General features: G+C 46.9%; 26 non-coding genes across 26 annotated transcripts; all 26 read left to right on the top strand.

Annotated features, from left to right (window-relative positions):
- The first annotated feature begins 28,526 nt into the window (after positions 1–28,526).
- Positions 28,527–28,690, top strand: LOC134985668 (U1 spliceosomal RNA). The gene has a single exon (XR_010191839.1). It is a non-coding gene; the product is annotated as a U1 spliceosomal RNA (small nuclear RNA).
- A 152-nt stretch (positions 28,691–28,842) lies between these two features.
- On the top strand, positions 28,843–29,005 carry LOC134985758 (U1 spliceosomal RNA). Its single transcript, XR_010191917.1, has one exon. It is a non-coding gene; the product is annotated as a U1 spliceosomal RNA (small nuclear RNA).
- Positions 29,006–29,680: 675 nt separating this feature from the next.
- On the top strand, positions 29,681–29,844 carry LOC134985716 (U1 spliceosomal RNA). The gene has a single exon (XR_010191882.1). It is a non-coding gene; the product is annotated as a U1 spliceosomal RNA (small nuclear RNA).
- A 152-nt stretch (positions 29,845–29,996) lies between these two features.
- LOC134985762 (U1 spliceosomal RNA) lies at positions 29,997–30,159 on the top strand. Its single transcript, XR_010191921.1, has one exon. It is a non-coding gene; the product is annotated as a U1 spliceosomal RNA (small nuclear RNA).
- A 670-nt stretch (positions 30,160–30,829) lies between these two features.
- LOC134985700 (U1 spliceosomal RNA) lies at positions 30,830–30,993 on the top strand. The gene has a single exon (XR_010191868.1). It is a non-coding gene; the product is annotated as a U1 spliceosomal RNA (small nuclear RNA).
- A 152-nt stretch (positions 30,994–31,145) lies between these two features.
- On the top strand, positions 31,146–31,308 carry LOC134985768 (U1 spliceosomal RNA). Its single transcript, XR_010191926.1, has one exon. It is a non-coding gene; the product is annotated as a U1 spliceosomal RNA (small nuclear RNA).
- Positions 31,309–31,978: 670 nt separating this feature from the next.
- LOC134985666 (U1 spliceosomal RNA) lies at positions 31,979–32,142 on the top strand. Its single transcript, XR_010191837.1, has one exon. It is a non-coding gene; the product is annotated as a U1 spliceosomal RNA (small nuclear RNA).
- A 152-nt stretch (positions 32,143–32,294) lies between these two features.
- On the top strand, positions 32,295–32,457 carry LOC134985823 (U1 spliceosomal RNA). Its single transcript, XR_010191971.1, has one exon. It is a non-coding gene; the product is annotated as a U1 spliceosomal RNA (small nuclear RNA).
- A 671-nt stretch (positions 32,458–33,128) lies between these two features.
- Positions 33,129–33,292, top strand: LOC134985692 (U1 spliceosomal RNA). Its single transcript, XR_010191861.1, has one exon. It is a non-coding gene; the product is annotated as a U1 spliceosomal RNA (small nuclear RNA).
- Positions 33,293–33,444: 152 nt separating this feature from the next.
- LOC134985835 (U1 spliceosomal RNA) lies at positions 33,445–33,607 on the top strand. Its single transcript, XR_010191981.1, has one exon. It is a non-coding gene; the product is annotated as a U1 spliceosomal RNA (small nuclear RNA).
- Positions 33,608–34,278: 671 nt separating this feature from the next.
- Positions 34,279–34,442, top strand: LOC134985667 (U1 spliceosomal RNA). Its single transcript, XR_010191838.1, has one exon. It is a non-coding gene; the product is annotated as a U1 spliceosomal RNA (small nuclear RNA).
- Positions 34,443–34,594: 152 nt separating this feature from the next.
- LOC134985757 (U1 spliceosomal RNA) lies at positions 34,595–34,757 on the top strand. The gene has a single exon (XR_010191916.1). It is a non-coding gene; the product is annotated as a U1 spliceosomal RNA (small nuclear RNA).
- A 675-nt stretch (positions 34,758–35,432) lies between these two features.
- Positions 35,433–35,596, top strand: LOC134985715 (U1 spliceosomal RNA). The gene has a single exon (XR_010191881.1). It is a non-coding gene; the product is annotated as a U1 spliceosomal RNA (small nuclear RNA).
- Positions 35,597–35,748: 152 nt separating this feature from the next.
- Positions 35,749–35,911, top strand: LOC134985761 (U1 spliceosomal RNA). Its single transcript, XR_010191920.1, has one exon. It is a non-coding gene; the product is annotated as a U1 spliceosomal RNA (small nuclear RNA).
- Positions 35,912–36,581: 670 nt separating this feature from the next.
- Positions 36,582–36,745, top strand: LOC134985699 (U1 spliceosomal RNA). Its single transcript, XR_010191867.1, has one exon. It is a non-coding gene; the product is annotated as a U1 spliceosomal RNA (small nuclear RNA).
- A 152-nt stretch (positions 36,746–36,897) lies between these two features.
- Positions 36,898–37,060, top strand: LOC134985767 (U1 spliceosomal RNA). The gene has a single exon (XR_010191925.1). It is a non-coding gene; the product is annotated as a U1 spliceosomal RNA (small nuclear RNA).
- A 670-nt stretch (positions 37,061–37,730) lies between these two features.
- Positions 37,731–37,894, top strand: LOC134985665 (U1 spliceosomal RNA). The gene has a single exon (XR_010191836.1). It is a non-coding gene; the product is annotated as a U1 spliceosomal RNA (small nuclear RNA).
- Positions 37,895–38,046: 152 nt separating this feature from the next.
- LOC134985822 (U1 spliceosomal RNA) lies at positions 38,047–38,209 on the top strand. Its single transcript, XR_010191970.1, has one exon. It is a non-coding gene; the product is annotated as a U1 spliceosomal RNA (small nuclear RNA).
- Positions 38,210–38,880: 671 nt separating this feature from the next.
- On the top strand, positions 38,881–39,044 carry LOC134985691 (U1 spliceosomal RNA). Its single transcript, XR_010191860.1, has one exon. It is a non-coding gene; the product is annotated as a U1 spliceosomal RNA (small nuclear RNA).
- A 152-nt stretch (positions 39,045–39,196) lies between these two features.
- On the top strand, positions 39,197–39,359 carry LOC134985834 (U1 spliceosomal RNA). Its single transcript, XR_010191980.1, has one exon. It is a non-coding gene; the product is annotated as a U1 spliceosomal RNA (small nuclear RNA).
- A 671-nt stretch (positions 39,360–40,030) lies between these two features.
- Positions 40,031–40,194, top strand: LOC134985688 (U1 spliceosomal RNA). Its single transcript, XR_010191857.1, has one exon. It is a non-coding gene; the product is annotated as a U1 spliceosomal RNA (small nuclear RNA).
- Positions 40,195–40,346: 152 nt separating this feature from the next.
- On the top strand, positions 40,347–40,509 carry LOC134985777 (U1 spliceosomal RNA). The gene has a single exon (XR_010191934.1). It is a non-coding gene; the product is annotated as a U1 spliceosomal RNA (small nuclear RNA).
- Positions 40,510–51,067: 10,558 nt separating this feature from the next.
- LOC134985848 (U1 spliceosomal RNA) lies at positions 51,068–51,231 on the top strand. Its single transcript, XR_010191992.1, has one exon. It is a non-coding gene; the product is annotated as a U1 spliceosomal RNA (small nuclear RNA).
- A 152-nt stretch (positions 51,232–51,383) lies between these two features.
- LOC134985805 (U1 spliceosomal RNA) lies at positions 51,384–51,546 on the top strand. The gene has a single exon (XR_010191957.1). It is a non-coding gene; the product is annotated as a U1 spliceosomal RNA (small nuclear RNA).
- A 661-nt stretch (positions 51,547–52,207) lies between these two features.
- LOC134985669 (U1 spliceosomal RNA) lies at positions 52,208–52,371 on the top strand. Its single transcript, XR_010191840.1, has one exon. It is a non-coding gene; the product is annotated as a U1 spliceosomal RNA (small nuclear RNA).
- A 145-nt stretch (positions 52,372–52,516) lies between these two features.
- Positions 52,517–52,679, top strand: LOC134985759 (U1 spliceosomal RNA). Its single transcript, XR_010191918.1, has one exon. It is a non-coding gene; the product is annotated as a U1 spliceosomal RNA (small nuclear RNA).
- The last annotated feature ends 15,784 nt before the right edge of the window (positions 52,680–68,463 follow it).

Genomic DNA, 68,463 nt, shown 5'->3' with positions numbered 1-68,463 from the left:
TACCATCTTTCCCAGGACTCGCGTGCAGTGGTGCACCGACACCTGTTTTGGTCTTAGGAGGTCTCTGACTAGCGATGACAACTCCTTGTCCTTCTCCTCCGGGAGAAACACCCTTTTCTGTTCTGTGTCCAGAACCATCCCCAGGAACAATAGACGTGTTGCAGGAACCAGCTGCGACTTTGGAATATTCTGGATCCAGCCGTGCTGTTGTAGCACCTGCCGAGCAAGTGCTACTCCGATCAACAACTGTTCCTTGGACCTCGCCTTTATCAGGAGATCGTCCAAGTACGGGATAATTATAACTCCCTTTTTTCGCAGGAGTATCATCATCTCGGCCATTACCTTGGTAAACACCCTCGGTGCCGTGGACAGACCAAGCGGCAGCGTCTGGAATTGGTAATGACAGTCCTGTACCACAAATCTGAGGTACTCCTGGTGAGGAGAGTAAATGGGGACATGCAGGTAAGCATCCTTGATGTCCAGTGATACCATGTAATCCCCTTCCTCCAGGCTTGAGATAACCGCCCTGAGCGATTCCATCTTGAACTTGAACCGTTTTATATACGTGTTCAAAGATTTAAAATGGGTCTCACCGAACCGTCCGGTTTCGGTACCACAAACATTGTGGAATAGTAACCCCTTCCTTGTTGAAGGAGGGGTACCTTGACTATCACCTGCTGCGAATACAGCTTGTGAATTTGCCTCTATCACAGCCTCCCTGTCCATGTTGATGTTGGCAAGGCAGATTTTAGGAAACGGCGAGGGGGAGACGTCTCGAATTCCAGCTTGTATCCCTGAGACACTACTTGTAGAATCCAGGGATCCACCTGTGAGCAAGCCCACTGATCGCTGAAGCACTTGAGACGGGCCCCCACCGCACCTGGCTCCACCAGTGGAGCCCCAGCGTCATGCTGTGGACTTAGCGGAAGCGGGGGAGGACTTTTGTTCCTGGGAACTGGCTGTATATATATATATATATATGCACACACACATGTATATACATGTATACACAAATACACGTATGTACATGTTTATGTATGTATAATACACTGATAGAGTACATTATATTTATGAATTAATTGCTTCCCGATTCTGCAGCAGCATCATCAGCACCATCAGTGTTACTCACAGTCACTTCACACTGACTGCTGCACAACATATCACTTAATTTCCGGGCCGCCCGCCACCTGGTGAAGAGACATGGGAGATGAAGGACCAGCAGTGCCACGTTGAGCGGAAGTATTGTGAATTAGTTACCCACACACTCCTTGTGACACCTGCTCCCCGTCTGCCCTCCCACCCGCCGCCTGCCATCCGGAACCCGCACTGACAAGTAAGTCTCAGCAGAATGTGTCTGCCGGCGGCTCCCAGTCCCCCCTAGAGGAACACTGCCAGTGGTGTGGCAGCCGCGGCACACTAGGACTGAGAGACCGCAGCGGGAGGAAAGCACGGGTGGGCGGGAGGAGAGCATAGGCGGACATCACCACGTCACATTGCAAGGTGACACCAGTCCCCCCAGTGAGGCCGCCGACGAATGCACTCAGCATAGTATTAGCAGCAGGCAGAGGGGGGGCGGGCGCAGCGGTGGTGGGAGGTACGGAAATGAGCTACAGGCTAGGCTCCACCGATCACACACTCAGCGATCACTGTGCTACAGCAAGCGTGGCGTGCAGCGGTGCTGGACATTAGGGAGTGCCTGTGCGCACCGGCCACCCCCTGTACGCACGCCTATGCGCTACCACCCCCCATATGCCACACTACATCACTATGCTATAGCCCTCCCATATGCTGCACTTCATAGTTACACTATACCCCCCATACAACATACTACATCACCACACTACACTACTCACAATAAAATTAAAACATCCCAGTTCCTCATTCTTAATGAGCTCACGTGAGTTCTCTCCCCAACGGAGCTCCAGACCAAGTAAGAATGAAGACACCAGCAGCGTGTAGGGGGCAGGCCTGGTCCACTTGTCAGGAGAGAGCAGTCACTGGAGGGTAAGAAGGGGGCGGGGCCTAGTCCTACAGACGGGAGAGAGCAAGGTACAGGGGTAGAAGGGGACGGCTGATGTGAAGGGGGCGGGGCCTATTCTTGCATCCTTTCAAAATTCGACTTTTTAAAATTCGACATTTGACAAATTCGACTTTTCTGCAATGGTACAAATGCGGCAATTCAACAAAAGTATATTCAATTGAAGTTTGTCAATTCGACAACAGTGCTTTTAAACAGTAAATTCGTAATTTTCAATCCGCCACACTTTGCAGGCGGAATCTAATAAAAAAAATTTAAAACATGTTTTTTTTGGGGTAATAGCATATCTATTTATATTAGAAGGGATTAGGTACTTGGTTTGTCTTTTTTGGAGGCACAAGTATTATTTATATATTTTTTAAAAGATTATTATTATTATTATTTTTTTTAAATGGAATGTGAAAAACCCGGAAAAGAAAAATTGCGTGGGGTCCCCCCTCCAAAGCATAACCAGCCTCGGGCTCTTCGAGCCGGTCCTGGTTCTAAAAAACCGGGGGGAAAACGGACAGGGGATCCCCCGTATTTTTAAAAAACCAGCTCCGGGCTCTGCGCCTGGTGCTGGTGCAAAAAATACGGGGGACAAAGAGTAGGGTCCCCCATTATTTTTACACCAGCATCGGGCTCCACTAGCTGGACAGATAATGCCACAGCCGGGGGTCACTTTTATACAGTGCCCTGCGGCCGTGGCATTAAATATCCAACTAGTCACCCCTGGCCGGGGTACCCTGGGGGAGTGGGGACCCCTTCAATCAAGGGGTCCCCCCCCCAGCCACCCAAGGGCCAGGGGTGAAGCCCGAGGCTGTCCCCCCCATCCAAGGGCTGCGGATGGGAGGCTGATAGCCTTGAGAAAATTGAAAGAATATTGTTTTTTCCAGTAGTACTACAAGTCCCAGCAAAGCCTCCCCCGCAAGCTGGTACTTTGAGAACCACAAGTACCAGCATGCGGGAGAAAAACGGGCCCGCTGGTACCTGTAGTTCTACTGGGGAAAAAATACCCAAATAAAAACAGGACACAGACACCGTGAAAGTATAACTTTATTTCACACCTGCCGACACACACATACTTACCTATGTTGACACGAAGCAGTCGGTCCTCTTCTCCAAGTAGAATCCACGGGTACCTGAAAATAAAAGATAATTATACTCACCTGATCCAGGTTCCAGATTAAATCCACGTACTTGGCAAAACAACAAACCGAACACCCGGACCAGACGGACTGAAAGGGGTCCCATGTTTACACATGGGACCCCTTTCCACGAATGCAGACATCCTAATCTCGCGGGAATCCGACAGCGGGATGATGACGTTCGGGCGCGCTCGGGTTAGCCGAGCAAGGCGGGAAGGTTCGAACCTGCCTCGGACCCATGTAAAATGGGTGAAGTTCGGGGGGTCCGGATTCCGACGAACCGAACCCACTCATCACTAGTATGTACGTGTGTGTCTGGTGCCGTGCGCGTACGTACGTACGTACGTGTGTGTCAGGTGTCGTGCGTGTGTCAGGTGGCGCGTACCTACATGTGTGTATGTCAGGTGCTGTGCATGTGTGTACGTACACGCGTGTATGTGTCAGGTGCCGCACGTGTACGTGTGTGTGTGTGTGTGTGTGCCAGGAGCCACGCGTGTACATGCGTGAGGGTGTCAGGAGCCGGGCGTATACGTACATGCGTGTAGGTGTCAGGTGCCGCGCGTATACATACGTGTGTGTGTCAGGAGCCGAGCGTGTACGTACATGTGTGTGTGTCAGGAGCAACGCGCGTGTGTGTCAGGAGCCACACGTGTGCATACGTGTGTGTGTCAGGTGCCACACGTGTACGTACGTACGTACGTACGTACGTACGTACGTGTGTGCTTGTGTGTGTGTGTCAGGTGCCGCACGTGTACGTGTGTGTGTCAAGTGCCGCGTGTGTACGTACGTATGTGTGTGCCTGGAGCCGCGCGTGTACATGCATGTGTGTGTGTGTGTGTCTCAGGTGCTGTACGTGTATGTGTGTGTCTCAGGTGCTGCACGTGTATATGTGTGTATTTCAGGTGCTGCATTTGTATGCGTCAGCTGCCACGTGGGTGTCAGGTGTTGAGCGTGTTTGTGTCAGCTGTCGCATCTGTATGTGTGTGACTGTCAGGTGCTGCGCGTGTATGTGTGTGTCAGGTGCTGTTCATGTATGTGGGAGTGGCAGGTGCTGCATGTGTATATATGTGTGAGTGGCAGGTGCTGCGTGTGTATACGAGTGTGTGTGAGGTGCTGCGAGTGTATGTGTGTGTTAGGTGCTCTGAGTGTATATGATTGTGTGTCAGGTGCTGTGCGTGTGTGCGTTAAATGCCACATGTATATATGTGTGTCAGGTGCTGCGTGTGTGTGTGTGTGTGTGTGTGTGTCAGGTGCTGCATGTTTGTATGTGTGTGTGTGTGTCAGGTGCTGCATGTCTGTATGTGTGTGTGTGTGTGTGTGTGTCAGGCGCTGCATGTCTGTATGTGTGTGTGTGTGTGTGTGTGTGTGTCAGGTGCTGCATGTCTGTGTGTGTGGGTGTGTCAGGTGATGCATGTGTGTGTGTGTGGGTGTGTGTGTGTGTGTGTGTGTGTCAGGCGCTGCATGTCTGTGTGTGTGTGGGTGTGTGTGTCTGTCAGGTGCTGCATGTGTGTGTCAGGTGCTGCATGTCTGCGTGTGTGTCAGGCGCTGTATGTCTGCGTGTGTGTGTCAGGCGCTGCATATCTGTGTCAGGTGCTGTGTGTGTGTGTGTCTGTCAGGTGCTGCGTGTCTGTCAGGTGCTGCGTGTCTACGTGTCTGTCAGGCGCTGCGTGCCTGCGTGTGTGTCAGGCGCTGCGTGTCTGCGTGTGTGTCAGGCGCTGCGTGTCTGCGTGTGTGTCAGGCGCTGCGTGTCTGTCAGGCGCTGCGTGTCTGTCAGGCGCTGCGTGTCTGTCAGGCGCTGCGTGTCTGTCTGGCGCTGCGTGTCTGCGTGTCTGTCAGGCGCTGCGTGTCTGCGTGTCTGTCAGGCGCTGCGTGTCTGTCAGGCGCTGCGTGTCTGTCAGGCGCTGCGTGTCTGCGTGTCTGTCAGGCGCTGCATGTCTGCGTGTGTCAGGCGCTGCGTGTCTGCGTGTGTCAGGCGCTGCGTGTCTGCGTGTGTGTCAGGCGCTGCGTGTGTGTGTCAGGTGCTGCGTGTGTGTGTGTCAGGTGCTGCGTGTCTGCGTGTGTGTCAGGTGCTGCGTGTGAGTATGTCAGGTGCTGCGTGTGAGTGCGTGTGTCAGGTGCATGTGAGTGTCAGGTGCGTGTGTGTGTCAGGTGCGTGTGTGTGTGTCAGACGCTGCGTGTGCGTGTGTCAGGCGCTGCGTGTGCCAGGCGCTGCGTGTGCGTGTTTGTCAGGCGCTGCCTGTGCGTCAGGCGCTGCGTGTCTGTGTGCGTCAGGCGCTGCGTGTCTGTGTGTGTCAGGCGCTGCGTGTCTGTGTGTGTCAGGCGCTGCGTGTCTGTGTGTGTCAGGCGCTGCGTGTCTGTGTGTGTCAGGCGCTGCGTGTGCGTGTGTGTCAGGCGCTGCCTGTGCGTGTGTGTCAAGCGCTGCCTGTGCGTGTGTGTCAGGCGCCGCGTGTGCGTCAGGCGCCGCGTGTGAGTGTGTGCGTGTGTGTCAGGTCCGTGTGAGTGTCAGGTGCTGCATCTGTGTGTGTGTGTGTCAGGTGCTGCGTGTGTGTCAGGTGCTGCGTGTGAGTGTGTGCGCGTGTGTCAGGTCCGTGTGAGTGTCAGGTGCTGTGTGTGTGTCAGGTGCTGTGTGTGTGTGTGTGTGTGCGTGTGTGTCAGGCGCTGCATATGCGTATGCGTGTGTCAGGCGTTGCGTGTCTGCGTGTCTGTCAGGCGCTGCGTGTCTGCGTGTCTGTCAGGCGCTGCGTGTCTGTCAGGCGCTGCGTGTCTGTCAGGCGCTGCGTGTCTGTCAGGCGCTGCGTGTCTGCGTGTCTGTCAGGCGCTGCGTGTCTGCGTGTGTCAGGCGCTGCGTGTCTGCGTGTGTCAGGCGCTGCGTGTCTGCGTGTGTGTCAGGCGCTGCGTGTGTGTGTCAGGTGCTGCGTGTGTGTGTGTCAGGTGCTGCGTGTCTGCGTGTGTGTCAGGTGCTGCGTGTGAGTATGTCAGGTGCTGCGCGTGAGTGCGTGTGTCAGGTGCATGTGAGTGTCAGGTGCGTGTGTGTGTCAGGTGCGTGTGTGTGTCAGACGCTGCGTGTGCGTGTGTCAGGCGCTGCGTGTGCCAGGCGCTGCGTGTGCGTGTGCGTGTTTGTCAGGCGCTGCCTGTGCGTCAGGCGCTGCGTGTCTGTGTGTGTCAGGCGCTGCGTGTCTGTGTGTGTCAGGCGCTGCGTGTCTGTGTGTGTCAGGCGCTGCGTGTGCGTGTGTGTCAGGCGCTGCCTGTGCGTGTGTGTCAAGCGCTGCCTGTGCGTGTGTGTCAGGCGCCGCGTGTGCGTCAGGCGCCGCGTGTGCGTCAGGCGCCGCGTGTGAGTGTGTGCGTGTGTGTCAGGTCCGTGTGAGTGTCAGGTGCTGCATCTGTGTGTGCGTGTGTCAGGTGCTGCGTGTGTGTCAGGTGCTGCGTGTGAGTGTGTGCGCGTGTGTCAGGTCCGTGTGAGTGTCAGGTGCTGTGTGTGTGTGTGTGTGTGTCAGGTGCTGTGTGTGTGCGTGTGTGTCAGGTGCTGTGTGTGTGTGTGTGTGCGTGTGTGTCAGGCGCTGCATATGCGTATGCGTGTGTCAGGCGTTGCATGTCTGTGTGTGTCAGGCGCTGCGTGTCTGGGGGGTGGTGGCCGGACACACAGCAGAGAGGGGGGGGTGGCTGGACACACAGCAGAGAGGGGAGGGTGACCGGACACACGGCAGGGAGGGGAGGGGGTAGGGGGTGGCCGAACACAGCGGGAAGAGGGGGGAGTTGCCGAACACACAGCAGGGGAGGGGAGGGGATGGTGGCCAGACAAACAGCAGGGGGGGAGGGTAGGCCGGACACACAGCAGGTGAGGGGGGGGGTGGCTGGACACACAGCAGGGGAGGGGAGGGTGGCCGGACAAACAGCAGGGGGGGGGGGGTAGGCCGGACACACAGCAGGTGAGGGGGGGGGGGCTGGACACACAGCAGGTGAGGGGGGGGGCTGGACACACAGCAGGTGAGGGGGGGCTGGACACACAGCAGGTGAGGGGGGGGCTGGACACATAGCAGGTGAGGGGGGGGGGCTGGACACACAGCAGGTGAGGGGGGGGGCTGGACACACAGCAGGTGAGGGGGGGGCTGGACACACAGCAGGTGAGGGGGGGGGCTGGACACACAGCAGGTGAGGGGGGGGGGCTGGACACACAGCAGGTGAGGGGGGGGGCTGGACACACAGCAGGTGAGGGGGGGGGGGGGGCTGGACACACAGCAGGTGAGGGGGGGGGCTGGACACACAGCAGGTGAGGGGGTGGGCTGGACACACAGCAGGGGGGGGGGGTAGGCTGGACACGCAGCAGGGGAGGGGGGGGTGTAGGCTGGACACGCAGCAGGGGAGGGGGGGGGGGTAGGCTGGACACGCAGCAGGGGAGGGGGGGGGTAGGCTGGACACGCAGCAGGGGAGGGGGGGGGTAGGCTGGACACGCAGCAGGGGAGGGGGTAGGCTGGACACGCAGCAGGGGAGGGGGTAGGCCGGACACACAGCAGGGGAGGGGAGGGTGGCCGGACACACAGCAGGGGAGGGGAGGGTGGCCGGACACACAGCAGGGGAGGGGAGGGTGGCCGGACACACAGCAGGGGAGGGGAGGGTGGCTGGACAAACAGCAGGGAGGGGGGGTGGGGGGTAGGCCGGACACACAGCAAAGGAGGAGGGGGGGGGCTGGACACACAGCAGGTGAGGGGGGGGGGCTGGACACACAGCAGGTGAGGGGGGGGGGGTAGGCCGGACACACAGCAGGTGAGGGGGGGGGGTAGGCCGGACACACAGCAGGTGAGGGGGGGGTAGGCCGGACACACAGCAGGTGAGGGGGGGGGGTTGGCCGGACACACAGCAGGTGAGGGGGGGGGGGTGGACGGACACACAGCAGGGAGGGGGGGGTAGGCCGGACACACAGCAGGTGAGGGGGGGGGGTGGCAGGACACACAGCAGGTGAGGGGGGGGGGGTAGGCCGGACACACAGCAGGTGAGGGGGGGGGTAGGCCGGACACACAGCAGGTGAGGGGGGGGGTGGCTGGACACACAGCAGGGAGGGAAGGGCGTAGGGGGGTGGCCTTATTATAATAACCGTGTGGGGGAGGAGTCTGCGGCGGTGGGTGAATGAGATGTGGGGGCAGGCTGCTAAAGTTGCAGGGGGGGAGGGAGCCGGAGGGATCTGAACATGAGCCGCACGTCCCGCTGCCGGTAACTACCGCAGAGTATGTATCTATGCTCCGATGCCACTGCTACTGTTGCCAGTCTCCCCCCCCTCCCCAGGATGGAATACATGGTGGGGGCAGGCTGCTAAGGGTGCAGGGGAGGAGGGGAAGGGAGCCGGATGGATCTGAATGTGAGCCGCACGTAAGGGACCATACTGATCCTCCCCACCTCAGCCCGCTGGTGCTGCCGCTGCTGCCTGACTTCTTCCGTGCAGCACAGCTGTCTTCTCCGGCTGCCGCTCCCGCACTCGCTTCAGGTGTGGGGGTACCACACCGCTCAGTAGGCAAGCGCTGTCAGTCAGGAGTCAGCGCTGCACCGGATGTCTCTTCTGGATGTCCTCTGACTTTCTCCTGCGGCGCAGCTCCAGCTATTCCTCCCGCTGCGGCTCCCACTTCGGGTAAGGGGACCATATTGCTCAGTAGTGAGCACTTTCGGTAAGCCTGCGGCTGCTATGCCGCTACCCCTCTCCTCCACAGTCCTAATGGGTCGCTGCAGTCTGTAAGGGACCGCAGGTGCACACACCCAGGAACCGCTGGCTCTCTTCCCGCCGCCAGCAGCTACTTTTATAACCTCAGCCTGCACGAGACCCCTTCCCTCACTCACTCTCGCTCTCCTGGCGGCCACTGCGCAGCCGCAACAAATTGAAAAGCCCTATCTCTATAATGGGGCATATTTCTCTTAATTAAAAAAACCCTATAACTTTCTGAAAAACCACAACCCCAAAAGGCACTACACTGGGGCATACTCTATCTAGTAAAACAAACCCCAAATCTTAATTCGTCCTCTATCCGGAGTTATGCCTTCCCAAAAAATATCTAATTCACTCTATAGGAAAACGGTGTCAAAAAGCCACAAAGGAAGTCACAGAAAAAAACTGACAGTTGGAACTTTAGGTTACTCCCAATTCCTCATTTTTTATTATTTTGCCCTGAAATTTGGCATGCAGCACCGGGTGACGATTCTACACGCCCATGCCAAATTTCAGCTCAGTACGTCCAATCAGTTTTGAGGTGTAGCCCCTCAAACACCATGCCCCCATCTCAGAAGTTCCCTATGGGAGAATTCCGTTTGTTCGATTCAGCCTTAATATAAGGGCACGACCGTGCCCTTATAATATATCACAAACATATATGATTCATACATATATCACACACACATACATGATACATACATGAGAAAGACCTGGGATGGTGATGAGGCCCGGGCCCCCTGCTGATGTTGCGTTGAGGAAGGCAGTGTTCCAGGGCGGATGCCAGTCAGGGAGAGCGCCGCGCAGCCCGGGAAAAATACTGCTGAGGAGCTACATCTGGAAGAGCCCCAGAGAGGGAGAGTGTCACATGCCCCATCCTGCGCGGCACACTCTGCAGGCCTGCACATGGGAAGGGAGGTCTCTGGCCACACATACTCACCCTGCTGCTGAAGCCCCGCTGCTGTCCTCATCAGCGCTCTCCAGCGGGGAGCGGGGCCAGGATGAACCTCAACCTGTGAGAACTATCTTCATGATCAAGAAATCTCATATGCAAGATAAGTATGTGTTGGGAAAGGGCTGGGGAGGGCGGCTGCTCGGGCACACCCTCGTCAAGTTAAGGAGATTTAACTGAGGAAGCACAAGGGAACTCTCGTCTGGGGACAACAACTGCAGGGAGACCACATCTTTTCAGATGAACATGGGAGGGCGGAAGGCTGCCTAATACTGAAGCACCCTCAGACATTAAACCATATGCAACAACTATTGCAAGCATTCCTGGGGGAAGGTCTGCAGCAGACGGATTTGCATTCGGTGATGTCATCCAAGCAGTGGGCCAAAGTTGGCTGGAACCCTCATCTGTATATGAAAAGAGAAAAGTGGCATGCGGGGCATGGCGGTCTTTTGCGGCGCTTGGATAACCCCAAGTTTGCATTAAACACCCCCACCCTCCTTCGGTGTGGGGCTCATGTTGGCCATGCCCAAGCCCCTGAAGCATTCAAGCTGATTTCTTGCAGCAGCTGGGCACTGTAACAGCTTCAGAGCTGCTCTACAAGACAAGTAAAGGGTGTGGGCCCTGCAGCACCACCGGTAGTTTGCATACACACATATATAGGACAGCATCTCTTATATGCCCCAGGGTCAATAAAATAGTATCCTTGTCTAGGCTATCCATCCCCTCAGATAAGGCATTTGTCCATGCCGCTACAGCACTACACACCCAGGTCGACGCAATTGCCGGTCTGAGTAAGGTACCTGAATGTGTATAAATGGACTTCAGGGTAATCTCCTGTTTGCGGTCAGCACACTCTTTGAGGGTAGCCGTATCCTGGGACGGGAGGGCTACCTTCTTGGATAAGCGTGTTAATGCTTTGTCCACCCTAGGGGAGGATTCCCATCGTAACCTATCCGTTGATGGGAAAGGATACGCCATAAGAATCCTTTTGGAAATCTGCAGTCTTTTATCTGGAGATTTCCAAGCTTTTTCACATAACTCGTTCAGCTCGCGTGAGGGGGGAAAGGTTACCTCAGGCTTCTTTCCCTTGTACATATGTACCCTCTTGTCAGCGACAGGGGGTTACTCTGTGATGTGCAAAACATCTTTTATTGCCATAATCATAAATCAAATGGATTTTGCCAATTTTGGCTGTAACTTTGCATCATCGTAATCGACACTGGAGTCAGAATCCGTGTCGGTATCTGTGTCAACAAACTGGGATAGTGGGCGCTTATGAGACCCTGACAGTCCCTGCAACATAGGATCAGGCATGGGTTGAGACCCTGACTGTCCCAAAGCTTCTGCCTTGTCTAATCTTTTGTGCAATGAGTTTACACTAGCATTTAAAACATTCCACATATCCATCCAATCAGCTGTCGGCGGAGACACCACATTCATTTGCTCCCGCTCCTCTCTAATATAGCCTTCTTCCTCAGACATGTCGACACACGTGTACCGACACACCACACACACAGGGAATGCTTTTTCTGAAGACAGTTTCCCCACAAGGCCCTTTGGAGAGACAGAGAGGGAGTATGCCAGCACACACCCCAGCGCTATATAACCCAGGAATAAAACAGTAACTTAATGTTTGCCCAGTAGTGCTGCTGTATGTAATTTGCGAATTATGTGCCCCCCCCCCCCTCTTTTCAACCCTCTTGTCTAACGTGGTATAAGCAGGGTAGAGTCCGGGGAGCTTCCTCTCAGCGGTGCTGTGGAGAAAAAATGGCGCTGGTGAGTGCTGAGGGAGAAGCCCCGCCCCCTCGGAGGCGGGCTTCTGTCCCGCTTAAACTGTAAAATTGGTGGGGGCTCATACATATATACAGTGCCCAGCTGTATATATGTTATATTTTTGCGAAAAAGGTTTATATTGCTGCCCAGGGCGCCCCCCCCTGCGCCCTGCACCCTTACAGTGACCGGAGTATGTGAGGTGTATGGGAGCAAAGGCACACAGCTGCAGTGCTGTGCGTTACCTCAGTGAAGATCATGAAGTCTTCTTCCGCCTCTTAAGTCTTCTTTTCTTCTCATACTCACCCGGCTTCTATCTTCCGGCTCTGCGAGGGGGACGGAGGCGCGGCTCTGGGACGGACGGCGAGGGTGAGATCCTGCGTACCAATCCCTCTGGAGCTAATGGTGTCCAGTAGCCTAAGAAGCAGGACCTTGCAACTCAGAGAGTAGGGCTGCTTCTCTCCCCTCAGTCCCTCGATGAGGGAGTCTGTTGCCAGCAGTGCTCCCTGAAAATTAAAAACCTAACAAAATACTTTCTGTCAGAAAGCTCAGGAGAGCTCCTGAAAAGCACCCAGTCTCCACTGGGCACAGTATCAAACTGAGGTCTGGAGGAGGGGCATAGAGGGAGGAGCCAGTGCACACCCAGAACTAAAGTCTTTCTTAAAGTGCCCATGTCTCCTGCGGAGCCCGTCTATCCCCATGGTCCTTACGGAGTCCCCAGCATCCTCTAGGACTTTAGCGAAAATAGGATTTTAATACCTACTGGTAAATCCTTTTCTCTTAGTCCGTAGAGGATGCTGGGCACCCATCCCAGTGCGTACTGTGTCTGCAGTTATGAAATGGCCCTTAACTCCAGAACATTTATGTGGAGACAACTTTCCTGACTTGACCATCTTCCTTGGATGTTTTCCCCCTGTGTGACTGCTCCCCAGCCTCGGAGGGTTGCATCCGTGGTCCCTAGGATCCCGTCCTGGATCCCAAACCATCGCCCCTCTAGGTGGTGAGAACTGTGCAGCCACCAATGGAGTGAGATTCTGGTCTTGGAAGACAGGATTATCCTCCGGTGCATGTGTAGGTGGGATCCGGACCACTTGTCCAACAGGTCCCACTGGAACACTCTGGCATGGAGCCTGCCAAACTGAATGGCCTCGTAGGCCGCAACCATCTTCCCCAGCAACCGAATGCATTGATGGATTAACACTCTTGCTGGTTTCAGAATTTGTTTGACCAGACTCTGGATCTCCAGAGCCATTCCACTAGAAGAAAACCTCTTCTGTGTCCAGTATCACTCCCAAAAACAACAACCGCGTCATTAGGACCAACTGCGATTTTGGCAAGTTTAGGAGCCAACCATGTTGTTAAAGAACTGTCAGGGAGAGTAGATGTTTTGCACCAACTGGTACCTGGATCTCGCCTTTATCAGGAGATCATCCAAGTACGGGATAATTGTGACTCCTTGCTTGCGAAGGAGAACCATCATTTCCGCCATCACCCTGGTGAAAATCCTCGGAGCCGTGGACAGACCAAACGGCAACGTCTGAAATTGGTAATGACAATCCTGAATTGCAAACCTCAGGTAGCTTGATGCAGTGGCTAAATGGGAACATGTAAGTAGGCATCCTTTATGTCTACCAAAACCATGAAATTTCCTTTATCCCCCGGACTGGAGATCACTACCCTGAGAGATTCCATCTTGAAATTGAATTTCTTTAGGTAGAAATTAAGGGATTTCAGATTTAAGATTGGTCTGACTGAGCCGTCCGGCTTCGGGACCACGAAGAGGCTTGAATAAAAACCTTCTCCCTGCTGACTAAGGCTGATTTGAACAATCGGTGAGGGGGAACTTCTTGAAACCCCAGTTTGTACCCTTGGGACACTATTTGTAAAACCCACAAGTCCAGGTCCGAATGAATCCAGAACTGACTGAAGAGTTTTAGACGTGCCCCCCAGTGGCGGAACTAGCGAGCAATGGGCCCATGTGCGACAAAATGGCTTGGGCCCCCCCCCCCCATCCCATCCCATCCAAGTCCACCCCCTCACCCCTGGAGAGGATCTGGTGAGGGGGGCCTGCTCAGGGAAGTGGATACCTAGCAACAGTGCCGTAACTAGACATTTTAGCAGTGTGTGCAAGAAACGGCATTGGAGCCCCACCCCTGCATGCAAAACAGGGGCAGTGCGCGCCGTAGGCGCGCGCAAAAAAACATAGTGGCGTGGCTTCGTGGTTAAGGGGTGTGGCCACAAAATAATACCAATTCATAAAACGGTGCACAGTAGTCTCCATTATTCAAATTATGCCGCACAGTAGCACCACTACACCAGGTAGAGACCCTTTTACACCTTACGGCGGACAGATTCCTCTTTTTACACATTACAGCAGACAGCGTCCTCTTTTTACACATTACAGCAGACAGCGTCCCCTTTTTACACATTACGGCAGACAGCATCCCCCTTTTTTACACAACGGCAGACAACGTGCCCTTGTTACACATAGCGGCAGACAGCGTACATTTTTTTCACATAACGGCAGATAGCCTGCCCTTGTTACACATTACGGCAGACATCGTACACTTTTTACACATTACAGCAGACAGCTTGCCCTTGTTACACATTACAGCAGACAGCTTGCCCTTGTTACACATTATGGCAGACAGCGTGCCCTTGTTACACATAGCGGCAGACAGCGTACACTTTTTACACATAACGGCAGACAGCCTGCCCTTGTTAAACATAGCGGCAGACAGCGTACACTTTTTTCACATAACAGCAGTCAGCCTGCCCTTGTTACACATAATGGCAGACATCGTACACTTTTTACACATTACAGCAGACAGCTTGCCCTTGTTACACATTACAGCAGACAGCTTGCCCTTGTTACACATTATGGCAGACAGCGTGCCCTTGTTACACATTACGGCAGACAGCATCCCCCTTGTTACACATTACGGCAGGCAGATTCCCCCTTGTTACACATTGCAGCAAGCAGATTCCCCCTTTTTACACATTGCGGCAAGCAGCTTCCCCCTTTTTACACATTGCGGCAGGCAGATTCCCCCTTTTTACACATTGCGGCAGGCAGTCCCCCTTTTTACACATAGCTGCAGGCAGATTCCCCCTTTTTACACATAGCGGCAGGCAGATTCCCCCTTTTTACACATTGCGGCAGGCAGTCCCCCTTTTTACACATAGCTGCAGGCAGATTCCCCCTTTTAACACATAGCTGCAGGCAGATTCCCCCCTTTTACACATAGCTGCAGGCAGATTCCCCCTTTTTACACATAGCGGCAGGCAGATTCCCCCTTTTTACACATAGCGGCAGGCAGATTCCCCCTTTTTACACATAGCGGCAGGCAGATTCCCCCTTTTTACACATAGCGGCAGGCAGTCCCAACAAAGAAAGAAAGAGACGAAAGAAAGAAAGAAAGAAAGAAAGAAAGAAAGAAAGAAAGAAAGAAAGAAAGAAAGAAAGAAAGAAGAATTATACTTACCCTCTCCGCTGGCTCAGGCTCCTCGTGCAGCTTGACGATTCCCGGGCAGTAGAGAAGGAGGAGGAGGGAGGTGGAGGAGGGAGCCGCAGCAGCGCTGTGTTATTGGTGGAGGCGCTGCTGCTGCTGCCCCTCTGCTTCACTGTAGGCTGTTCTCGGAAGACAGCCTATAGTGAAGCAGAGGGGCAGCAGCAGCGCCTCCACCAGTAACAAAGCGCTGCTGCGGCTCCTTCCTTCACCTCCCTCCTCCTCCTCCTCCCCCCCGTGCCGCTGCTCCTCTCATCTCCAAGCGACCCTCCTCCCTCTTCGTGTGTTACAGAGGCGGCAGCGTGTCTGGTGCTGCGGCTGCTGCCCGTAGTGCCCTGGCCTGATCTGTTCGTTACGACGGGCGGGCGGCGGGAGTCGCAGGACGCAGACCCGACGGGAGCGCTGGTGTGCGGCTGCGGCATGATACAATGAGTCATTGTGACTCATTGTAATGCCGGCGGCTGTGGGCCCTTGAGTGCGGCGGGGCCCCAGTGCAATGCACTGCCTGCCCTGCCAGTAGTTCCGCCCCTGGTGCCCCCCACTGGTGTGGGCTCCTGCAAGAGAGCCCCAGCGTCATGCAGTGGATTTGGCAGAAGCAGAGGACTCTGCTCCTGCGATCTTGAAGAGGCTTCTTGGAGTCAGCATCAGCATTCCCTTGGTGAATCCACAATGCCCTCCTATCCGAGACTGCCATGAAATTGGCCCGTGAGCACTTGTGCCCGGTGTAGGATTTTTAAATATGTGTAGTTTACTGTATGCAAGGGTTTAAAACCTTTTAGGAACTGAGATCTAAGGTGTATTACATGTAGTTTAAAAAAAAACAAAAAAGGTTTATTTTATGGCAGTAGTTTCCAAACTGGGGTTCTTGCACTGGTAGCATAGTTTGGTGGTCCAGGACCAATTAAAATTATTTATACTTTATTAAATTGGCAAAACCATTCCCTCACAACATAACTGAACCTGAGGATGACATGCTATAAACACAATTTACTTAATTTTATATTTTTTTCTGAATTTCTCAATAAAAAAAACTTTGGCCTAGGGGTGCCGTGAAACAAATTTTGATACTATTTATTTATATAGTGCTCTTTCTCCAACAGGACTCAAGGCGCTTGAGATATGGCTTCTGGAACTGAACACAGGATTCTAAATGTGGCTGTACCAAGGACCTATACAGTGGCATTACAGGTTGAGTATCCCTTATCCAAAATGCTTGGGACCAGAGGAATTTTGGATATCGGATTTTTCTGTATTTTGGAATAATTGCATACCATAACGAGATATTATGGTGATGGGACCTAAATCTAAGCACAGAATGCATTTATGTTTCATATATACCATATACACACAGCCTGAAGGTCATTTTAGCCAATATTTTTTATAACTTTGTGCATTAAACAAAGTGTGTGTACATTCACAGAATTCATTTATGTGTCATATACACCTTATACACACAGTCTGAAGTTCATTTAATACAATATTTTTAATAACTTTTTGAGTATTAAACAAAGTTTGTGTACACTGAGCCATCAAAAAACAAAGGTTTCACTATCTCAGTCTCACTCAAAAAAGTCCGTATTTCGGAATATTCCGTATTTCGGAATATTTGGATATGGGATACTCAACCTGTATTACTTTTTTCTGCTACTGGTTCTTTACCTATGCAAACAAGCATCTGACTTGCCTTTCCTATTGCTTTGTTACATTGCTCACCTGAAATAGTAATACTTAGATAGCTTTCCTCTTGCCATTATAATGCCCTTAATATTATAGTTAGCCTTTGTATTTTTGAGACGTGTATGATTTTGCATTTTTTGGCATTAAATGTTGCCATGTTCTTGACCATTCCTCTAGTCCAGGGGCGGAACTGCCAGAGACAACGGAGTCAGTTGCCGCCGGGCTCCAGCCCTAAAGGGGCTTCCTCCATTGCCCTCCGGCTGTTACGTGCCCTTCCTACTAAATAGACAAAGGCGCTACCAGCAGGGTCTCGCAGTTTGTACATTCCATGCCGTAACACCCTTCTTTCCACCTTTTTCAAGACCCAGCCCAGCAGCCTCGCCGCTGCCACCACCGCTAGCTGCAGCACTGCCAGCGGTGGGGTGCCCCTGCTTCTTCTCACACCACAGATAGCTGGGCAGCACTGCAACTGCCTGCCTGATTGCTCCGCCCCCTTCCGGCTCCCAAGCACCTCTGCTGCCCAGTGATCCAGGAGCCTGCTGCTAGGAAGAAGTGGCCGAGCTTCAGCAAGCGAGTCTGGACACTGGCGGAGGAAGCCATGATAACCAGATAATGGGGAGTGGAGAGCCAGTTCCAAGGTAATACTTTATACAGCTGGTTGAGATCCTGGTCGGTGGATATGGATTCCAAGAAAACCCTGGAGGTGCTTCCTTTCAAGGGAGACACTCTCTTTGGAGAAGACCTCAATAAGATTGTAGCTGATCTGGCTACTGCTAAAACAGCTTGCCTACCTAGTATGACTCCTACCACGCAGAAGGCTAAAAGTACTTTCCCTTGGCCCTTTCATCCTCAAGGTAAAGCGTACCCAAGGTCAGGCATACCCAAAGCAAGCTCATGCTTCCAGACCTGCCAAGCCCAGACTGAAGCAAGCCTGGGCTGCCCATCAGCCTGCTTCCAAAACAGACAAGCCTGCCGCATGACGGTGCAGACCTCCCTCTGGGGGATCCCAGGGTGGGGGGCCCGACTTCTAGGTTTGGCATAATTCTAAGCTAGAGAATTCTGTTTGGAGCTCACCTTGTACTTTGTGAAGAAATAATCAGCATTGTGGCTGAGCAGATACATGTAGTGTGTGGCTGCAAACTGCATGGATCTGCTGCGTTGTAATGCTGATACTTTTTTTTTCAAAGTACCAATAGCTTTATATAATGTTCACAATTTTTATGCAGGATCAAATAGCTCAATAGGTAGGGGGTTTGATTAGAATTCAACAGGTTATAGGTTTGAATCCTGGGTATGGTAGTTTGAGATGTGTTATTTAATAAAGTATGTTGTTCTGACTGCTGGCATCCTATCACCTGGGATATCATACTAAATAAATGGAGTTGATCAATTTTTTTTTAATTTTTTTTTAAACTAGGGACAATTTCCAGATACTTTTCTTTATAACTGAGATTGCCCCCTGGAACTTCACATCAGTTGACAACTATGCATGAGTGGGCAGTGCTTGCTCTGGATCTGCCCACCCATTTATGTGCCGTCATAAAAGAAAGCACAACTGACAGTTATCCTGGGCGTACACTACACAATTATCTGTCAGGCTATCTATCCAGTCTGGATGGATGGAATGAAAATCTGGTAATGTATAGGAGCAAATGTCAATTAACCATTTGCTCCCAAACACTAGAAAAGTGGTCAAAAATGGTCATTACACAAATTGGTTAAACCCAAAATTTAACCAATTTGTTTAGGGGACCATTTTTGTCCATTTTCTAGTGTTTGAGAGTAAATCGTTGATGGTTATTTGCTCACATAGATAACCGGATTTCTATTCCAACCAGCCAGTGTTGGAGATATGGTCTGCCAGATTACATAATGCATACCAGAGCCATAACTAGACTTTTTGGTGCACTGTGACAGATAATTATATGCCCCCCCCTCCCCATTTTTGCAATATGGACAAAAGGCGCATGCCTTGTGGGGAAGGGGCATAACAAGATTGGTCTCAGAGAAAGCACATGAGATATGAAGATATATCTAGTATACTTGACACTCAATGGTTTGTGGTATTGCCGGGGTGCCCTCCTTAAATGCATATACAGTCACACATGGCGTGTTTGTGCAAATGGCATATCAGCAGTCAGCACTAACTGGTGACATGCCATTTGTACAAGTAAGCCATGTGTGACTAATATATAAACATACTTTATTAAATAACACCTCAAACTATCATACCCAGGATTCAAACCTATAACCTGTTGAATTCTAATCAAATACCCTACCCATTGAGCTACTTGATCCTGCATCTATTCTAACCTCCAAAAACAGATTCAGTTGCATTTTCCAGCGTGTTTTGTTTGCGCCTTTGCAAATGTCTTACATCGACAAACTTATTTAGTACTATTTTGCAAATAGGGTTACATTGTCGCAACATTGTGTTCCCTAATTGCTTGATTTTTTTAAATGCAACAATTGATAAAGACACCTGATAATTGCTCTGTGGAGTCTTATTTTGTGTCTACTTCTTATCTACATTTAATTCCCTACCTCTAATCAAGGCATTTTTAAATGCTGGGGGCTGCCAGGACGTGAGGCCTACCTAGACTTTAGATCTGAATTTGAATGTACTTGTGAACTAACTTAATTTCCTACTTCTAAATTCATTCCTAAATTCACTACTTACATTAATCCTGTAGTTGGGCATTTTGAGCCTTCAATTGTGGGCATTGTTTTGTGTCCAGACCAGCAGCTGGTGGTGTGCATTTGCTGGAAAGGCATCGAAGACCTCCGATATGCTGCATCTCCTGATGTGTGTCTCCCTCAAGTGGCTGTCAGCAAATGCATGCTAGACACCCCATTCCAAGCTGATTGTGACATCACGGAACATGCATCATAGAACAGGCATGCTAGAATATGGGTCTTCAACCTGCGACCCTCCAGCTGCTGTGGAACTACATATACCAGCACGCCCTGCCTCAGTTTTAGCATACCTTAATAGCAAAACTGTGGCAGGGCATGCTGGGATGTGTAGTTTCACAGCAGCTGGAGGGCCACAGGATGAAGACCCATGTGCTAGAGCCAAGCCGCAGCTACATTGAATGCTAGCAAGCTGAATGTTTAAATCATTTTTGTTCCGCAGCATTCCAATGCGGAAGATTCCATGGAACCAGAGATTATTCCATTGAGAAGGACATGCTGCCTGGATGACTGCACTGTGCAAATTAAATCACGGAGCCAGTTGGCTTGTGGGTGGCTCTGGTGACTGGGTGGTTGGGTGGGCGGTGTGTCGGAGGTGAAGCACATGCAAATGTATGTGTATCATCCAGCTAGTGAGAGTGAAAACTCATGCAGGAGTGTGCCTGCTTGTCAGTGGGTTATGCACCTTGCCAGGCGTCAAATCTACATGGAGCAGCTGGAGGGGACAAGAGCAGGTTTGCAAAATATAGATAGAAGAGCATATATGCTGGCGCATTCTCCATGATTGTGTCAGCTTATGTTTTGGTGCACTGCACTTTCCTTCACTAAGTTTTAGCCATTTTGGTTAAACGCAAGTGTAGTGGCTTCTCGCCCTTTTGGCTGTGATCTTGTATCGTGGTTGAAGAGTCTGCTGGAGGGATTGTTTTCTTCATTGGCGAGAGACTGAAGATATTCCAGGATGGAAGGCTTGGGAACACTATCCGTTTTTCAGTTGTGGAAGAGTTGAAAGACCGGATTGGACTACATTCTATAGTAAAGGATATCTTTGTATTTATTAATCCTCCCTTTATATGTGTCTGTCTTTCAATAAAGCTTTGGGCTTGTGATTCCCTCACCCTCTTACACTCCACACCCATAGCCTTATTAACTGTTGTATTATTGTATTGTTTAAATGTATAGTGCAGTTCATGATTTATAGTGTAGGCTGGCCTGTGCTGTAGTTCTTGAACTGTACTATACCGACAGCATTTGTATTGTGTTTTGGCTGTGCTGCAACACGGTACTTATGTGTGTAATGTTTATGTATGTTTTTTTGCTTCTTTATGTCAATAAAGACTGCTTTTTCAATCCAATATCTGAAAACAATTAATGTTTATCTTTGATGGCAATAGAAGTGGTATGATATTTGCTGCTTTTGAAAGGCAATATCTGATATGTCCCCTATCTGGGAACCATATATTAAATGGCTTTTCAGAAAAGGGAGATGGGAGAAGAGCTTTCAGTACTTGTAGGACCGATGCTCATTTCCTATTCTAGCCTCCAAAAACAGATTCAGTTGCATTTTCCAGCGTGTTTTGGATGCGCCTTTGCAAATGTCTTACATCGACAAACTTATTTAGTACTATTTTGCAAATAGGGTTACATTGTTGCAACATTGTGTTCCCTAATTGCTTGATTTTTTAAATGCAACAATTGATAAAGACACCTGATAACTGCTCTGTGGAGTCTTATTTTGTGTCTACTTCTTATCTACATTTAATTCTCTACCTCTAATCAAGGCATTTTTAAATGCTGGGGGCTGCCAGGACGTGAGGCCTACCTAGACTTTAGATCTGAATTTGAATGTACTTGTGAACTAACTTAATTTCCTACTTCTAAATTCATTCCTAAATTCACTACTTACATGAATCCTGTAGTTGGGCATTTTGGGACTTCGATTGTGGGCATTGTTTTGTGTCCAGACCAGCAGCAGGTGGTGTGCATTTGCTGGAAAGGCATCGAAGACCTCCGATATGCTGCATCTCCTGATGTGTGTCTCCCTCAAGTGTCTGTCAGCAAATGCCTGCTAGACACCCCATTCCAAGCTGATTGTGACATCACGGTACATGCATCATAGAACAGGCATGCTAGAACATGGGTCTTCAACCTGCGACCCTCCAGCTGCTGTGGAACTACACATCCCAGCATGCCCTGCCTCAGTTTTAGCATACCTTAATAGCAAAACTGTGGCAGGGCATGCTGGGATGTGTAGTTTCACAGTAGCTGGAGGGCCACAGGATGAAGACCCATGTGCTAGAGCCAAGCCGCAGGTACATTGAATGCTAGCAAGCTGAATATTTAAATCCTTTTTGTTCCGCAGCATTCCAATGTGGAAGATTCCATGGAACCAGAGATCCTTCCATTGAGAAGGACATGCTGCCTGGATGACTACACTGTGCAAATTAAATCACGGAGCCAGTTGGTTTGTGGGTGGCTCTGGTGACTGGGTGGTTGGGTGGGTGGTGTGTCGGAGGTGGAGCACATGCAAATGATTGTGTATCATCCAGCTAGTGAGAGAGAAAACTCATGCAGGAGTGTGCCTGCTTGTCAGTGGGTTATGCACCTTGCCAGACGTCAAATCTACATAGAGCAGCTGGAGGGGACAAGAGCAGGTTTGCAAAATATAGATAGAAGAGCATATATGCTGGCACATTCTCCATGATTGTGACAGCTTATGTTTTGGTGCACTGCACTTTCCTCCACTAAGTTTTAGCCATTTTTGTTAAGCTCAAGTGTAGTTGCTTCTCTGCCTTTTGGCTGTGATCTTGTATCGTGGTTGAAGGGTCTGCTGGAGGGAGGGATTGTTTTCTTCATTGGCGAAAGACCAAAGATATTCCAGGATGGAAGGCTTGGGAACACTATCCGTTTTTCAGTTGTGGAAGAGCACAGAGGTCGGATTGGACTACATTCTATAGTAAAGGATACCTTTCTATTTATTGCCCCTCCCCTTATATGTGTCTGTGTTACAATAAAGCTTCGGTCTTGTGATTCCCTCACCCTCTTACACTCCACACACATAGCCTTATTAACTGTTGTATTATTGTATAGTTTAAATGTATAGTGCAGTTCATGATTTATAGTGTAGGCCATAGTTGCCAATTCAGTTTATAACAAGCGGAATTGGGCTTGTTTTTTCTTCTGGTTGCTTATTTTTTGGGGTGGTTGCTTGTTTTTGGGCTTATAATTTTTTTTGCTGCTTGTTTTTGGGCTTCTTTTGTTTTTAGGTATCACTGATACCGACTTCCAGAGATAATTAGTCATTCATCCATATAACACAGATCCTCACACAGACATACTGTAGGTGAGACGTTGTGGATGAATAGAGTCTTAAAGAAATGATGAGTCATTCATTATGTCTATTGTTGCCGACTGCCGGTTGTGTGTATTCAGTAGGGCTAATTTGTTTTTAACAATGACAACAACAAAGACACTGACCAGACACACAACAGTGAAGCAATTTAGGACCACTTTATGTGGTATTCTTTATGTCAGATATGGTTTAAGACGCTTGGGTATTTGTTGCAAGGATTTTTAACCAACTACCAATATGCTTCAGCGCTTCAACTCAGGAATATATAACATGGAAGCTTCTATAGACGATGGAGACAGCTCAGATGAATTTGCTTATATCCATTTTACATAAAACCTTTGTAATTCAGTGTGCTATGTACTTTACCTCGCAGTATGCCATCTGCAATGCACTTTACTTCACACAGTGTGCCATGCACTTTACCTCACACAGTGGGGGTCATTCCGAGTTCGCTCGCTAGCTGCTTTTAGCAGCATTGCACACGCTAGACCGCCGCCTTCTGGGAGTGTATCTTCGCTTAGCAGAATTGCGAACGAAAGATTAGCAGAATTGCGAATAAATAATTATTTTCAGTTTCTGAGTAGCTCGAGACTTACTCCTACACTGCGATCAGCTCAGCCCGTTTCGTTCCTGGTTTGAAGTCACAAACACGCCCTGCGTTCGGACAGCCACTCCCCCGTTTCTCCAGACACTCCTGCGTTTTATCCTGCACACTCCCAGAAAACGGTAAATTTCCGCCCAGAAACACCCACTTCCTGTCAATCACACTCCGATCACTTCAATGATGAAAATTCTTCGTTCGGACGTGAGTAAATCTACTAAGTTTTGTTCTAAATTACTTAGCGCATGCGCACTGCGTACCATACGCATGCGCATTTTTGCCTTAATCGTTCCGTTGCAAAAATCGGCAACGAGCGAACAACTCGGAATGACCCCCAGTGTGCTATCTGCAATACACTATACTTCACACAGTGTGCCATGCACTTTACCTCACATAGTATGCCATCTGCAATGCACTTTACTTCACACAGTGTACCATGCACTTTACCTCACAGTGTGCCATCTGCAATGCACTTTACCTCTCAGTAATTCCTTTGTTATTTATTGAATTGAGTTACTATTTAATATTTATATATGCATTTATTATTTTGAATTGTCTTAATAATCTTTTGTTTTGTTACCTTGATTTGGCCTCTTAATTTATTTAATAGAAGTACAAAGTTGGATGTTGTAAGATTATTTGTTTTATCTTTCCATAGAATAAATATTTCACAGTGAATACAAATGACCACAGATACAGTATATACAGTTGGCAATTTTCACTTGAGATTTTTCTTTAGAGGAAACATGAAAGCATAGTATCTTAAATTCACAACTCTAACTATAATATTTATAAAAATTCCAGTATTCTTTAAAAGCCAGTTTTGTGCTGATAAATATCATTGTAAAGACCTTAAAGGCAGATTATATAAATAATTATATGTATTTTAATAAGACAAACAATAATGTCTGTTTATATATATATATATATATATATATATATATATATATAAAAAAACAATAACCTTGAGTTGGGCTTTTTTGGGGGCTTTTTAGGATTGGTTTGGGCTTGTTTTGGGCTTATTTTTCAGTCATCGGTTGCTTGTTTTCCATTTCAGAGTTGGCAACACTGGTGTAGGCTGGCCTGTGCTGTAGTTCTTGAACTGTACTATACCGACAGCATTTGTATTGTGTTTTGGCTGTGCTGCAACACAGTACTTATGTGTGTAATGTTTATGTATGTTTTTTTGCTTCTTTATGTCAATAAAGACTGCTTTTTCAATCCAATATCTGAAAACAATCAATGTTTATCTTTGATGGCAATAGAAGTGGTATGATATTTGCTGCTTTTGAAAGGCAATATCTGATATGTCCCCTATCTGGGAACCATATATTAAATGGCTTTTCAGAAAAGGAAGATGGTAGAAGAGCTTTCAGTACTCGTTGGACCGATGCACATTTCCTATTCTAGCCTCCAAAAACAGATTCAGTTGCATTTTCCAGTGTGTTTTAAATGCGCCTTTGCAAATGTCTTACATCGACAAACTTATTTAGTACTATTTTGCAAATAGGGTTACATTGTTGCAACATTGTGTTCCCTAATTGCTTGATTTTTTAAATGCAACAATTGATAAAGACACCTGATAACTGCTCTGTGGAGTCTTATTTTGCGTCTACTTCTTATCTACATTTAATTCCCTACCTCTAATCAAGGCATTTTTAAATGCTGGGGGCTGCCAGGACGTGAGGCCTACCTAGACTTTAGATCTGAATTTGAATGTACTTGTGAACTAACTTAATTTCCTACTTCTAAATTCATTCCTAAATTCACTACTTACATGAATCCTGTAGTTGGGCATTTTGGGACTTCGATTGTGGGCATTGTTTTGTGTCCAGACCAGCAGCAGGTGGTGTGCATTTGCTGGAAAGGCATCGAAGACCTCCGATATGCTGCATCTCCAGATGTGTGTCTACCTCAAGTGGCTGTCAGCAAATGCCTGCTAGATACCCCATTCCAAGCTGATTGTGACTTCACGATACATGCATCATAGAACAGGCATGCTAGAACATGGGTCTTCAACCTGCGACCCTCCAGCTGCTGTGGAACTACACATCCCAGCATGCCCTGCCTCAGTTTTAGCATACCTTAATAGCAAAACTGTGGCAGGGCATGCTGGGATGTGTAGTTTCACAGCAGCTGGAGGGCCACAGGATGAAGACCCATGTGCTAGAGCCAAGCCGCAGGTACATTGAATGCTAGCAAGCTGAATGTTTAAATCCTTTTTGTTCCGCAGCATTCCAATGCGGAAGATTCCATGGAACCAGAGATTATTCCATTGAGAAGGACATGCTGCCTGGATGACTGCACTGTGCAAATTAAGTTACGGAGCCAGTTGGCTTGTGGGTGGCTCTGGTGACTGGGTGGTTGGGTGGGCGGTGTGTCGGAGGTGGAGCACATGCAAATGAATGTGTATCATCCAGCTAGTGAGAGTGAAAACTCATGCAGGAGTGTGCCTGCTTGTCAGTGGGTTATGCACCTTGCCAGACGTCAAATCTACATGGAGCAGCTGGAGGGGACAAGAGCAGGTTTGCAAAATATAGATAGAAGAGCATATATGCTGGCGCATTCTCCATGATTGTGTCAGCTTATGTTTTGGTGCACTGCACTTTCCTCCACTAAGTTTTAGCTGTTTTGGTTAAACGCAAGTGTAGTTGCTTCTCGCCCTTTTGGCTGTGATCTTGTATCGTGGTTGAAGAGTCTGCTGGAGGGATTGTTTTCTTCATTGGCGAGAGACTGAAGATATTCCAGGATGGAAGGCTTGGGAACACTATCCGTTTTTAAGTTGTGGAAGAGTTGAAAGACCGGATTGGACTACATTCTATAGTAAAGGATATCTTTGTATTTATTAATCCTCCCTTTATATGTGTCTGTCTTTCAATAAAGCTTCGGGCTTGTGATTCCCTCACCCTCTTACACTCCACACCCATAGCCTTATTAACTGTTGTATTATTGTATTGTTTAAATGTATAGTGCAGTTCATGATTTATAGTGTAGGCTGGCCTGTGCTGTAGTTCTTGAACTGTACTATACCGACAGCATTTGTATTGTGTTTTATCTGTGCTGCAACACAGTACTTATGTGTGTAATGTTTATGTATGTTTTTTTGCTTCTTTATGTCAATAAAGACTGCTTTTTCAATCCAATATCTGAAAACAATCAATGTTTATCTTTGATGGCAATAGAAGTGGTATGATATTTGCTGCTTTTGAAAGGCAATATCTGATATGTCCCCTAACTGGGAACCATATATTAAATGGCTTTTCAGAAAAGGGAGATGGTAGAAGAGCTTTCAGTACTTGTAGGACCGATGCACATTTCCTATTCTAGCCTCCAAAACCAGATTCAGTTGCATTTTCCAGCGTGTTTTGGATGCGCCTTTGCAAATGTCTTACATCGACAAACTTATTTAGTACTATTTTGCAAATAGGGTTACATTGTTGCAACATTGTGTTCCCTAATTGCTTGATTTTTTAAATGCAACAATTGATAAAGACACCTGATAACTGCTCTGTGGAGTCTTATTTTGTGTCTACTTTTTATCTACATTTAATTCTCTACCTCTAATCAAGGCATTTATAAGTGCTGGGGGCTGCCAGGACGTGAGGCCTACCTAGACTTTAGATCTGAATTTGAATGTACTTGTGAACTAACTTCATTTCCTACTTCTAAATTCATTCCTAAATTCACTACTTACATGAATCCTGTAGTTGGGCATTTTGGGACTTCGATTGTGGGCATTGTTTTGTGTCCAGACCAGCAGCAGGTGGTGTGCATTTGCTGGAAAGGCATCGAAGACCTCCGATATGCTGCATCTCCTGATGTGTGTCTCCCTCAAGTGGCTGTCAGCAAATGCCTGCTAGACACCCAATTCCAAGCTGATTGTGACACCACGGTACATGCATCATAGAACAGGCATGCTAGAACATGGGTCTTCAACCTGCGACCCTCCAGCTGCTGTGGAACTACACATCCCAGCATGCCCTGCCTCAGTTTTAGCATACCTTAATAGCAAAACTGTGGCAGGGCATGCTGGGATGTGTAGTTTCACAGCAGCTGGAGGGCCACAGGATGAAGACCCATGTGCTTAAGCCAAGCCGCAGGTACATTGAATGCTAGCAAGCTGAATATTTAAATCCTTTTTATTCCGCAGCATTCCAATGTGGAAGATTCCATGGAACCAGAGATCCTTCCATTGAGAAGGACATGCTGCCTGGATGACTACACTGTGCAAATTAAATCAAGGAGCCAGTTGGCTTGTGGGTGGCTCTGGTCACTGGGTGGTTGGGTGGGTGGTGTGTCGGAGGTGGAGCACATGCAAATGATTGTGTATCATCCAGCTAGTGAGAGAGAAAACTCATGCAGGAGTGTGCCTGCTTGTCAGTGGGTTATGCACCTTTCCAGACGTCAAATCTACATGGAGCAGCTGGAGAGGACAAGAGCAGGTTTGCAAAATATAGATAGAAGAGCTCTCCAGCCTAGTTTGCTGTCTGTTTCCACTTCTCTTTTCTTGAGCCGCTCCCTTCTATGCCCTTGCGCACTATCCTGACTTCTCCCATCTGCTTACTTTGTGCCTTCCAACGCACAATGCGAACTACAGGTAGTGCTGCAGGGCCCACAACCTTTTACTTGCCATACAGAGCAGCTCTGGAGCTGTTACAGTGCCCAGCTTCTGCAAGAAATCAGCTTGAATGCTTCAGGGGCTGGGGCATAGCCAACATGAGCCCCACACCGAAGGAGGGTGGAGGTGTTTAATGCGAACTAGGGGTCATCCAAGCGCCGCAAAAGGCCGCCATGCCCTGCACGCCCCTTTTCTCTTTTCATATGCAGACGAGGGTTGAAGCCAAATTTGACCCACTGCTTGGATGACATCACCATATGCAAATCCATCTGCTGCAGGCCTTCCCCCAGGAATGCTTGCACTAGTTGTTGCATTTGGTTTGTTGTTTGGGGGTGCTTCAGTATTAGGCAGCCTTCTGCCCTCCCATGTTCATCTGAAAATATGTGTTCTCCCTGCAGTTGTTGTCCCCAGATGAGAGTTCCCTTGTGCTGCCTCAGTTGAATCTTCTTTACTTGACAGAGATGTGCCTGAGCAGCGGCCCTCCCCAGCCCTATCCCAAATCATACTTATTTTGCATAGGAGATACCATGGCCATGAAGATCGTTCTCCCAGGGTGAGGTTCATTCATTGCATTCTGGGTATGCTGACCCCTGTGATTTCCCCAAATGTGGGAAACTTGACTGCATTATTTGTGGTAGTGGGGGACTGTGTTTGTGCTTTCCTCTGGTCAGCTCTGGTAAAAGTCAGATTTCTTTATCTCAGATCTTCCTCTAGCCTTGTTCTTCTTTCGAGAGTTCCCTTGTGCTGCCTCAGTTGGATCTCCTTTACTTGACAGGGGGGTGCCCAAGCAGCGACCCTCCCCAGCTCTAGCCCAACTCCTACTTACCTGCCAGGTGAGATACTATGATCATGAAGGTGCTTCTCCCAGGGCAAGGCTCACCCATTGCACTCTGGGTGTGCTGCCCCTGTGATTTCCCCAAATATGGGAAACTTGACTGCATAATTTGTGTTTCCACTGGTCGGCTTTCATATAATTCAGATCTCTTTGTCTCAGGTCTCTCTCCAGCCTAGTTTGCAGTCTGTTTCCACTTCTTCTTTTTTTGAGCCCCTCCTTTCTATACCCTTGTGCACTATCCTGACTTCTCCTCCTGTCTGCTTACTTTGTGCCTTCCAATGCACAATGCAAACTACAGGTAGTGCTGCAGGGCCCACAAACTTTTACTTGCATTACAGAGCAGCTCTGGAGCTGTTACAGTGCCAAGCTGCTGCAAGAAATCAGCTTGAATGCTTCAGGGGCTGGGGCATTGCCAACATGAGCCCCACACCGAAGGAGGGTGGGGGTGTTTAATGCGAACTAAGGGTCATCCAAGCGCCGCAAAAGGCCGCCATTCCCTGCATACCCCTTTTCTCTTTTCATATGCAGATGAGGGTTCCAGCCAACTTTGGCCCACTGCTTGGATGACATCACTGTATGCAAATCCGTCTTCTGCAGACCTTCCCCCAGGAATGCTTGTACTAGTTGTTGCATTTGGTTTGTTGTTTGGGGCTTCTTCAGTATTAGGCAGCCTTCTGCCCTCCCATGTTCATCTGAAAATATGTGTTCTCCCTGCAGTTGTTGTCCCCAGATGAGAGTTCCCTTGTGCTGCCTCAGTTGAATCTCCTTTACTTGACAGAGATGTGCCTGAGCAGCGGCCCTCCCCAGCCCTATCCCAAATCATACTTATTTTGCATAGGAGATATCATGGTAATGAAGACTGTTATCCCAGGGTGAGGTTCATTCATTGCATTTTGGGTATGCTGACCCCTGTGATTTCCCCAAATGTGGGAAACTCGACTTCATTATTTGTGGTAGTGGGGGACTGTGTTTGTGCTTTCCTCTGGTCAGCTCTGGTAAAAGTCAGATTTATTTGTCTCAGATCTTCCTCTAGCCTTGTTCTTCTTTCGAGAGTTCCCTTGTGCTGACTCACTTGGATCTCCTTCACTTGACAGGGAAGTGCCCGAGCAGTGACCCTACCCAGCTCTAGCCCAACTCCTACTTACCTGCCAGGTGAGATACTATGATCATGAAGGTGCTTCTCCCAGGGCAAGGCTCACCCATTGCACTCTGGGTGTGCTGCTCTTGCGATTTCCCCAATTGTGGGAAACTTGACTGCATAATTTGTGTTTCCCCTGGTCGGCTCTCGTATAATTCAGATCTCTTTGTCTCAGGTCTCTCTCCAGCCTAGTTTGCTGTCTGTTTCCACTTCTCTTTTCTTGAGCCGCTCCCTTCTATGCCCTTGCGCACTATTATGACCTCTCCTGTCTGCTTACTTTGTGCCTTCCAACGTCAATGCAAACTACAGGTAGTGCTGCAGGGCCCTCACCCTTTTACATGCTTTACAGAGCAGCTCTGGAGCTGTTACAGTGCCCAGCTGCTGCAAGAAATCAGCTTGAATGCTTCAGGGGCTGGGGCATAGCCAACATGAGCCCCACACCGAAGGAGGGTGGAGGTGTTTAATGTGAATTAGGGGTCATCCAAGCGCCGCAAAAGGCCGCCATGCCCTGCACATCCCTTTTTTCTTTTCATATGCAGACGAGGGTTGAAGCCAACTTTGACCCACTGCTTGGATGACATCACCATATGCAAATCCATCTGCTGCAGGCCTTCCCCCTGGAATGCTTGCACTAGTTGTTGCATTTGGTTTATTGTTTGGGGGTGCTTCAGTATTAGGCTGCCTTCTGCCCTCCCATGTTCATCTGAAAATATGTGTTCTCCCTGCAGTTGTTGTCCCCAGATGAGAGTTCCCTTGTGCTGCCTCAGTTGAATCTCCTTTACTTGACAGAGATGTGCCTGAGCAGCGGCCCTCCCCAGCTCTATCCCAAATCATACTTATTTTGCATAGGAGATACCATGGTCATGAAGATTGTTCTCCCAGGTTGAGGTTCATTCATTGCATTCTGGGAATGCTGACCCCTGTGATTTCCCCAAATGTGGGAAACTTGACTGCATTATTTGTGGTAGTGGGGGACTGTGTTTGTGCTTTCCTCTGGTCAGCTCTGGTAAAAGTCAGATTTCTTTGTCTCAGATCTTCCTCTAGCCTTGTTCTTCTTTCGAGAGTTCCCTTGTGCTGCCTCAGTTGGATCTCCTTCACTTGACAGGGGGGTGCCCGAGCTGCGACCCTCCCCAGCTCTAGCCCAACTCCTACTTACCTGCCAGGTGAGATACTATGATCATGTAGGTGCTTCTCCCAGGGCAAGGCTCACCCATTGCACTCTGGGTGTGCTGCCCCTGTGATTTCCCCAAATGTGGGAAACTTGACTGCATAATTTGTGTTTCCCCTGGTCGGCTCTCGTATAATTCAGATCTCTTTGTCTCAGGTCTCTCTCCAGCCTAGTTTGCTGTCTGTTTCCACTTCTCTTTTCTTGAGCCGCTCCCTTCTATGCCCTTGCGCACTATTCTGACCTCTCCTGTCTGTATACTTTGTGCCTTCCAACGCACAATGCAAACTACAGGTAGTGCTGCAGGGCCCACACCCTTTTACATGCTTTACAGAGCAGCTCTGGAGCTGTTACAGTGCCCAGCTGCTGCAAGAAATCAGCTTGAATGCTTCAGGGGCTGGGGCATAGCCATCATGAGCCCCACACCGAAGGAGGGTGGAGATGTTTAATGCGAATTAGGGGTCATCCAAGCGCCGCAAAAGGCCGCCATTCCCTGCACATCCCTTTTTTCTTTTCATATGCAGACGAGGGTTGAAGCCAACTTTGACCCACTGCTTGGATGACATCACCATATGCAAATCCATCTGCTGCAGGCCTTCCCCAGGAATGCTTGCACTAGTTGTTGCATTTGGTTTGTTGTTTGGGGGTGCTTCAGTATTAGGCAGCCTTCTGCCCTCCCATGTTCATCTGAAAATATGTGTTCTCCCTGCAGTTGTTGTCCCAAGATGAGAGTTCCCTTGTGCTGCCTCAGTTGAATCGCCTTTACTTGACAGAGATGTGCCTGAGCAGCGGCCCTCCCCAGCCCTATCCCAAATCATACTTATTTTGCATAGGAGATACCATGGTCATGAAGATTGTTCTCCCAGGGTGAGGTTCATTCATTGCATTCTGGTTATGCTGACCCCTGTGATTTCCCCAAATGTTGGAAACTCGACTGCATTATTTGTGGTAGTGGGGGACTGTGTTTGTGCTTTCCTCTGGTCAGCTCTGGTAAAAGTCAGATTTCTTTGTCTCAGATCTTCCTCTAGCCTTGTTCTTCTTTCGAGAGTTCCCTTGTGCTGCCTCAGTTGGATCTCCTTCACTTGACAGGGGGGTGCCCGAGCAGCGACCCTCCCCAGCTCTAGCCCAACTCCTACTTACCTGCCAGGTGAGATCCTATGATCATGTAGGTGCTTCTCCCAGGGCAAGGCTCACCCATCGCACTCTGGGTGTGCTGCCCCTGTGATTTCCCCAAATGTGGGAAACTTGACTGCATAATTTGTGTTTCCCCTGGTCGGCTCTCGTATAATTCAGATGTATTTGTCTCAGGTCTCTCTCCAGCCTAGTTTGCTGTCTGTTTCCACTTCTCTTTTCTTGAGCCGCTCCCTTCTATGCCCTTGCGCACTATCCTGACTTCTCCCGTCTGCTTACTTTGTGCCTTCCAATGCACAATGCGAACTACAGGTAGTGCTGCAGGGCCCACACCCTTTTACTTGCCTTACAGAGCAGCTCTGGAGCTGTTACAGTGCCCAGCTGCTGCAAAAAATCAGCTTGAATGCTTCAGGGGCTGGGGCATAGCCAACATGAGCCCCACACCGAAGGAGGGTGGAGGTGTTTAATGCGAACTAGGGGTCATCCAAGCGCCGCAAAAGGCCGCCATGCCCTGCACGCCCCTCTTCTCTATTCATATGCAGATGAGTGTTGAAGCCAACTTTGACCCACTGCTTGGATGACATCACCATATGCAAATCCATCTGCTGCAGGCCTTCCCCCAGTAATGCTTGCACTAGTTGTTGCATTTGGTTTGTTGTTTGGGGGTGCTTCAGTATTAGGCAGCCTTCTGCCCTCCCATGTTCATCTGAAAATATGTGTTCTCCCTGCAGTTGTTGTCCCCCGATGAGAGTTCCCTTGTGCTGCCTCAGTTGAATCTCATTTACTTGACAGAGATGTGCCTGAGCAGCGGCCCTCCCCAGCTCTATCCCAAATCATACTTATTTTGCATAGGAGATACCATGGTCATGAAGATTGTTTTCCCAGGGTGAGGTTCATTCATTGCATTCTGGGTATGCTGACCCCTGTGATTTCCCCAAATGTGGGAAACTGGACTGCATTATTTGTGGTAGTGAGGGACTGTGTTTGTGCTTTCCTCTGGTCAGCTCTGGTAAAAGTCAGATTTCTTTGTCTCAGATCTTCCTCTAGCCTTGTTCTTCTTTCGAGAGTTCCCTTGTGCTGCCTCAGTTGGATCTCCTTCACTTGACAGGGGGGTGCCCGAGCAGCGACCCTCCCCAGCTCTAGCCCAGCTCCTACTTACCTGCCAGGTGAGATACTATGATCATGAAGGTGCTTCTCCCAGGGCAAGGCTCACCCATTGCACTCTTTGTGTGCTACTCCTGCGGTTTCCCCAAATGTTGGACACTTGACTGCATAATTTGTGTTTCACCTGGTCGGCTCTCGTATAATTCAGATCTCTTTGTCTCAGGTCTCTCTCCAGCCTAATTTGCAGTCTGTTTCCACTTCTCTTTTCTTGAGTTGCTCCCTTCTATGCCCTTGCGCACTATCCTGACTTCTCCCGTCTGCTTACTTTGTGCCTTCCAACACACAATGCAAACTACAGGTAGTGCTGCAGGGCCCACACCCTTTTACTTGCCTTACAGAGCAGCTCTGGAGCTGTTACAGTGCCCAGCTGCTGCAAGAAATCAGCTTGAATGCTTCAGGGGCTGGGGCATAGCCAACATGAGCCCCACACCGAAGGAGGGTGGAGGTGTTTAATGTGAATTAGGGGTCATCCAAGCGCCGCAAAAGGCCGCCATGCCCTGCACATCCCTTTTTTCTTTTCATATGCAGACGAGGGTTGAAGCCAACTTTGACCCACTGCTTGGATGACATCACCATATGCAAATCCATCTGCTGCAGGCCTTCCCCCTGGAATGCTTGCACTAGTTGTTGCATTTGGTTTATTGTTTGGGGGTGCTTCAGTATTAGGCTGCCTTCTGCCCTCCCATGTTCATCTGAAAATATGTGTTCTCCCTGCAGTTGTTGTCCCCAGATGAGAGTTCCCTTGTGCTGCCTCAGTTGAATCTTCTTTACTTGACAGAGATGTGCCTGAGCAGCGGCCCTCCCCAGCCCTATCCCAAATCATACTTATTTTGCATAGGAGATACCATGGCCATGAAGATCGTTCTCCCAGGGTGAGGTTCATTCATTGCATTCTGGGTATGCTGACCCCTGTGATTTCCCCAAATGTGGGAAACTTGACTGCATTATTTGTGGTAGTGGGGGACTGTGTTTGTGCTTTCCTCTGGTCAGCTCTGGTAAAAGTCAGATTTCTTTATCTCAGATCTTCCTCTAGCCTTGTTCTTCTTTCGAGAGTTCCCTTGTGCTGCCTCAGTTGGATCTCCTTTACTTGACAGGGGGGTGCCCAAGCAGCGACCCTCCCCAGCTCTAGCCCAACTCCTACTTACCTGCCAGGTGAGATACTATGATCATGAAGGTGCTTCTCCCAGGGCAAGGCTCACCCATTGCACTCTGGGTGTGCTGCCCCTGTGATTTCCCCAAATATGGGAAACTTGACTGCATAATTTGTGTTTCCACTGGTCGGCTTTCATATAATTCAGATCTCTTTGTCTCAGGTCTCTCTCCAGCCTAGTTTGCAGTCTGTTTCCACTTCTTCTTTTTTTGAGCCCCTCCCTTCTATACCCTTGTGCACTATCCTGACTTCTCCTCCTGTCTGCTTACTTTGTGCCTTCCAATGCACAATGCAAACTACAGGTAGTGCTGCAGGGCCCACAAACTTTTACTTGCATTACAGAGCAGCTCTGGAGCTGTTACAGTGCCAAGCTGCTGCAAGAAATCAGCTTGAATGCTTCAGGGGCTGGGGCATTGCCAACATGAGCCCCACACCGAAGGAGGGTGGGGGTGTTTAATGCGAACTAAGGGTCATCCAAGCGCCGCAAAAGGCCGCCATTCCCTGCATACCCCTTTTCTCTTTTCATATGCAGATGAGGGTTCCAGCCAACTTTGGCCCACTGCTTGGATGACATCACTGTATGCAAATCCGTCTTCTGCAGACCTTCCCCCAGGAATGCTTGTACTAGTTGTTGCATTTGGTTTGTTGTTTGGGGCTTCTTCAGTATTAGGCAGCCTTCTGCCCTCCCATGTTCATCTGAAAATATGTGTTCTCCCTGCAGTTGTTGTCCCCAGATGAGAGTTCCCTTGTGCTGCCTCAGTTGAATCTCCTTTACTTGACAGAGATGTGCCTGAGCAGCGGCCCTCCCCAGCCCTATCCCAAATCATACTTATTTTGCATAGGAGATATCATGGTAATGAAGACTGTTATCCCAGGGTGAGGTTCATTCATTGCATTTTGGGTATGCTGACCCCTGTGATTTCCCCAAATGTGGGAAACTCGACTTCATTATTTGTGGTAGTGGGGGACTGTGTTTGTGCTTTCCTCTGGTCAGCTCTGGTAAAAGTCAGATTTATTTGTCTCAGATCTTCCTCTAGCCTTGTTCTTCTTTCGAGAGTTCCCTTGTGCTGACTCACTTGGATCTCCTTCACTTGACAGGGAAGTGCCCGAGCAGTGACCCTACCCAGCTCTAGCCCAACTCCTACTTACCTGCCAGGTGAGATACTATGATCATGAAGGTGCTTCTCCCAGGGCAAGGCTCACCCATTGCACTCTGGGTGTGCTGCTCTTGCGATTTCCCCAATTGTGGGAAACTTGACTGCATAATTTGTGTTTCCCCTGGTCGGCTCTCGTATAATTCAGATCTCTTTGTCTCAGGTCTCTCTCCAGCCTAGTTTGCTGTCTGTTTCCACTTCTCTTTTCTTGAGCCGCTCCCTTCTATGCCCTTGCGCACTATTATGACCTCTCCTGTCTGCTTACTTTGTGCCTTCCAACGTCAATGCAAACTACAGGTAGTGCTGCAGGGCCCTCACCCTTTTACATGCTTTACAGAGCAGCTCTGGAGCTGTTACAGTGCCCAGCTGCTGCAAGAAATCAGCTTGAATGCTTCAGGGGCTGGGGCATAGCCAACATGAGCCCCACACCGAAGGAGGGTGGAGGTGTTTAATGTGAATTAGGGGTCATCCAAGCGCCGCAAAAGGCCGCCATGCCCTGCACATCCCTTTTTTCTTTTCATATGCAGACGAGGGTTGAAGCCAACTTTGACCCACTGCTTGGATGACATCACCATATGCAAATCCATCTGCTGCAGGCCTTCCCCCTGGAATGCTTGCACTAGTTGTTGCATTTGGTTTATTGTTTGGGGGTGCTTCAGTATTAGGCTGCCTTCTGCCCTCCCATGTTCATCTGAAAATATGTGTTCTCCCTGCAGTTGTTGTCCCCAGATGAGAGTTCCCTTGTGCTGCCTCAGTTGAATCTCCTTTACTTGACAGAGATGTGCCTGAGCAGCGGCCCTCCCCAGCTCTATCCCAAATCATACTTATTTTGCATAGGAGATACCATGGTCATGAAGATTGTTCTCCCAGGTTGAGGTTCATTCATTGCATTCTGGGAATGCTGACCCCTGTGATTTCCCCAAATGTGGGAAACTTGACTGCATTATTTGTGGTAGTGGGGGACTGTGTTTGTGCTTTCCTCTGGTCAGCTCTGGTAAAAGTCAGATTTCTTTGTCTCAGATCTTCCTCTAGCCTTGTTCTTCTTTCGAGAGTTCCCTTGTGCTGCCTCAGTTGGATCTCCTTCACTTGACAGGGGGGTGCCCGAGCTGCGACCCTCCCCAGCTCTAGCCCAACTCCTACTTACCTGCCAGGTGAGATACTATGATCATGTAGGTGCTTCTCCCAGGGCAAGGCTCACCCATTGCACTCTGGGTGTGCTGCCCCTGTGATTTCCCCAAATGTGGGAAACTTGACTGCATAATTTGTGTTTCCCCTGGTCGGCTCTCGTATAATTCAGATCTCTTTGTCTCAGGTCTCTCTCCAGCCTAGTTTGCTGTCTGTTTCCACTTCTCTTTTCTTGAGCCGCTCCCTTCTATGCCCTTGCGCACTATTCTGACCTCTCCTGTCTGTATACTTTGTGCCTTCCAACGCACAATGCAAACTACAGGTAGTGCTGCAGGGCCCACACCCTTTTACATGCTTTACAGAGCAGCTCTGGAGCTGTTACAGTGCCCAGCTGCTGCAAGAAATCAGCTTGAATGCTTCAGGGGCTGGGGCATAGCCATCATGAGCCCCACACCGAAGGAGGGTGGAGATGTTTAATGCGAATTAGGGGTCATCCAAGCGCCGCAAAAGGCCGCCATTCCCTGCACATCCCTTTTTTCTTTTCATATGCAGACGAGGGTTGAAGCCAACTTTGACCCACTGCTTGGATGACATCACCATATGCAAATCCATCTGCTGCAGGCCTTCCCCAGGAATGCTTGCACTAGTTGTTGCATTTGGTTTGTTGTTTGGGGGTGCTTCAGTATTAGGCAGCCTTCTGCCCTCCCATGTTCATCTGAAAATATGTGTTCTCCCTGCAGTTGTTGTCCCAAGATGAGAGTTCCCTTGTGCTGCCTCAGTTGAATCGCCTTTACTTGACAGAGATGTGCCTGAGCAGCGGCCCTCCCCAGCCCTATCCCAAATCATACTTATTTTGCATAGGAGATACCATGGTCATGAAGATTGTTCTCCCAGGGTGAGGTTCATTCATTGCATTCTGGTTATGCTGACCCCTGTGATTTCCCCAAATGTTGGAAACTCGACTGCATTATTTGTGGTAGTGGGGGACTGTGTTTGTGCTTTCCTCTGGTCAGCTCTGGTAAAAGTCAGATTTCTTTGTCTCAGATCTTCCTCTAGCCTTGTTCTTCTTTCGAGAGTTCCCTTGTGCTGCCTCAGTTGGATCTCCTTCACTTGACAGGGGGGTGCCCGAGCAGCGACCCTCCCCAGCTCTAGCCCAACTCCTACTTACCTGCCAGGTGAGATCCTATGATCATGTAGGTGCTTCTCCCAGGGCAAGGCTCACCCATCGCACTCTGGGTGTGCTGCCCCTGTGATTTCCCCAAATGTGGGAAACTTGACTGCATAATTTGTGTTTCCCCTGGTCGGCTCTCGTATAATTCAGATGTATTTGTCTCAGGTCTCTCTCCAGCCTAGTTTGCTGTCTGTTTCCACTTCTCTTTTCTTGAGCCGCTCCCTTCTATGCCCTTGCGCACTATCCTGACTTCTCCCGTCTGCTTACTTTGTGCCTTCCAATGCACAATGCGAACTACAGGTAGTGCTGCAGGGCCCACACCCTTTTACTTGCCTTACAGAGCAGCTCTGGAGCTGTTACAGTGCCCAGCTGCTGCAAAAAATCAGCTTGAATGCTTCAGGGGCTGGGGCATAGCCAACATGAGCCCCACACCGAAGGAGGGTGGAGGTGTTTAATGCGAACTAGGGGTCATCCAAGCGCCGCAAAAGGCCGCCATGCCCTGCACGCCCCTCTTCTCTATTCATATGCAGATGAGTGTTGAAGCCAACTTTGACCCACTGCTTGGATGACATCACCATATGCAAATCCATCTGCTGCAGGCCTTCCCCCAGTAATGCTTGCACTAGTTGTTGCATTTGGTTTGTTGTTTGGGGGTGCTTCAGTATTAGGCAGCCTTCTGCCCTCCCATGTTCATCTGAAAATATGTGTTCTCCCTGCAGTTGTTGTCCCCCGATGAGAGTTCCCTTGTGCTGCCTCAGTTGAATCTCATTTACTTGACAGAGATGTGCCTGAGCAGCGGCCCTCCCCAGCTCTATCCCAAATCATACTTATTTTGCATAGGAGATACCATGGTCATGAAGATTGTTTTCCCAGGGTGAGGTTCATTCATTGCATTCTGGGTATGCTGACCCCTGTGATTTCCCCAAATGTGGGAAACTGGACTGCATTATTTGTGGTAGTGAGGGACTGTGTTTGTGCTTTCCTCTGGTCAGCTCTGGTAAAAGTCAGATTTCTTTGTCTCAGATCTTCCTCTAGCCTTGTTCTTCTTTCGAGAGTTCCCTTGTGCTGCCTCAGTTGGATCTCCTTCACTTGACAGGGGGGTGCCCGAGCAGCGACCCTCCCCAGCTCTAGCCCAGCTCCTACTTACCTGCCAGGTGAGATACTATGATCATGAAGGTGCTTCTCCCAGGGCAAGGCTCACCCATTGCACTCTTTGTGTGCTACTCCTGCGGTTTCCCCAAATGTTGGACACTTGACTGCATAATTTGTGTTTCACCTGGTCGGCTCTCGTATAATTCAGATCTCTTTGTCTCAGGTCTCTCTCCAGCCTAATTTGCAGTCTGTTTCCACTTCTCTTTTCTTGAGTTGCTCCCTTCTATGCCCTTGCGCACTATCCTGACTTCTCCCGTCTGCTTACTTTGTGCCTTCCAACACACAATGCAAACTACAGGTAGTGCTGCAGGGCCCACACCCTTTTACTTGCCTTACAGAGCAGCTCTGGAGCTGTTACAGTGCCCAGCTGCTGCAAGAAATCAGCTTGAATGCTTCAGGGGCTGGGGCATAGCCATCATGAGCCCCACACCGAAGGAGGGTGGAGGTGTTTAATGCGAACTAGGGGTCATCCAAGCACCGCAAAAGGCCGCCATGCCCTGCATGCCAATTTTATCTTTTCATATGCAGACGAGGGTTGAAGCCAACTTTGACCCACTGTTTGGATGACATCACCATATGCAAATCCATATGCTGCAGGCCTTCCCCCAGGAATGCTTGCACTAGTTGTTGCATTTGGTTTGTTGTTTGGGGGTGCTTCAGTATTACGCAGCCTTCTGCCCTCCCATGTTCATCTGAAAATATGTGTACCTCCTGCAGTTGTTGTCCCCAGATGAGAGTTCCCTTGTGCTGCCTCAGTTGAATCTCCTTTACTTGACAGAGATGTGCCTGAGCAGCGGCCCTCTCCAGCCCTATCCCAAATCATACTTATTTTGCATAGGAGATACCATGGTCATGAAGATTGTTCTCCCAGGGTGAGGTTCATTCATTGCATTCTGGGTATGCTGACCCCTGTTATTTTCCCAAATGTGGTAAACTTGACAGCATTATTTGTGGTAGTGGGGGACTGTGTTTGTGCTTTCCTCTGGTCAGCTCTGGTAAAAGTCAGATTTCTTTATCTCAGATCTTCCTCTAGCCTTGTTCTTCTTTCGAGAGTTCCCTTGTGCTGCCTCAGTTGGATCTCCTTCACTTGACAGGGGGGTGCCCGAGCAGCGACCCTCCCCAGCTCTAGCCCAACTCCTACTTACCTGCTAGGTGAGATACTATGATCATGAAGGTGCTTCTCCCAGGGCAAGGCTCACCCATTGCACTCTGGGTGTGCTGCTCCTGCGATATCCCCAAATGTGGGAAACTTGACTGCATAATTTGTGTTTCCCCTGGTCGGCTCTCGTATAATTCAGATCTCTTTGTCTCATGTCTTTCTCCAGCCTAGTTTGCTGTCTGTTTACACTTCTCTTTTCTTGAGCCACTCCCTTCTATGCCCTTGCGCACTATCTTGACTTCTCCCGTCTGCTTACTTTGTGCCTTCCAACGCACAATGCGAACTACAGGTAGTGCTGCAGGGCCCACACCCTTTTAGTTGCCTTACAGAGCAGCTCTGGAGCTATTACAGTGCCCAGCTGCTGCAAGTAATCAGCTTGAATGCTTCAGGGGCTGGGGCATAGCCAACATGAGCCCCACACCGAAGTAGGGTGGAGGTGTTTAATGCGAACTAGGGGTCATCCAAGCGCCGCAAAAGGCCGCCATGCCCTGCACGCCCCTTTTCTCTTTTCATATGCAGACGAGGGTTGAAGCCAACTTTGACCCACTGCTTGGATGACATCACCATATGCAAATCCATCTGCTGCAGGCCTTCCCCCAGGAATGCTTGTACTAGTTGTTGCATTTGGTTTGTTGTTTGGGGGTGCTTCAGTATTAGGCAGCCTGCTGCCCTCCCATGTTCATCTGAAAATATGTGTTCTCCCTGCAGTTGTTGTCCCCAGATGAGAGTTCCCTTGTGCTGCCTCAGTTGAATCTCCTTTACTTGACAAGGGAGGCATCTTGGATTTTTTCTTTGGGTACCCTTACACCTGATGGTCTGAATGAGAGCATCGAACTGAACAACATTGGCAGTCTCTGAAGATTTTATCTATTGATTTACCTAATATATTATTTATTGAATATCCATTTATTGTATGTTTAATAAATAAACAAAATTATTAGAAGTAGCTATTTTGGAAACAGCTTTCCTCTTAGGATGAAACTGTATAATCCTGTTGTGTGTGTTCCTTTAAAGTTCTTTAGTAAAATCCACTAGTAATGATGAACATCAGATTTCTTCCTCCATCCTCTTTTTACACTTTCTCTTGGTTCTATATATATTTTTTTTTTCTATTTTTATTTTTTCCCCCTCCTTCTCCCAAAAGGCCCCCCTCCATCCCCCCCTCCCTGTTTTAAATTTTAAAATCTTTAAATATTTAAATCTTCGAATCCTTAAATTGTCTGTTTAATATTTATTTTTTCTTCAATTCTTTTTGTTGTTTAAACAGCAATGTAGTTATTCCAGGGGTTAAAATAATTAAATATAGAAATAATATTAACAAAAATTAAAGGTAAAAATGAATTGATAGAATGATCCCATTAAAAGTAAATAAATAATATGGATGTTAAGCTGAGCGGGTTGGATTCGAACATGGGACTAGCTGCATAGAGTGCATTTGATGTTTCCCCTGCGCCACAAGAACTGCTTTAGTAGTGGCATGGATTTATGTTACCCTAAAAGGTTTTATATAAGTAAATGGGGATCCTTAGTGCTGAGTCTCTGAATTATGTATATGTGATTATAGATATGAGGTATTGATTGAAAGATTATAGGTTAATCTGTATATAGATTATATATTTTCTGTTATTTTTTAAACCACCTTGTTGCTTATTTTATTATTATTTTTAATCACCATGTTGCTTATTTTTATATTATGAAATGCCTTTATATGTGCAATTGCAATTAGAAAGTTGTTCCATATGTGAGTCATTACATGTATGCATCCAATTAGTACATGTATGTATCCAATCAACTAATTAGTAATGCTATTGGTCCGGTGCATTTTAAAAAGAGCCTGCTAGGCTGCTGATGTATCCTCTGACGAAACCGCTCTTGGATAACAGCGGAGAAACGCGTAAGAAAGGTGATTACCGGACACTCTGATTGCTGAGATATAAGCCCGTTCATGAACGAGCTACATCACGGCGGACGTCTGATGTAAAGACAGCGGTGAAGGGGAAAAAGCAATTTGAGACCGAGCAAAAGGAGGTCTCTACCCCACGGCAGGGAGAAATATCCCGACCGCGAGTGCCAATAAGATCCAGCCACGGTTAACGGGGGTCGTAGCATACCGCTGTGTTTCACCAACCATCACAGCGCTCTCCCCCTGTTTTCTTTCATTACTCACGTGAGTTACATATGAACTTTAACTGCAGTAAATAATAAGAATTTACTTACCGATAATTCTATTTCTCATAGTCCGTAGTGGATGCTGGGGACTCCGTAAGGACCATGGGGAATAGCGGCTCCGCAGGAGACTGGGCACATCTAAAGAAAGCTTTAGGACTATGTGGTGTGCACTGGCTCCTCCCCCTATGACCCTCCTCCAAGCCTCAGTTAGGATACTTTGCCCGGACGAGCGTACACAATAAGGAAGGATTTTGAATCCCGGGTAAGACTCATACCAGCCACACCAATCACACCGTACAACCTGTGATCTGAACCCAGTTAACAGCATGATAACAGAGGAGCCTCTGAAAAGATGGCTCCCAACAATAATAACCCGATTTTTGTAACAATAACTATGTACAAGTATTGCAGACAATCCGCACTTGGGATGGGCGCCCAGCATCCACTACGGACTATGAGAAATAGAATTATCGGTAAGTAAATTCTTATTTTCTCTGACGTCCTAAGTGGATGCTGGGGACTCCGTAAGGACCATGGGGATTATACCAAAGCTCCCAAACGGGCGGGAGAGTGCGGATGACTCTGCAGCACCGAATGAGAGAACTCCAGGTCCTCCTCAGCCAGGGTATCAAATTTGTAGAATTTAGCAAACGTGTTTGCCCCTGACCAAGTAGCTGCTCGGCAAAGTTGTAAAGCCGAGACCCCTCGGGCAGCCGCCCAAGATGAGCCCACTTTCCTTGTGGAACGGGCTTTTACAGATTTTAGCTGTGGCAGGCCTGCCACAGAATGTGCAAGCTGAATTGTACTACAAATCCAACGAGCAATAGTCTGCTTAGAAGCAGGAGCACCCAGCTTGTTGGGTGCATACAGGATAAACAGCGAGTCAGATTTCCTGACTCCAGCCGTCCTGGAAACATATTTTCAGGGCCCTGACAACATCCAGCAACTTGGATTCCTCCAAGTCCCTAGTAGCCGCAGGCACCACAATAGGTTGGTTCAGGTGAAAACGCTGGAACCACCTTAGGGAGAAACTGAGGACGAGTCCTCAATTCCGCCCTGTCCGAATGGAAAATCAGATAAGGGCTTTTACAGGATAAAGCCGCCAATTCTGACACGCGCCTGGCCCAGGCCAGGGCCAACAGCATGACCACTTTCCATGTGAGATATTTTAACTCCACAGATTTAAGTGGTTCAAACCAATGTGACTTTTGGAACCCAAACTACATTGAGATCCCAAATTGCCACTGGAGGCACAAAAGGAGGCTGTATATGCAGTACCCCTTTTACAAACGTCTAAACTTCAGGGACTGAAGCTAGTTCTTTTTTGGAAGAAAATTGACAGGGCCGAAATCTGAACTTTAATGGACCCCAATTTCAGGCCCATAGACACTCCTGTTTGCAGGAAATGTAGGAATCGACCCAGTTGAATTTCCTCCATCGGGCCTTACTGGCCTCGCACTACGCAACATATTTTCGCCAATTGCGGTGATAATGTTTTTGCGGTTACATCCTTCCTGGCTTTAGATCAGGATATGGATGACTTCATCCGGAATGCCTTTTTTCCTTCAGGATCCGGTGTTCAACCGGCATGCCGTCAAACGCAGCCGCGGTAAGTCTTGGAACAGACAGGGTCCTTGCTGGAGCAGGTCCCTTCTTAGAGGTAGAGGCCACGGATCCTCCGTGAGCATCTCTTGAAGTTCCGGTTACCAAGTCCTTCTTGGCCAATCCGGAGCCACGAATATAGTGCTTTCTCCTCTCCATCTTATCAATCTCAGTACCTTGGGTATGAGAGGCAGAGGAGGGAACACATACACTGACTGGTACACCCACGGTGTTACCAGAGCGTCTACAACTATTGCCTGAGGGTCTCTTGACCTGGCGCAATACCTGTCGAGTTTTTTAATCATGTGGACGACTTCTGGGTGAAGTCCCCACTCTCCCGGGTGGAGGTCGTGCTGAGGAAGTCTGCTTCCCAGTTGTCCACTCCCGGAATGAATACTGTTGACAGTGCTATCACATGATTTTCCGCCCAGCGAAGAATCCCTGCAGCTTCTGCCATTGCCCTCCTGCTTCTTGTGCCACCCTGTCTGTTTACGTGGGTGACTGCCATGATGTTGTCCGACTGGATCAACACCGGCTGACCTTGAAGCAGAGGTCTTGCTAAGCTTAGAGCATTGTAAATGGCCCTTAGCTTCAGGATATTTATGTGAAGTGATGTATCCATGCTTGACCCTAAGCCCTGGATATTCCTTCCCTGTGTGACTGCTCACCAGCCTCGCAGGCTGGCATCCGTGGTCACCAGGACTCAGTCCTGAATGCCGAATCTGCGGCCCTCTAGAAGATGAGCACTCTGCAACCACCACAGGATGGATACCCTTGTCCTTGGTGACAGGGTTATCCGCTGATGCATCTGAAAATGCGACCCGGACCATTTGTCCAGTAGGTTCCACTGGAAAGTTCTTGCGTGGAATCTAACGAATGGGATTGCTTCGTAGGAAGCCACCATTTTTACCCAGAACCCTTGTGCATTGATGCACTGAGACTTGGTTCGGTTTTAGGAGGTTCCTGACTAGCTCGGATAACTCCCTGGCTTTCTCTTCCGGGAGAAACACCTTTTTTCTGGACTGTGTCCAGGAACATCCCTAGGAAACAGAAGACAAGTCGTCGGAACCAGCTGCGATTTTGGAATATTGAGAATCCAATCGTGCTGCCGCAACACTACCTGAGATAGTGCTACACCGACTTCCAACTGTTCCCTGGATCTTACCCTTATCAGGGAATCGTCCAAGTAAGGGATAACTAAAATTCCCTTCCTTCGAAGGGATATCATTTCGGCCATTACCTTGGTAAAGACCCGGGGTGCCGTGGACCATCCCTACGGCAGCGTCTGAACTGATAGTGACAGTTCTGTACCATAACCTGAGGTACCCTTGGTGAGAAGGGTAAATTTTGACATGAAGGTAAGCATCCTTGATGTCCCGAGACATCATGTAGTCCCCTTCTTCCAGGTTCGCAATCACTGCTCTGAGTGACTCAATCTTGAATTTGAACCTCTGTATGTAAGTGTTCAAAGATTTTAGATTTTAGATTTAGAATCGGTCTCACCGAGCCGTCTGGCTTCGGTACCACAATAGTGTGGAATAATACCCCGTTCCCTGTTGCAGGAGGGGTACCTTGATTATCACCTGCTGGGAATACAGCTTGTGAATGGCTTCCAAAACAGCCTCCCTGTCAGAGGGAGACGTCGGTAAAGCCGACTTTTGGAAACGGCGAGGGGGAGACGTCTCGAATTCCAATATGTACCCTTGAGATATTACCTGAAGGATCCAGGGGTCTACTTGCGAGTGAGCCCACTGCGCACTGAAATTCATTGAAAACGGGCCCCCACCGTGCCTGAGCTTGTAAGGCCCTAGCGTCATACTGAGGGCTTGGCAGAGGCGGGAAAGGGTTTCTGTTCCTGGGAACTGGCTAATCTCTTCAGCCTTTTTCCTCTCCCTCTGTCACGAGCAGAAAAGAGGAACCTTTTGTCCGCTTGCCAACAAAGGACTGCGCCTGATAATACGGCGTCTTATTTTGAGAGGCGACCTGGGGTACAAACGTGGATTTCCCAGTTGTTGCCGTGGCCACCAGGTCTAAAATACCGACCCCAAATGTCCCCTTTCAAAGGCAATACTTCCAAATGCCGTTTGGAATCCGCATCACCTGACCATTTTACTGGTAGAATTGGACAACGCACTTATACTTGATGCCAGTCGGCAAATATTCCGCTGTGCATCATGCATATATAGAAATGCATCTTTTAAATGCTCTATAGGCAATAATATACTATCCTTATCTAGGATATCAATATTTCCAGTCAGGGAATCCGACCATGCCAACCCAGCACTGCACCTCCAGGCTGAGGCGATTGCTGGTCGCAGTATAACACCAGTATGTGTGTGAATACATTTTTGGATACCCTCCTGCTTTCTATCAGCAGGATCCTTAAGGGCGGCCATCTCATGAGAGGGTAGAGCCCTTGTTCTTACAAGCGTGTGAGCGCCTTATCCCCCCTAGGGGGTGTTTCCCAACGCACCCTAACCTCTGGCGGGAAAGGGTATACAGCCAATACTTTTTAAGAAATTATCAATTGTTATCGGGGGGAAACCCACGCATCATCACACACCTCATTTTATTTCTCAGATTCAGGAAAACTACAGGTAGTTTTTCCCTCACCGAACATAATACCCCTTTTTGGTGGTACTCGTATTATCAGAAATGTTTAAAACATTTTCCATTGTCTCAATCATGTAACGTGTGGCCCTACTGGAAATCACGGCTGTCTCTTCACCGTCGACACAGGAGTCAGTATCCGTGTCGGCGTCTGTATCTGCCATCTGAGGTAACGGGCGCTTTAGAGCCCCTGACGGCCTATGAGACGTCTGGACAGGCACAAGCTGAGTAGCCGGCTGTCTCATGTCAACCACTGTTTTTTTTGTTTTTTTTTTATACAGAGCTGACACTGTCATGTAATTTTCAACAGTACATCCACTCAGGTGTCGACCCCCTAGGTGGTGACATCACTGTTACAGACACTCTGCTCCGTCTCCACATCATTTTTCTCCTCATACATGTCGACACAAACGTACCGACACACAGCACACACACAGGGAATGCTCTGATAGAGGACAGGACCCCACTAGCCCTTTGGGGAGACAGAGGGAGAGTATGCCAGCACACACCAGAGCGCTATATATATATATATACAGGGATAACCTTATATAAGTGTTTTTCCCCTTATAGCTGCTGTATGTTTTAATACTGCGCCTAATTAGTGCCCCCCTCTCTTTTTTTAACCCTTTCTGTAGTGTAGTGACTGCAGGGAAGAGCCAGGGAGCTTCCGTCCAACTGAGCTGTGAGGGAAAATGGCGCCAGTGTGCTGAGGAGATAGTCTTCGCCCCCTTTTCGGCGGCCTTATCTCCCATTTTTCTGTATATTCTGGCAGGGGTTAAATGCATCCATATAGCCCAGGAGCTATATGTGATGTATTTTTTGCCATGTAAGGTATTTTTATCATGTTTTATTGCATCTCAGGGCGCCCCCCCCAGCGCCCTGCACCCTCAGTGACCGGAGTATGAAGTGTGCTGAGAGCAATGGCGCACAGCTGTGCGCTACCTTATTGAAGACAGGAACGTCTTCTGCCGCCGATTTTTCCGGACCTCTTCGCTCTTCTGGCTCTGTAAGGGGGCCGGCGGCGAGGCTCCTGGACCCATCCAGGCTGGGCCTGTGATCGTCCCTCTGGAGCTAATGTCCAGTAGCCAAGAAGCCCAATCCACTCTGCACGCAGGTGAGTTCGCTTCTTCTCCCCTTAGTCCCTCGATGCAGTGAGCCTGTTGCCAGCAGGTCTCACTGAAAATAACAAACCTAAACTAAAACTTTCACTAAGAAGCTCAGGAGAGCCCCTAGTGTGCACCCTTCTCGTCGGGCACAGAAATCTAACTGAGGCTTGGAGGAGGGTCATAGGGGGAGGAGCCAGTGCACACCACATAGTCCTAAAGCTTTCTTTAGATGTGCCCAGTCTCCTGCGGAGCCGCTATTCCCCATGGTCCTTACGGAGTCCCCAGCATCCACTTAGGACGTTAGAGAAAAGAGGCGTTGGTTACAACTGTTGCTGTTCATCCACAAGAAGGAATTTAATGTATCAATTACAATTGGAAAGTAACGTGTAACCCTGATTTAGGGTTTAAACAACACTTATACTGAGGTAGTTATAATATGGTGACTAAAATGGAGTATAAGCATATATATTATTCATATAAAAGTTAATGGATGTTGTAATACTGTATGCATGTTGTGAGGTAAATAATACAGTTCACATATATGTAATTGTATGTACATTGATGTAAATGTAGTGGTGAATACAATGAAGGCTTATTTTATGGTTTCACAGTGTATCTAAAGGGTTAATGTCCTTGTGCTCCTAACTGTCAATCACCTAGTGAGGTGATTGCCAGTGGGCGGGGCATCACCTCAGAGTGGGTCATGTGACTACTAGAGAGGAGTGGAGAGGTGCTGTGAGTGTAGCTGAGATAGAGACTGCATATCCCTTGGTGAGAGGACATAGTTTTTTGCTGCTCCGGCCGTCGCCCGCATTAGAGCTGAGCGGTATACATTGCGGCGGCCGGAGGGGGCTTAGTGTGTGAAGCCAGAACAGGGCTTCCTTACTGTAAAGGTGGTGACAGCAGCATTGAGACTCAGAACTGTTCATAGAACCCAAGATCAGCGCTAGTCAACTCACCCAGCAGTATTGGAAGGGCACATCTGTGACAGGGACACAGAGAGGGTTCCTTCCTACCTATTACCGGCACAGACTCTGACAGCCACAACAAAGAAGCCAGGACCAGCAGCAGAGGCTCCATTCTGTGTGGCTGTAAGTGTAAGGGAGGAGTCGGGGGAGCATCCGGCAGCAGCATCACTAGATGGTAGAAGTGTGAGTGCATAATCCAGCCATTTATATTACCCCTACACTAAGCACAGCAAGCCATAGGTGACTATTGTACATAGTCAATTTCATATTGGGACTAAGTACTCCAGGGCTAGGCCGCAATAATGGCTATTAAGCAGGAGGATAGTAATGGGTCACAGTAGTCAGAGTGACCTATAATTACAGTTCCATGTATGGCATAATCATAGTGCTAAGGAGAAGGTAGAAAGCACTGGGTATATATATGTAACAGGTGGAGTGGAGTGAAACTTGAACTGTTTAACGCTTCATAAATAGTTTTAAAACTCCCCCATATATCAGCATCACATCAGTCAAAGGAGAGCCAGAGACATTGTTCCGCAGCGCTAAATAGAAAGTAACACCCTAAAGCTGCCACCTAATGTGTGTATTTATGCCCCTGAATTAGCAGAATTAGAGTCAAGGACATTAAAGGTAGCCATACTACAGTGACATTGGATGGATGTTAAAGCCTCTTAGCCACAAAGGATTAGAATATCATCCCGATTCAAGGACTAGCTTGTGGCACTTTAATACAACTGTGTTATATGTATATTCGTGAACCCGTAAGAAGGACTGACACGTAAGAGACTATTAGTTATAAAGTTAAAGGATTTGAGCTCGCTGTGACTATGATAAGAGAAACCATCTCTTGCAGATATATTTAATATAGACTCATCCTAAGAGACAACAATAATTTGAGGCATACAGGAATCGAAAAGCTATATATGCTCTGAAATATAGAAAGCATCAGCTACTTCAAATGGACACAAGGACGCAGCATAACAAAGGTTTATCATACCAGCTTCTTAGGAGTTTAGTTTAATACTGGACAACTACAGTAACATTTTTACTGAGGAAAGGATACAGATTCCTTGGTAATCAACTGTTGATGTTACTATCTATGAGCTAAATAGATACTTTCTGTTATCTGCCAAGGAGGAACTATAAGTAACCTTATAGGAGAAAGTAATCGCTACCATAAGTAGACTGAGCCAAACATCTTTCTCTTTAACTGAAGGGAGAACTGATAGTTGATACTAAAACATAGTGTCAGACATTCTGTATTAACTGCTGTTATTTTTAGGAAGTTTATGGGCCCTTATAGTGCACTATCATATTAAGAGTACCCGGGTCACTCTAACACCTAAGGGTGTCTTGAAAAGAAAAAGGATTTGTTGTATTGCATGCAGGTACTGTGTATAGGCCTAATTGACAGGGGGTTAGCATGGATTAATGACTTAAAGGGGAATGTGTAATTGATGAAATGTTAATGTATACTTAATCCATTTGGTACTGGTCATTAAAGTGTTATACTTTCCATGTGTGTCTGGTCCGGCTGGAAGTTGATCTGAAGATCCTGGAAGAAAGAGACAGGTATATTAGATAATATATCTATGATATAAGGGAATCATCCCCTAAGGATAGAGATCAGGCTTACTCAAGCAAGCCTTAACGGTAGTTAAATACTACACATAGCTTGAGTGGAGGCACAGCTATTAGGTAACCATCCCTTAATAGAATACATAGACAGCTCTCGTTCAAGGTAGGGTTACAAACGATTAAATTACAACAGCTGTATCCAGTAGGATTTTTTGGACCCTTTAATAAACATTCCGTTGTCATCAAGGGCAATATGAAATAGATCCTGATTACATTTAGATATGGATAGTGGTGCCTATATATGTTGACTCCATTGTATTTTATTGAATGTGGGTTTCTTCTGTCTATATATATTTTTTAAAAATAAGGAGCTTGTATATTTTATTTTTTGCGCTCCCTTGATAACAAGTGTGATTATCTTTAAAATTTGGTTTATTATTGGTAGAACAGTACTACCTATGGGAGCAGCATTTTATAATATATGGTGAAAATTAATAGATGTATAAAGATTAAATAAGCAACAAATTGGTGAAATAGATAAGTTTTGATAGGAGCGCTGGGTTCTATATATATATATTGACATTTGGTTATATATATGTATAGACTTTATAAATTCTTGACAGAGATGTGCCTGAGCAGCGGCCCTCCCCAGCCCTATCCCAAATCATACTTATTTTGCATAGGAGATACCATGGTCATGAAGATTGTTCTCCCAGGGTGAGGTTCATTCATTGCATTCTGGGTATGCTGACCCCTGTGATTTCCCCAAATGTGGGAAACTCGACTGCATTATTTGTGGTAGTGGGGGACTGTGTTTGTGCTTTCCTCTGGTCAGCTCTGGTAAAAGTCAGATTTATTTGTCTCAGATCTTCCTCTAGCCTTGTTCTTCTTTCGAGAGTTTCCATGTGCTGCCTCAGTTGGATCTCCTTCACTTGACAGGGGGGTGCCCGAGCAGCGACCCTCCCCAGCTCTTGCCCAACTCCTACTTACCTGCCAGGTGAGATACTATGATCATGAAGGTGCTTCTCCCAGGGCAAGGCTCACCCATTGCACTCTGGGTGTGCTGCTCCTGCGGTTTCCCCAAATGTTGGACACTTGACTGCATAATTTGTGTTTCCCCTGGTCGGCTCTCGTATAATTCAGATCTCTTTGTCTCAGGTCTCTCTCCAGCCTAGTTTGCTGTCTGTTTCCACTTCTCTTTTCTTGAGTTGCTCCCTTCTATGCCCTTGCGCACTATCCTGACTTCTCCCGTCTGCTTACTTTGTGCCTTCCAACGCACAATGCAAACTACAGGTAGTGCTGCAGGGCCCACACCCTTTTACTTGCCTTACAGAGCAGCTCTGGAGCTGTTACAGTGCCCAGCTGCTGCAAGAAATCAGCTTGAATGCTTCAGGGGCTGGGGCATAGCCCCACACCGAAGTAGGGTGGAGGTGTTTAATGCGAACCAGGGGTCATCCAAGCGCCGCAAAAGGCCGCCATGCCCTGCACGCCCCTTTTCTCTTTTCATATGCAGACGAGGGTTGAAGCCAACTTTGACCCACTGCTTGGATGACATCACCATATGCAAATCCATCTGCTGCAGGCCTTCCCCCAGGAATGCTTGCACTAGTTGTTGCATTTGGTTTGTTGTTTGGGGGTGCTTCAGTATTAGGCAGCCTTCTGCCCTCCCATGTTCATCTGAAAATATGTGTTCTCCCTGCAGTTGTTGTCCCCAGATGAGAGTTCCCTTGTGCTGCCTCAGTTGAATCTCCTTTACTTGACAGAGATGTGCCTTAGCAGCGGCCCTCCCCTGCCCTATCCTAAGTCATACTTATTTTGCATAGGAGATACCATGGTCATGAAGATTGTTCTCCCAGGGTGAGGTTCATTCATTGCATTCTGGGAATGCTGACCCCTATGATTTCCCCAAATGTGGGAAACTCGACTGCATTATTTGTGGTAGTGGGGGACTGTGTTTGTTCTTTCCTCTGGTCAGCTCTGGTAAAAGTCAGATTTATTTGTCTCAGATCTTCCTCTAGCCTTGTTCTTCTATCGAGAGTTTCCTTGTGCTGCCTCAGTTGGATCTACTTCACTTGACAGCCCGAGCAGCGACCCTCCCCAGAACTATCCCAAATCCTACTTACCTGCCAGGTGAGATACTATGATCATGAAGGTGCTTCTCCCAGGGCAAGTCTCACCCATTGCACTCTGGGTGTGCTGCTCCTGCGATTTCCCCAAATGTGGGAAACTTGACTGCATAATTTGTGTTTCCCCTGGTCGGCTCTCGTATAATTCAGATCTCTTTGTCTCAGGTCTCTCTCCAGCCTAGTTTGCTGTCTATTTCCACTTCTTTTTTCTTGAGCCGCTCCCTTCTATGCCCTTGTGCACTATCCTGACTTCTCCCGTCTGCTTAATTTGTGCCTTCCAACGCACAATGCGAACTACAGGTAGTGCTGCAGGGCCCACACCCTTTTACTTGCCTTACAGAGCAGCTCTGGAGCTGTTACAGTGCCTAGCTGCTGCAAGAAATCAGCTTGAATGCTTCAGGGGCTGGGGCATAGCCAACATGAGCCCCACACCGAAGGAGGGTGGATGTGTTTAATGCGAACTAGGGGTCATCCAATCGCCGCAAAAGGCCGCCATGCCCTGCACGCCCCTTTTCTCTTTTCATATGCAGACGAGGGTTGAAGCCAACTTTGACCCACTGCTTGGATGACATCACCATATGCAAATCCATCTGCTGCAGCCTTCCCCCAGGAATGCTTGCACTAGTTGTTGCATTTGGTTTGTTGTTTGGGGGTGCTTCAGTATTAGGCAGCCTTCTGCCCTCCCATGTTCATCTGAAAATATGTGTTCTCCCTGCAGTTGTTGTCCCCAGATGAGAGTTCCCTTGTGCTGCCTCAGTTGAATCTTCTTTACTTGACAGAGATGTGCCTGAGCAGCGGCCCTCCCCAGCCCTGTTAGGCCATCATCTACACGGCATAGCCCTGAATTTTCCAATGCGCAGCTCTTTGCAAAAGAGAGATATTGGCAAGGAAAAGCTGTCTTGTACCTTTGCATTTTTCTCCCAAACGAAGGACACTAGAACATTTTTTTTTAAAGCCTCCTGTTAGGCCATCATCTACACGGCATAGCCCTGAATTTTCCAATGCGCAGCTCTTTGCAAAAGAGAGATATTGGCAAGGAAAAGCTGTCTTGTACCTTTGCATTTTTCTCCCAAACGAAGGACACTAGAATGAAAATTTTAAAGCCTCCTGTTAGTGCTTCATCTACACGGTATAGCCCTGAATTTTCCAATGCGTAGCTCTTTGCAAAAGAGAGATATTGGCAAGGAAAAGCTGTCTTGTACCTTTGCATTTTTCTCCCAAACGAAGGACACTAGAAAGAAAATTTTAAAGCCTCCAGTTAGGCCATCATCTACACGGCATAGCCCTGAATTTTCCAATGCGCAGCTCTTTGCAAAAGAGAGATATTGGCAAGGAAAAACTGTCTTGTACCTTTGCATTTTTCTCCCAAACGAAGGACACTAGAAAGAAAATTTTAAAGCCTCCTGTTAGGCCATCATCTACACGGCATAGCCCTGAATTTTCCAATGCGCAGCTCTTTGCAAAAGAGAGATATTGGCAAGGAAAAGCTGTCATGTACCTTTGCATTTTTCTCCCAAACGAAGGACACTAGAAAGAAAATTTTAAAGCCTCCTGTTAGGACATCATCTACACGGCATAGCCCTGAGTTTTCCAATGCGCAGCTCTTTGCAAAAGAGAGATATTGGCAAGGAAAAGCTGTCTTGTACCTTTGCATTTTTCTCCCAAACGAAGGACACTAGAAAAAAATTTTTAAAGCCTCCTGTTAGGCCATCATCTACACGGCATAGCCCTGAATTTTCCAATGCGCAGCTCTTTGCAAAAGAGAGATATTGGCAAGGAAAAGCTGTCTTGTACCTTTGCATTTTTCTCCCAAACGAAGGACACTAGATAGAAAATTTTAAAGCCTCCTGTTAGGCCATCATCTACACGGCATAGCCCTGAATTTTCCAATGCGCAGCTCTTTGCAAAAGAGAGATATTGGCAAGGAAAAGCTGTCTTGTACCTTTGCATTTTTCTCCCAAACTAAGGACACTAGAAAGAAAATTTTAAAGCCTCCTGTTAGGCCATCATCTACACGGCATAGCCCTGAATTTTCTAATGCGCAGCTTTGTGCAAAAGAGAGATATTGGCAAGGAAAAGCTGTCTTGTACCATTGGATTTTTCTCCCAAACGAAGGACACTAGAAAGAAAATTTTAAAGCCTCCTGTTAGGCCATCATCTACACGGCATAGCCCTGAATTTTCCAATGCGCAGCTCTTTGCAAAAGAGAGATATTGGCAAGGAAAAGCTGTCTTGTACCTTTGCATTTTTCTCCCAAACGAAGGACACTAGAAAGAAAATTTTAAAGCCTCCTGTTAGGCCATCATCTACACGGCATAGCCCTGAATTTTCCAATGCGCAGCTCTTTGCAAAAGAGAGATATTGGCAAGGAAAAGCTGTCTTGTACCTTTGCATTTTTCTCCCAAACGAAGGACACTAGAATGAAAATTTTAAAGCCTCCTGTTAGTGCTTCATCTACACGGTATAGCCCTGAATTTTCCAATGCGTAGCTCTTTGCAAAAGAGAGATATTGGCAAGGAAAAGCTGTCTTGTACCTTTGCATTTTTTTCCCAAACGAAGGACACTAGAAAGAAAATGTTAAAGCCTCCTGTTAGGCCATCATCTACACGGCATAGCCCTGAATTTTCCAATGCGCAGTTCTTTGCAAAAGAGAGATATTGGAAAGGAAAAGCTGTCTTGTACCTTTGCATTTTTCTCCCAAACGTAGGACACTAGAAAGAAAATTTTAAAGCCTCCAGTTAGGCCATCATCTACACGGCATAGCCCTGAATTTTCCAATGCGCAACTCTTTGCAAAAGAGAGATATTGGCAAGGAAAAGCTGTCTTGTACCTTTGCATTTTTCTCCCAAACGAAGGACACTAGAATGAAAATTTTAAAGCCTCCTGTTAGTGCTTCATCTACACGGTATAGCCCTGAATTTTCCAATGCGTAGCTCTTTGCAAAAGAGAGATATTGGCAAGGAAAAGCTGTCTTGTACCTTTGCATTTTTCTCCCAAACGAAGGAAACTAGAAAGAAAATTTTAAAGCCTCCTGTTAGGCCATCATCTACACGGCATAGCCCTGAATTTTCCAATGTGCAGCTCTTTGTAAAAGAGAGATATTGGCAAGGAAAAGCTGTCTTGTACCATTGGATTTTTCTCCCAAACGAAGGACACTAGAATGAAAATTTTAAAGCCTCCTGTTAGTGCTTCATCTACACGGTATAGCCATGAATTTTCCAATGCGTAGCTCTTTGCAAAAGAGAGATATTGGCAAGGAAAAGCTGTCTTGTACCTTTGCATTTTTCTCCCAAACGAAGGACACTAGAAAGAAAATTTTAAAGCCTCCTGTTAGGCCATCATCTACACGGCATAGCCCTGAATTTTCCAAGGCGCAGCTCTTTGCAAAAGAGAGATATTGGCAAGGAAAAGCTGTCTTGAACCTTTGCATTTTTCTCCCAAACGAAGGACACTAGAAAGAAAATTTTAAAGCCTCCAGTTAGGCCATCATCTACACGGCATAGCCCTGAATTTTCCAATGCGCAGCTCTTTGCAAAAGAGAGATATTGGCAAGGAAAAGCTGTCTTGTACCTTTGCATTTTTCTCCCAAACGAAGGACACTAGAAAGAAAATTTTAAAGCCTCCTGTTAGGCCATCATCTACACGGCATAGCCCTGAATTTTCCAATGCGCAGCTCTTTGCAAAAGAGAGATATTGGCAAGGAAAAGCTGTCATGTACCTTTGCATTTTTCTCCCAAACGAAGGACACTAGAAAGAAAATTTTAAAGCCTCCTGTTAGGCCATCATTTACACGGCATAGCCCTGAATTTTCCAATGAGCAGCTTTGTGTAAAAGAGAGATATTGGCAAGGAAAAGCTTTCTTGTACCATTGGATTTTTCTCCCAAACGAAGGACACTAGAATGAAAATTTTAAAGCCTCCTGTTAGTGCTTCATCTACACGGTATAGCCCTGAATTTTCCAATGCGTAGCTCTTTGCAAAAGAGAGATATTGGCAAGGAAAAGCTGTCTTGTACCTTTGCATTTTTCTCCCAAACGAAGGACACTAGAAAGAAAATTTTAAAGCCTCCTGTTAGGCCATCATCTACACGGCATAGCCCTGAATTTTCCAATGCGCAGCTCTTTGCAAAAGAGAGATATTGGCAAGGAAAAGCTGTCTTGTACCTTTGCATTTTTCTCCCAAACGAAGGACACTAGAACATTTTTTTTAAAGCCTCCTGTTAGGCCATCATCTACACGGCATAGCCCTGAATTTTCCAATGCGCAGCTCTTTGCAAAAGAGAGATATTGGCAAGGAAAAGCTGTCTTGTACCTTTGCATTTTTCTCCCAAACGAAGGACACTAGAAAGAAAATTTTAAAGTCTCCTGTTAGGCCATCATCTACACGGCATAGCCCTGAATTTTCCAATGCGCAGCTCTTTGCAAAAGAGAGATATTGGCAAGGAAAAGCTGTCTTGTACCTTTGCATTTTTCTCCCAAACGAAGGACACTAGAAAGAAAATTTTAAAGCCTCCTGTTAGGCCATCATTTACACGGCATAGCCCTGAATTTTCCAATGAGCAGCTTTGTGTAAAAGAGAGATATTGGCAAGGAAAAGCTTTCTTGTACCATTGGATTTTTCTCCCAAACGAAGGACACTAGATTGAAAATTTTAAAGCCTCCTGTTAGTGCTTCATCTACACGGTATAGCCCTGAATTTTCCAATGCGTAGCTCTTTGCAAAAGAGAGATATTGGCAAGGAAAAGCTGTCTTGTACCTTTGCATTTTTCTCCCAAACGAAGGACACTAGAAAGAAAATTTTAAAGCCTCCTGTTAGGCCATCATCTACACGGCATAGCCCTGAATTTTCCAATGCGCAGCTCTTTGCAAAAGAGAGATATTGGCAAGGAAAAGTTGTCATGTACCTTTGCATTTTTCTCCCAAACGAAGGACACTAGAAAGAAAATTTTAAAGCCTCCTGTTAGGCCATCATCTACACGGCATAGCCCTGAATTTTCCAATGAGCAGCTTTGTGTAAAAGAGAGATATTGGCAAGGAAAAGCTTTCTTGTACCATTGGATTTTTCTCCCAAACGAAGGACACTAGAAAGAAAATTTTAAAGCCTCCTGTTAGTGCTTCATCTACACGGTATAGCCCTGAATTTTTCAATGCGTAGCTCTTTGCAAAAGAGAGATATTGGCAAGGAAAAGCTGTCTTGTACCTTTGCATTTTTCTCCCAAACTAAGGACACTACAAAGAAATTTTTAAAGCCTCCTGTTAGGCCATCATCTACACGGCATAGCCCTGAATTTTCCAATGCGCAGCTTGGTGCAAAAGAGAGATATTGGCAAGGAAAAGCTGTCTTGTACCATTGGATTTTTCTCCCAAACGAAGGACACTAGAAAGAAAATTTTAAAGCCTCCTGTTAGGCCATCATCTACACGGCATAGCCCTGAATTTTCCAATGCGCAGCTCTTTGCAAAAGAGAGATATTGGCAAGGAAAAGCTGTCTTGTACCTTTGCATTTTTCTCCCAAACTAAGGACACTACAAAGAAAATTTTAAAGCCTCCTGTTAGGCCATCATCTACACGGCATAACCCTGAATTTTCCAATGCGCAGCTTTGTGCAAAAGAGAGATATTGGCAAGGAAAAGCTGTCTTGTACCTTTGCATTTTTCTCCCACACAAAGGACACTAGAAAGAAAATTTTAAAGCCTCCTGTTAGGCCATCATCTACACGGCATAGCCCTGAATTTTCCAATGCGCAGCTCTTTGCAAAAGAGAGATATTGGCAAGGAAAAGCTGTCTTGTACCTTTGCATTTTTCTCCCAAACGAAGGACACTAGAATTTTTGTTTTAAAGCCTCCTGTTAGGCCATCATCTACACGGCATAGCCCTGAATTTTCCAATGCGCAGCTCTTTGCAAAAGAGAGATATTGGCAAGGAAAAGCTGTCTTGTACCTTTGCATTTTTCTCCCAAACGAAGGACACTAGAAAGAAAATTTTAAAGCCTCCTGTTAGGCCATCATCTACACGGCATAGCCCTGAATTTTCCAAAGCGCAGCTCTTTGCAAAAGAGAGATATTGGCAAGGAAAAGCTGTCTTGTACCTTTGCATTTTTCTCCCAAACGAAGGACACTAGAAAGAAAATTTTAAAGCCTCCTGTTAGGCCATCATCTACACGGCATAGCCCTGAATTTTCCAATACGCAGCTCTTTGCAAAAGAGAGATATTGGCAAGGAAAAGCTGTCATGTACCTTTGCATTTTTCTCCCAAACGAAGGACACTAGAAAGAAAATTTTAAAGCCTCCTGTTAGGCCATCATCTACACGGCATAGCCCTGAATTTTCCAATGAGCAGCTTTGTGTAAAAGAGAGATATTGGCAAGAAAAAGCTTTCTTGTACCATTGGATTTTTCTCCCAAACGAAGGACACTAGAATGAAAATTTTAAAGCCTCCTGTTAGTGCTTCATCTACACGGTATAGCCCTGAATTTTCCAATGCGTAGCTCTTTGCAAAAGAGAGATATTAGCAAGGAAAAGCTGTCTTGTACCTTTGCATTTTTCTCCCAAACGAAGGACACTAGAAAGAAAATTTTAAAGCCTCCTGTTAGGCCATCATCTACACGGCATAGCCCTGAATTTTCCAATGCGCAGCTCTTTGCAAAAGAGAGATATTGGCAAGGAAAAGCTGTCTTGTACCTTTGCATTTTTCTCCCAAACGAAGGACACTAGAAAGAAAATTTTAAAGCCTCCTGTTAGGCCATCATCTACACGGCATAGCCCTGAATTTTCCAATGCGCAGCTCTTTGCAAAAGAGAGATATTGGCAAGGAAAAGCTGTCTTGTACCTTTGCATTTTTCTCCCAAACGAAGGACACTAGAACATTTTTTTTAAAGCCTCCTGTTAGGCCATCATCTACACGGCATAGCCCTGAATTTTCCAATGCGCAGCTCTTTGCAAAAGAGAGATATTGGCAAGGAAAAGCTGTCTTGTACCTTTGCATTTTTCTCCCAAACGAAGGACACTAGAAAGAAAATTTTAAAGCCTCCTGTTAGGCCATCATCTACACGGCATAGCCCTGAATTTTCCAATGCGCAGCTCTTTGCAAAAGAGAGATATTGGCAAGGAAAAGCTGTCTTGTACCTTTGCATTTTTCTCCCAAACGAAGGACACTAGAAAGAAAATTTTAAAGCCTCCTGTTAGGCCATCATTTACACGGCATAGCCCTGAATTTTCCAATGAGCAGCTTTGTGTAAAAGAGAGATATTGGCAAGGAAAAGCTTTCTTGTACCATTGGATTTTTCTCCCAAACGAAGGACACTAGAATGAAAATTTTAAAGCCTCCTGTTAGTGCTTCATCTACACGGTATAGCCCTGAATTTTCCAATGCGTAGCTCTTTGCAAAAGAGAGATATTGGCAAGGAAAAGCTGTCTTGTACCTTTGCATTTTTCTCCCAAACGAAGGACACTAGAAAGAAAATTTTAAAGCCTCCTGTTAGGCCATCATCTACACGGCATAGCCCTGAATTTTCCAATGCGCAGCTCTTTGCAAAAGAGAGATATTGGCAAGGAAAAGTTGTCATGTACCTTTGCATTTTTCTCCCAAACGAAGGACACTAGAAAGAAAATTTTAAAGCCTCCTGTTAGGCCATCATCTACACGGCATAGCCCTGAATTTTCCAATGAGCAGCTTTGTGTAAAAGAGAGATATTGGCAAGGAAAAGCTTTCTTGTACCATTGGATTTTTCTCCCAAACGAAGGACACTAGAAAGAAAATTTTAAAGCCTCCTGTTAGTGCTTCATCTACACGGTATAGCCCTGAATTTTCCAATGCGTAGCTCTTTGCAAAAGAGAGATATTGGCAAGGAAAAGCTGTCTTGTACCTTTGCATTTTTCTCCCAAACTAAGGACACTACAAAGAAATTTTTAAAGCCTCCTGTTAGGCCATCATCTACACGGCATAGCCCTGAATTTTCCAATGCGCAGCTTGGTGCAAAAGAGAGATATTGGCAAGGAAAAGCTGTCTTGTACCATTGGATTTTTCTCCCAAACGAAGGACACTAGAAAGAAAATTTTAAAGCCTCCTGTTAGGCCATCATCTACACGGCATAGCCCTGAATTTTCCAATGCGCAGCTCTTTGCAAAAGAGAGATATTGGCAAGGAAAAGCTGTCTTGTACCTTTGCATTTTTCTCCCAAACTAAGGACACTACAAAGAAAATTTTAAAGCCTCCTGTTAGGCCATCATCTACACGGCATAGCCCTGAATTTTCCAATGCGCAGCTCTTTGCAAAAGAGAGATATTGGCAAGGAAAAGCTGTCTTGTACCATTGGATTTTTCTCCCAAACGAAGGACACTAGAAAGAAAATTTTAAAGCCTCCTGTTAGGCCATCATCTACACGGCATAGCCCTGAATTTTCCAATGCGCAGCTCTTTGCAAAAGAGAGATATTGGCAAGGAAAAGCTGTCTTGTACCTTTGCATTTTTCTCCCACACAAAGGACACTAGAAAGAAAATTTTAAAGCCTCCTGTTAGGCCATCATCTACACGGCATAGCCCTGAATTTTCCAATGCGCAGCTCTTTGCAAAAGAGAGATATTGGCAAGGAAAAGCTGTCTTGTACCATTGGATTTTTCTCCCAAACGAAGGACACTAGAAAGAAAATTTTAAAGCCTCCTGTTAGGCCATCATCTACACGGCATAGCCCTGAATTTTCCAATGCGCAGCTCTTTGCAAAAGAGAGATATTGGCAAGGAAAAGCTGTCTTGTACCTTTGCATTTTTCTCCCACACAAAGGACACTAGAAAGAAAATTTTAAAGCCTCCTGTTAGGCCATCATCTACACGGCATAGCCCTGAATTTTCCAATGCGCAGCTCTTTGCAAAAGAGAGATATTGGCAAGGAAAAGCTGTCTTGTACCTTTGCATTTTTCTCCCACACAAAGGACACTAGAAAGAAAATTTTAAAGCCTCCTGTTAGGCCATCATCTACACGGCATAGCCCTGAATTTTCCAATGCGCAGTTTGGTGCAAAAGAGAGATATTGGCAAGGAAAAGCTGTCTTGTACCATTGGATTTTTCTCCCAAACGAAGGACACTAGAAAGAAAATTTTAAAGCCTCCTGTTAGGCCATCATCTACACGGCATAGCCCTGAATTTTCCAATGCGCAGCTCTTTGCAAAAGAGAGATATTGGCAAGGAAAAGCTGTCTTGTACCTTTGCATTTTTCTCCCACACAAAGGACACTAGAAAGAAAATTTTAAAGCCTCCTGTTAGGCCATCATCTACACGGCATAGCCCTGAATTTTCCAATGCGCAGCTCTTTGCAAAAGAGAGATATTGGCAAGGAAAAGCTGTCTTGTACCTTTGCATTTTTCTCCCAAACGAAGGACACTAGAAATTTTTTTTTAAAGCCTCCTGTTAGGCCATCATCTACACGGCATAGCCCTGAATTTTCCAATGCGCAGCTTGGTGCAAAAGAGAGATATTGGCAAGGAAAAGCTGTCTTGTACCATTGGATTTTTCTCCCAAACGAAGGACACTAGAAAGAAAATTTTAAAGCCTCCTGTTAGTGCTTCATCTACACGGTATAGCCCTGAATTTTCCAATGCGTAGCTCTTTGCAAAAGAGAGATATTGGCAAGGAAAAGCTGTCTTGTACCTTTGCATTTTTCTCCCAAACGAAGGACACTAGAAAGAAAATTTTAAAGCCTCCTGTTAGGCCATCATCTACACGGCATACCCCTGAATTTTCCAATGCGCAGCTCTTTGCAAAAGAGAGATATTGGCAAGGAAAAGTTGTCATGTACCTTTGCATTTTTCTCCCAAACGAAGGACACTAGAAAGAAAATTTTAAAGCCTCCTGTTAGGCCATCATCTACACGGCATAGCCCTGAATTTTCCAATGAGCAGCTTTGTGTAAAAGAGAGATATTGGCAAGGAAAAGCTTTCTTGTACCATTGGATTTTTCTCCCAAACGAAGGACACTAGAAAGAAAATTTTAAAGCCTCCTGTTAGTGCTTCATCTACACGGTATAGCCCTGAATTTTCCAATGCGTAGCTCTTTGCAAAAGAGAGATATTGGCAAGGAAAAGCTGTCTTGTACCTTTGCATTTTTCTCCCAAACTAAGGACACTACAAAGAAATTTTTAAAGCCTCCTGTTAGGCCATCATCTACACGGCATAGCCCTGAATTTTCCAATGCGCAGCTTGGTGCAAAAGAGAGATATTGGCAAGGAAAAGCTGTCTTGTACCATTGGATTTTTCTCCCAAACGAAGGACACTAGAAAGAAAATTTTAAAGCCTCCTGTTAGGCCATCATCTACACGGCATAGCCCTGAATTTTCCAATGCGCAGCTCTTTGCAAAAGAGAGATATTGGCAAGGAAAAGCTGTCTTGTACCTTTGCATTTTTCTCCCAAACTAAGGACACTACAAAGAAAATTTTAAAGCCTCCTGTTAGGCCATCATCTACACGGCATAGCCCTGAATTTTCCAATGCGCAGCTCTTTGCAAAAGAGAGATATTGGCAAGGAAAAGCTGTCTTGTACCTTTGCATTTTTCTCCCAAACGAAGGACACTAGAAATTTTTTTTTAAAGCCTCCTGTTAGGCCATCATCTACACGGCATAGCCCTGAATTTTCCAATGCGCAGCTCTTTGCAAAAGAGAGATATTGGCAAGGAAAAGCTGTCTTGTACCATTGGATTTTTCTCCCAAACGAAGGACACTAGAAAGAAAATTTTAAAGCCTCCTGTTAGGCCATCATCTACACGGCATAGCCCTGAATTTTCCAATGCGCAGCTCTTTGCAAAAGAGAGATATTGGCAAGGAAAAGCTGTCTTGTACCTTTGCATTTTTCTCCCAAACTAAGGACACTACAAAGAAATTTTTAAAGCCTCCTGTTAGGCCATCATCTACACGGCATAGCCCTGAATTTTCCAATGCGCAGCTTGGTGCAAAAGAGAGATATTGGCAAGGAAAAGCTGTCTTGTACCATTGGATTTTTCTCCCAAACGAAGGACACTAGAAAGAAAATTTTAAAGCCTCCTGTTAGGCCATCATCTACACGGCATAGCCCTGAATTTTCCAATGCGCAGCTCTTTGCAAAAGAGAGATATTGGCAAGGAAAAGCTGTCTTGTACCTTTGCATTTTTCTCCCAAACGAAGGACACTAGAAATTTTTTTTTAAAGCCTCCTGTTAGGCCATCATCTACACGGCATAGCCCTGAATTTTCCAATGCGCAGCTCTTTGCAAAAGAGAGATATTGGCAAGGAAAAGCTGTCTTGTACCTTTGCATTTTTCTCCCAAACGAAGGACACTAGAAAGAAAATTTTAAAGCCTCCTGTTAGGCCATCATCTACACGGCATAGCCCTGAATTTTCCAAAGCGCAGCTCTTTGCAAAAGAGAGATATTGGCAAGGAAAAGCTGTCTTGTACCTTTGCATTTTTCTCCCAAACGAAGGACACTAGAAAATTTTTTTTAAAGCCTCCTGTTAGGCCATCATCTACACGGCATAGCCCTGAATTTTCCAATGCGCAGCTCTTTGCAAAAGAGAGATATTGGCAAGGAAAAGCTGTCTTGTACCTTTGCATTTTTCTCCCAAACGAAGGACACTAGAAAGAAAATTTTAAAGCCTCCTGTTAGGCCATCATCTACACGGCATAGCCCTGAATTTTCCAATGAGCAGCTTTGTGCAAAAGAGAGATATTGGCAAGGAAAAGCTGTCTTGTACCATTGGATTTTTCTCCCAAACGAAGGACACTAGAATGAAAATTTTAAAGCCTCCTGTTAGTGCTTCATCTACACGGTATAGCCCTGAATTTTCCAATGCGTAGCTCTTTGCAAAAGAGAGATATTGGCAAGGAAAAGCTGTCTTGTACCTTTGCATTTTTCTCCCAAACGAAGGACACTAGAAAGAAAATTTTAAAGCCTCCTGTTAGGCCATCATCTACACGGCATAGCCCTGAATTTTCCAATGCGCAGCTCTTTGCAAAAGAGAGATATTGGCAAGGAAAAGCTGTCTTGTACCTTTGCATTTTTCTCCCAAACGAAGGACACTAGAAAGAAAATTTTAAAGCCTCCTGTTAGGCCATCATCTACACGGCATAGCCCTGAATTTTCCAATGCGCAGCTCTTTGCAAAAGAGAGATATTGGCAATGAAAAGCTGTCTTTTACCTTTGCATTTTTCTCCCAAACGAAGGACACTAGAAAGAAAATTTTAAAGCCTCCTGTTAGGCCATCATCTACACGGCATAGCCCTGAATTTTCCAATGCGCAGCTCTTTGCAAAAGAGAGATATTGGCAAGGAAAAGCTGTCTTGTACCTTTGCATTTTTCTCCCAAACGAAGGACACTAGAAAGAAAATTTTAAAGCCTCCTGTTAGGCCATCATCTACACGGCATAGCCCTGAATTTTCCAATGCGCAGCTCTTTGCAAAAGAGAGATATTGGCAAGGAAAAGCTGTCTTGTACCTTTGCATTTTTCTCCCAAACTAAGGACACTACAAAGAAAATTTTAAAGCCTCCTGTTAGGCCATCATCTACACGGCATAACCCTGAATTTTCCAATGCGCAGCTTTGTGCAAAAGAGAGATATTGGCAAGGAAAAGCAGTCTTGTACCATTGGATTTTTCTACCAAACGAAGGACACTAGAAAGAAAATTTTAAAGCCTCCTGTTAGGCCATCATCTACACGGCATAGCCCTGAATTTTCCAATGCGCAGCTCTTTGCAAAAGAGAGATATTGGCAAGGAAAAGCTGTCTTGTACCTTTGCATTTTTCTCCCACACAAAGGACACTAGAAAGAAAATTTTAAAGCCTCCTGTTAGGCCATCATCTACACGGCATAGCCCTGAATTTTCCAATGCGCAGCTTGGTGCAAAAGAGAGATATTGGCAAGGAAAAGCTGTCTTGTACCTTTGCATTTTTCTCCCAAACGAAGGACACTAGAAAAATTTTTTTAAAGCCTCCTGTTAGGCCATCATCTACACGGCATAGCCCTGAATTTTCCAATGCGCAGCTCATTGCAAAAGAGAGATATTAGCAAGGAAAAGCTGTCTTGTACCTTTGCATTTTTCTCCCAAACGAAGGACACTAGAAAGAAAATTTTAAAGCCTCCTGTTAGGCCATCATCTACACGGCATAGCCCTGAATTTTCCAATGCGCAGCTCTTTGCAAAAGAGAGATATTGGCAAGGAAAAGCTGTCTTGTACCTTTGCATTTTTCTCCCAAACGAAGGACACTAGAACATTTTTTTTAAAGCCTCCTGTTAGGCCATCATCTACACGGCATAGCCCTGAATTTTCCAATGCGCAGCTCTTTGCAAAAGAGAGATATTGGCAAGGAAAAGCTGTCTTGTACCTTTGCATTTTTCTCCCAAACGAAGGACACTAGAAAGAAAATTTTAAAGCCTCCTGTTAGGCCATCATCTACACGGCATAGCCCTGAATTTTCCAATGCGCAGCTCTTTGCAAAAGAGAGATATTGGCAAGGAAAAGCTGTCTTGTACCTTTGCATTTTTCTCCCAAACGAAGGACACTAGAAAGAAAATTTTAAAGCCTCCTGTTAGGCCATCATTTACACGGCATAGCCCTGAATTTTCCAATGCGCAGCTCTTTGCAAAAGAGAGATATTGGCAAGGAAAAGCTGTCATGTACCTTTGCATTTTTCTCCCAAACGAAGGACACTAGAAAGAAAATTTTAAAGCCTCCTGTTAGGCCATCATCTACACGGCATAGCCCTGAATTTTCCAATGAGCAGCTTTGTGTAAAAGAGAGATATTGGCAAGGAAAAGCTTTCTTGTACCATTGGATTTTTCTCCCAAACGAAGGACACTAGAATGAAAATTTTAAAGCCTCCTGTTAGTGCTTCATCTACACGGTATAGCCCTGAATTTTCCAATGCGTAGCTCTTTGCAAAAAGAGAGATATTGGCAAGGAAAAGCTGTCTTGTACCTTTGCATTTTTCTCCCACACAAAGGACACTACAAAGAAAATTTTAAAGCCTCCTGTTAGGCCATCATCTACACGGCATAGCCCTGAATTTTCCAATGCGCAGCTCTTTGCAAAAGAGAGATATTGGCAAGGAAAAGCTGTCTTGTACCATTGGATTTTTCTCCCAAACGAAGGACACTAGAAAGAAAATTTTAAAGCCTCCTGTTAGGCCATCATCTACACGGCATAGCCCTGAATTTTCCAATGCGCAGCTCTTTGCAAAAGAGAGATATTGGCAAGGAAAAGCTGTCTTGTACCTTTGCATTTTTCTCCCACACAAAGGACACTAGAAAGAAAATTTTAAAGCCTCCTGTTAGGCCATCATCTACACGGCATAGCCCTGAATTTTCCAATGCGCAGCTCTTTGCAAAAGAGAGATATTGGCAAGGAAAAGCTGTCTTGTACCTTTGCATTTTTCTCCCAAACTAAGGACACTACAAAGAAATTTTTAAAGCCTCCTGTTAGGCCATCATCTACACGGCATAGCCCTGAATTTTCCAATGCGCAGCTTGGTGCAAAAGAGAGATATTGGCAAGGAAAAGCTGTCTTGTACCATTGGATTTTTCTCCCAAACGAAGGACACTAGAAAGAAAATTTGAAAGCCTCCTGTTAGGCCATCATCTACACGGCATAGCCCTGAATTTTCCAATGCGCAGCTCTTTGCAAAAGAGAGATATTGGCAAGGAAAAGCTGTCTTGTACCTTTGCATTTTTCTCCCAAACGAAGGACACTAGAAATTTTTTTTTAAAGCCTCCTGTTAGGCCATCATCTACACGGCATAGCCCTGAATTTTCCAATGCGCAGCTCTTTGCAAAAGAGAGATATTGGCAAGGAAAAGCTGTCTTGTACCTTTGCATTTTTCTCCCAAACGAAGGACACTAGAAAGAAAATTTTAAAGCCTCCTGTTAGGCCATCATCTACACGGCATAGCCCTGAATTTTCCAAAGCGCAGCTCTTTGCAAAAGAGAGATATTGGCAAGGAAAAGCTGTCTTGTACCTTTGCATTTTTCTCCCAAACGAAGGACACTAGAAATTTTTTTTTAAAGCCTCCTGTTAGGCCATCATCTACACGGCATAGCCCTGAATTTTCCAATGCGCAGCTCTTTGCAAAAGAGAGATATTGGCAAGGAAAAGCTGTCTTGTACCTTTGCATTTTTCTCCCAAACGAAGGACACTAGAAAGAAAATTTTAAAGCCTCCTGTTAGGCCATCATCTACACGGCATAGCCCTGAATTTTCCAATGAGCAGCTTTGTGCAAAAGAGAGATATTGGCAAGGAAAAGCTGTCTTGTACCATTGGATTTTTCTCCCAAACGAAGGACACTAGAATGAAAATTTTAAAGCCTCCTGTTAGTGCTTCATCTACACGGTATAGCCCTGAATTTTCCAATGCGTAGCTCTTTGCAAAAGAGAGATATTGGCAAGGAAAAGCTGTCTTGTACCTTTGCATTTTTCTCCCAAACGAAGGACACTAGAAAGAAAATTTTAAAGCCTCCTGTTAGGCCATCATCTACACGGCATAGCCCTGAATTTTCCAATGCGCAGCTCTTTGCAAAAGAGAGATATTGGCAAGGAAAAGCTGTCTTGTACCTTTGCATTTTTCTCCCAAACGAAGGACACTAGAAAGAAAATTTTAAAGCCTCCTGTTAGGCCATCATCTACACGGCATAGCCCTGAATTTTCCAATGCGCAGCTCTTTGCAAAAGAGAGATATTGGCAATGAAAAGCTGTCTTGTACCTTTGCATTTTTCTCCCAAACGAAGGACACTAGAAAGAAAATTTTAAAGCCTCCTGTTAGGCCATCATCTACACGGCATAGCCCTGAATTTTCCAATGCGCAGCTCTTTGCAAAAGAGAGATATTGGCAAGGAAAAGCTGTCTTGTACCTTTGCATTTTTCTCCCAAACGAAGGACACTAGAAAGAAAATTTTAAAGCCTCCTGTTAGGCCATCATCTACACGGCATAG

The sequence above is a fragment of the Pseudophryne corroboree genome (genome assembly GCF_028390025.1).
Source record: "Pseudophryne corroboree isolate aPseCor3 chromosome 7 unlocalized genomic scaffold, aPseCor3.hap2 SUPER_7_unloc_1, whole genome shotgun sequence".
Lineage (NCBI taxonomy): Eukaryota > Metazoa > Chordata > Amphibia > Anura > Myobatrachidae > Pseudophryne > Pseudophryne corroboree.
The sequence above is the reverse complement of the archived record's forward strand: the minus strand, read 5'-3'. Positions and strand labels throughout refer to the sequence as shown.